General features: G+C 34.9%; 5 protein-coding genes and 1 long non-coding RNA gene across 8 annotated transcripts; 2 read left to right on the forward strand and 4 right to left on the reverse strand.

Moving 5' to 3' along the window:
• Nucleotides 1-8,590: 8,590 nt before the first annotated feature.
• Nucleotides 8,591-10,054, reverse strand: LOC113361391 (UPF0235 protein C15orf40 homolog). The gene is made up of 3 exons (XM_026604643.1): nt 9,880-10,054; nt 9,709-9,797; nt 8,591-9,026 (listed from the first exon to the last, which is right to left on the reverse strand). The coding sequence occupies exons 1-3, from the start codon at nt 10,052-10,054 to the stop codon at nt 8,901-8,903; spliced, it is 390 nt and encodes a 129-aa protein (XP_026460428.1). The 3' UTR covers nt 8,591-8,900.
• Nucleotides 10,055-10,383: 329 nt separating this feature from the next.
• On the forward strand, nt 10,384-12,372 carry LOC113356591. Of its 3 annotated transcripts, none has more exons than XR_003363056.1 (5): nt 10,384-10,771; nt 10,939-11,065; nt 11,226-11,364; nt 11,440-11,522; nt 12,150-12,366. It is a non-coding gene; the product is annotated as an uncharacterized LOC113356591 (long non-coding RNA). The 3 variants fall into 3 exon arrangements; XR_003363055.1 differs by lacking the exon at nt 11,226-11,364 and having other exon boundaries at nt 10,408-10,771; nt 12,150-12,230; nt 12,336-12,372; XR_003363054.1 differs by lacking the exon at nt 11,226-11,364 and having other exon boundaries at nt 10,421-10,771.
• A 3,757-nt stretch (nt 12,373-16,129) lies between these two features.
• Nucleotides 16,130-22,889, reverse strand: LOC113356592. The gene is made up of 11 exons (XM_026599764.1): nt 22,581-22,889; nt 22,109-22,233; nt 21,162-21,606; nt 20,915-21,030; nt 19,797-20,571; nt 18,923-19,387; nt 18,597-18,785; nt 18,267-18,494; nt 17,572-17,917; nt 17,299-17,482; nt 16,130-16,807 (listed from the first exon to the last, which is right to left on the reverse strand). Exons 1-11 carry the CDS (start codon nt 22,797-22,799, stop codon nt 16,336-16,338), a joined length of 3,564 nt encoding a protein of 1,187 aa, XP_026455549.1. The 5' UTR covers nt 22,800-22,889; the 3' UTR covers nt 16,130-16,335.
• Nucleotides 22,890-23,506: 617 nt separating this feature from the next.
• On the reverse strand, nt 23,507-26,015 carry LOC113356593 (pentatricopeptide repeat-containing protein At1g08070, chloroplastic-like). The gene has a single exon (XM_026599765.1). The coding sequence runs from the start codon at nt 25,973-25,975 to the stop codon at nt 23,681-23,683; it is 2,295 nt and encodes a 764-aa protein (XP_026455550.1). The 5' UTR covers nt 25,976-26,015; the 3' UTR covers nt 23,507-23,680.
• Nucleotides 26,016-26,774: 759 nt separating this feature from the next.
• Nucleotides 26,775-29,584, reverse strand: LOC113356594 (MICOS complex subunit Mic10-like). The gene is made up of 3 exons (XM_026599766.1): nt 29,354-29,584; nt 28,498-28,652; nt 26,775-27,107 (listed from the first exon to the last, which is right to left on the reverse strand). Exons 1-3 carry the CDS (start codon nt 29,484-29,486, stop codon nt 27,093-27,095), a joined length of 303 nt encoding a protein of 100 aa, XP_026455551.1. The 5' UTR covers nt 29,487-29,584; the 3' UTR covers nt 26,775-27,092.
• Nucleotides 29,585-52,028: 22,444 nt separating this feature from the next.
• LOC113359670 (caffeoylshikimate esterase-like) lies at nt 52,029-54,909 on the forward strand. Its single transcript, XM_026603263.1, has 6 exons — nt 52,029-52,200; nt 52,316-52,462; nt 52,571-52,701; nt 52,828-52,965; nt 53,042-53,140; nt 54,352-54,909. The coding sequence occupies exons 1-6, from the start codon at nt 52,029-52,031 to the stop codon at nt 54,649-54,651; spliced, it is 987 nt and encodes a 328-aa protein (XP_026459048.1). The 3' UTR covers nt 54,652-54,909.
• The last annotated feature ends 17,180 nt before the right edge of the window (nt 54,910-72,089 follow it).

A 72,089-nucleotide genomic window follows, 5' to 3' on the forward strand; every position in this document is an offset into this window, starting at 1 on the left:
TAGACATACAGTTGATCTTGAAACATCACCGATAGGGTTTCCAGTTACCGGATTCAGTGAATCTTCCAGCTTGATTGGTTTTCCTTCTTCTCCGAACCCATTGAGGTTGATATATGTATTGCTAGAAATATCAAAATCGACGTTTTCACAAAGAAACCCTACACTTGATTTTCTATCTTCATCAGAATCATAGGTTTCAGACATTTCATTAAGTGTTACAGCTAGACCTTTGTTCCCAGTGTATTTTCTACGATTTGGGAATTCGTTAGCAAAATGGCCAAAACCCTTACACTTAAAGCACTGATGCATGTCCTCGTCATCAGTCTCGTCAGCATTCCTGTTTTTAGGAGGTACACGACCGTGAGGTTTGTCTGATGACTTAGGTTTGTCTCTTGAAAACCGTTTACTTCTCTTCATCAGAAGATCCCTAAACTGTCTTGTGATCAAGGAGACTGATTTTTCAATATCTTCATCCGAAAAATCATCCTCAGAGACATGAACACTTTTACCTTTGACCAGTAATTTAGTGTTCTTCTGTGCTTTAAAGGCAACATCCTTACCGACTTTGGATGTATGCTCATGGTCAAAGATCTTTATCTTTCCAACCAAGGTGTTTCTGGAAAGATTATCGAGGTTATTCCCCTCAACGATGGAATGCTTCTTAGACTCGTATCTAGATTGCAGCGATCTGAGAATTTTCATCACAATGTCCTTTTCAGGAATAATCTTACCCAATGCAAAAGATGCATTAACAATTTCATACACTTTGTGATTAAACTCATCAAATGACTTTTCATCTGCCATACGAAGGTTTTCCCAATCAGAATTAAGGTTTTGAATCCTAGCTTCCTTTTCACTGGAGTTACCTTCAAATACGCTTTCCAAGATATCTCAAGCATCTTTAGACCTAGTGCAATTAGACACATGGTGTTGAGGACTTGGGGCAATGGCATGTATGATAGCATTTAAACCTTCAGAATTTTGCTTTGCCACAAGAATCTCGGCAGCATTATATTCACCAATATTCTTGGGAACATTTACGTCTCCAGCTACAAAAACAGGCGCATCATAGCCATTGACAACATATACCCATGATTGAAAATCTCGCAAATGGATGAAAGCTCGCATAGCAGTTTTCCACCATAAGTAATTAGAGCCATCAAAGACTGGTGGTACGTTAGTAGAGATGGCACCTCTGTCCGTAGAGTCAGATCGCTACAAACACAGACTGATGAGGTCTTAGTGTGTTTGCCTGCTCTGATACCAATTGAAAAAGCGGGGGTCTAACAACAACACCCAATATTTAGCTTAGCAATCTATATGGACTAACTCCGAAATACTTTGCTAGAGAATCAACTAGACAGTCAGACTCAATCTAGATAAAAGTATCTCAAGGAGTTAATATCTCTCTCTTGTTTTTGATATTACTCAAGCTAATAGAAATCAGCGAGTCCTAATCAAACACAAGGAATACTTAGACTGTAGCAAAGACCAATGTCCAAGGATCAATCAATATCAATCAACAACCAAAGGTCGGATTTCCAATTGATGATCACAAATGCACAACCTGTATTATTTCAATTATATAACAAATATAATGCGGAAATAGAAATAACACAGACACCAGAATTTTGTTAACGAGGAAACCGCCAATGCAGAAAAACCCTGGGACCTAGTCCAGATTGAATACACACTGTATTAAGCCGCTACAGACACTAGCCTACTCCAAGCTAACTTCGGACTGGACTATACTTGAACCCCAATCAGTATCCCACCGATCCAAGGTACGGTTGTACTCCCTACGCCTCTGATCCCAGCAGGACACTGCACACTTTATTCCCTTAGATGATCTCACCCACAACTGCTGCAACCAAAAATCGTAGACTTGATAATAAATAAATCTGTCTCACACAGAAAAGTCTATCAAATGATAAATGTATCTCCCACTGAAGAACCCTAGGATTTTGTTCCTTCTTATGATAAATCAAGGTGAACAGGAACCAATTGATAATCCGGTCTTATATTCCCGAAGAACAACCTAGTTTAATCAATCACCTCTCAACAGTCTTACTTGTATAAACAAGAGGACGTCGAGGACTCACAAATAATGAGACGAAGATGTTTGTGACTTCTTTATCTTGCCTATCGGAGAACTCTCACGATCTCAAGTCAATCAATAAGATTGTACTCGTACGATAGAAGATGCAAGATCAGATCACACAACTACGATAAAAGTAGTATCGGTCTGGCTTCACAATCCCAATGAAGTCTTTAAGTCGTAAACCTGGTTTTAGAGAAGAAAACCAAAGGTTAGAGGAGAATCGACTCCAGCGAGCGCACTAGTATCACACAGACGTGTGGGGATTAGTTTTGCTCAATGCTAGATGTCTCCTTTATATAGTCTTCAAATCAGGGTTTTGCCTTAGGTACAAAGCAATCAATATTCACCGTTAGATAAAAACCTGATTTAGATTCAAGCTAATATTTCTCAACCGTTAGATGGAAAACTTAGCTTGTCACACACACTTGATATATACGTTTACTGGGTTTGTGAAAACCGTGCCCAAACGTGTACGTGTATGTTGGTTCGACATAGTAACCCAGAAGGTTAACCATATGAGCATTTCATATTAACCTTGTTCTTCTTCACCATAACTAGTTAAATTGACTCAAATGAACTAGTTAGAGAGTTGTTCAATTGCTATGAGATCTTATGTAACTACACAAGACACAATTGAAACAAAGATGATTCGATTCGATTGAATCGACTCATGAACTTTATTGTTACGGTTTGCATACTGCATTCCTTAGTAATTTAAGTTTCATGTTCAGAGGACATCTTTAGATAATAACCCACTCAAGTACGCAAACAAGTTCGCGGACTTAAGGCAACTGGCAGAGTTTTCCAAACTCAGCAGAAAATATCGGCAAGGAGACTTCCGCCAGTTCGCGGACTAGGTTCGCGGACTAAACACGCAAACGAGTTTTTGGAAAATCCCAGCAGAAATTCTCGGTAGGAGAACTTCCGTCAGTTTGCGGACTAAGTTCGCAAACTGAGTTCGCGGACGTGGCAAATCTGATTCCTCCGGTTTCTCTCAATCAACAAAGTTCACAAACTTCGGATTAAGGAATAGGACTTATGCACATATGTGTTACCACACAATGCTTATATACATCGTTGGTTATATTGACCTAAACTCTCATTCCAACCATTGAAACATTCTTAGAGGACGTTATAAAGTTGTTACACAATTTCTCGTCAAAGCGATTTTCAAAGTGATTGAAACATTATGACTTTCGTCACTAGGTGAAGATAAACCCGATCAAAGAGAAACGCTTTACCAACACGTGATTTCGAGATATAGATAGGCGAGATATACTCGGCTCCAAATATCAAATTTGTATGATCCAGTCTATATAGCATACGACTTTTGTATCATAAGAAGTAGGAGATAGAAGAGATAGACTTTTAAGTGATAGATAAGTTCAAATATCCACATACCTTTTTGTTGATGAAGTTCCACGGTTACTTGAGTAGATCTTCGTTGTTGTATGATGAATCGCCATGAAGTCCTTGAGCTCAACTACACTTTTCTATCCTAGTCCGAGACTTATCTATGTAGACTAGAAATCAAGACTCATAGTTTTGATCACTAACATTGACAAACATGCTTGATATAGCAACGCATGCGAGGTCGACCGAGCTATGCTCTAACAATGACTTTTGTCACTAGGTAAAGATAAATTTGGTAGAATCGAAAAGCTTACCAACACATATTTCGAGATATAGATAGGCGAGGTATACTCGGCTCGAAATACCAAATGTGTATAATCATAGTCTATATATATAGCATACGACCTTTTGTCTCAAAGAGTAGGAGATAGAATAGATAGACTTTTGAGTGACAGATAATTTCAAGTCTCCACATACCTTTTTGTCGAGAAGTTCTACCGGTTCCTTGAGTAGATCTTCGTCTTGTATGATGAATCGCCATGGAGTCCTTGAGCTCAACTACACTTACTATCCTAGTCCGAGACTTAGCTATAGTAGACTAGAAATCAAGACTTATAGTTTTGATCACTAACATTGACAAACACGCTTGAGATAACAACGCATGCGAGTTCGACCGTGCAATGCTCTAACAGATGGTGTAGTGTGAGTAAATGAGTGATTTTAAGAAAAGTTGGAACTTAAAATATTTGTTCTTGCTAAACATTCGCTAATTAAGCAAGCGATTGGGTGTCGCATCCGTATTCTCAACGTACCAAGTGGGATATTCGGAGAATAACCATCATCATCGTCTTTCTGCCCAAGTTCATTTTAACAACATTTAACACCAACTTCTACCTTATCTTGCATATACTACATATTGGCTTCTCCCTTTTGAAGTCAATGGGGAGCCATCTCCGCAAGGAGAAAATCAGACTTTGACATCTTTCAAGTAACAATTTTAGACAGTGAAGTAGAAAAGAGAATTATTTGTGCAACAGTTTAGACTCAAGGGCATATTTACTTCTTTTGCTATTAATCAAAATACATCATACAATGTTTTTGTAACGGGACATTGCACGGATTCTGCAACTGTATAAGGTTTCACAAATCTCAGTTTAGGTATACGGAAAAAATGAAGATTATCTATTTGATTTTTTTTTAACTTGTCAACTCTGAAATAATGGAATCTACCTCACATTGAAGGAATCACGACCAGTTCTTAATAACTTTGGTATGCCACGACCAATGAACATTACGTGTGACTATATGCTACTAGAAGTTGGTGTTAATGAACTTAAAATTTATATTAATTCTCTCCCATCATGATCAAATTAATAAAGGTTGTCATTATATGATTGGCGTGAAATGTCTTATTTTTTCTTTTAGATAAGCTTTTATTTCTTGAGGGGAAAAATCCAATCACAATCTAGCAAGCTCGCAGCATTTTAGAAGAGGCTACGGATAGTGGTCTTATATAGTCTATTATAACGCGATTCACATTTTCTAAATTATTTTCTCCTCATTTGAAGATGAGGAATTATAATGATTCATTGAATTTTTCAAAATATGCATACAATAGAGAATTGCGTCGGATCATAGTAAGCTAATGATTAGTTAGTATACAATCCAAATTAGATTGGATTAATTTCTCGATTGACGCATTTTAGAATCTAGGACTTAAAACCTTGAAATTACCAAGCATGAAAATTACAGGTTGGTTTTAGTTACAAAGACCAATTAAAAAAATATGATTCAAAAACGATTTGAGGGTTTTGTGCTCGGAGCATAGAAATTTATTTGATAATATTTTGGCGTAGTAGTCCTTGAAGAATTCAGATTGCATTCACATGAGAATTATTGTCGGGGAACATATTCATTTGTATTCTTTAAAGGATTGAAATTATATTCGGGCAACCACCTGACTCGATTATATCAAGTTTAACAATCCTTTATCTATTCTTCAAAATACCAAAATACTCATTAGTTGATGAGATTGATTTTATCGGCATCTTGAATCGTCCTCAAAAATACTGAAACCCGCGTTTAAGGTTTAAGTAGCTTTTTGTTTTTCCGAGTTTGTAGTTTCGAATTATTGCATATAACTAGTCTATTAAATAAACTACACATTCTTTTTGATTTTTGTTTTCTATAATACTCGTATAGTTGAGTTAGCATCCATAAATAGGTCAAAATTTGTACAGTTTTTCCTCTGTTTCAGTTTTTGTCCCTTGTGATTTTATTGACAAGGTTTGAATAAGGCAACATCTTGCTGACATTAAATTTTCATTCAAAATGTTGATATTGTGATATTTTTCCTTTATCCAACTTTTTTTCATTAGGTTTTATTAACAAGGTTTTAGTGGCACAATTTGTTCATCATGGGTGGTCATCTAAGAGGTAGGTGTATGATATGATAAATGCCTACATTTGATTAGACCAAACCAATATAACAATCTTCTAGGAATTTGGATCTCCTTCTAAAGCACTAAGGTTTAATCACAAATACGGTTGCAAATAGTTTTGTATTCATATCTTAGTACTTTGTTGAAGAAACTACAAAAACAACTTTTGCGAACCATCTTTCAGAAGTTAAAAATCCATGAGAGAAAACGATTATTCAAAGACAATACCGCTTGTGAAAAACTAAAGAAGACTACATCAACTAGCAGAATTTTTCACTAAAACATTATTTTCATCATTCAAGAAATTCCATCGAAATTGGAAAGTCTCGATTCAATTATTTGCAAACCAAGATTTGGTTGAAGTGCAAATACTCATCAATGGGAGTGCCATCATCAGAAGTGCACTCACTGAACTTCTCGTGTTGCATTTTTTTTTCCTTCGTCAAGGGGTTTTTCCTTATCAAGGTAACAAGGCAACATTTACGTGATCTAATGTTATTTACGATTTTACATGCTTATGTAATTTCAGGTTTTTCTCTTTTGAGTTTTACAGGTACATCAAAATCACTTATAGGCTGTTTAGATACCATTGAAAAGTTGCTTTTTTTACTTTTGAAAATAAAAAAGTCAGAAGTTGATTTGGGTATACAATTTCAGAATGACTTCTAAAAGAAAAAATTTAACTTTTTGTGAAGCAAAAAACATTTTGCTTCTGACTTCCACTTCTAACTTATGCTTCTGGTATCCAAACATGTTATTAGTCATCTGGGAAAATGTTATAAACCTAATTTTGCTGACTAAGATGTCCTCATGGCTAAAATTAAGGTTTTAATATTCTTGGATACTAAGTCTTCTATCCTTATAAATAGATGCTTAAAACTATGTGATTATAGATGAACAAAATTCTCTATTCTTCTTTCCTTTTATTTTTGTCTCCTCTTTATTTCATAACAAAATAAATAATATTTATCAATTTACTTTACTAGTTTACTTTATAGTAGGCCAAAGATTGAAGAGGCTTCTACTTCTTAACAACATGAATTAACTGAATTGAATAGATACACAAAATGCTATTTTAAAAGGACATTATATTTGCTTTTTATCTTGGACTTACTGATATTGTTTAGCCAGCATTTAGTCAATCATAACTACCCTAACAAACGGGTGGGGATCGGGCAACAAAACCTTTTGACAAATAACATCTAGCGTTAGATTTTCTATATCTAGTGGCTCTCATTGTTGCGTATGTGACAGTTTAGTTGAGTTTATTTTTTGTTTGGCTTGATAGAAATTTTTAAGGAAAAACGTTTGAATGGAAACTATTTTCTCTCTGCAACTGGAAGTACCCCTAATTTTTAAGAAAACCCAAACCCTAAATCATTATATAATCATCCATTAACAATTAGATTTACTTTTCTATACAATCATTAGTATTAGAATCAATTCTCACATTAATTTATCAATTCAAATTGAGATATCTCTGTTTGTTACAACTTTACAAGTGTTAAATCAGCCGTGTAATCAATCAAAATTTCCTAGACCCATCTTCTTCTCCATTGATAATGATGTACCAGTTGAAGAACAATATATTCCCTGGTATGGATTACACATGTGTTGTGCATAAGTCGACATCTCTAACACTCACAAGTTAATCCCATGTCTTTGAGAAAATACATCCTTGTTAGATTCAGCATGGTAAATTCATTAACAACTTCCATTTTCATAAACAAATAATCGAGAAAACAAAATTCTTCTACAAAATCAAGATCCCTCGTAATCACGATCTAAACGTAAAAGTATATAAAAAATCTGGCTAATCAAGATCCCTCGTAATCACGATCTAAACGTATAAGTATATAAGAAATCTGGCTATGCTGGAAAGTTTTTTCTTAAATTTGTGCGTCCATTGTCTGCTAGAAGTTCTATACAGTATCGTATATAAAACTTAATAATACCAAACAGAGAATAGTGTTTGTTTGATGCCACATCGGATAGAATTATCAACCATTCGATTGATAACATCTAGCAGTTTAAAACTTTTGTTAAAATAGTTTGTCAAAAGGTTTTGTCGCCGGATCCCCACCCATAACAAATTTAGGCTTTTTAAAAAAAAAAAAAAAAAAAAAAACTATCTGGGCTGGAGCGAAGGTTGCCAGGCTTCATAGCCAGACCAGGCCTGGCCTGTTATTTGGCTTCTAATCTACGTGTCTGGATTAACTCTCATTCTTAACATGTTCAGGCTTAACCATGCATCCAAAACCTAAATGAATATCAGAAACTTCTTACCGACTAGGCGAGAATCCATCAAAATAATCAGATTACCACGAGAGAGTTGATCTCTGGCTAGCTCACTATGAATATGAAGTGGATAATTACTACCAATTTTCATTGGCTGTGCCCAGATCCACTGGGATATCTATGTATTCCATATAACTAATACCAGAACATGTCAAGGTACCAAATAAAAATGCCGATAACAACAAAACTATCAAAACTGGAACTTTAAAAGTTTTGTATGTCAATGTGATTATACCATCACATTGTAGAGGTCCATGTTTCCTAGATTGAAATGCAACAACAATGTACATTATAGAGCGCCTGTTTTGAGAGAATCAGATGTAAATTAGAAAACAAACATGAATTTAAATAGAAGTGCCAGTAGGAGTGAAACTACAAGCTTGGAACATTTCACAACTACGTGAAACAATGAAATTTCTGATTAAAGTGGGCATGAAGTTAAAACATATCATATGATGTAACATGGTGGGGTTAGAAGCAAATTACAGGCATGATATTGGTAAGGGTGCAAGCAAATGGATTCTGCTGACCTGTAATATAAATCTCATAGTGAAGCTTCCACCAACCAAAATTTGTATGGGTTAAATCTGCGTCATTTACAACAAAATATAATTGAGATGAAGAAGCACCTAAACTTCATTGCCTATTCACTGTTTTGTGAAAATCTCCATGGGGCTGATGACAAATTCTTCCACCCTCACCAATGGTCACTTGCAAGCATTGCTCAAGGCCTCAAAAACAGTTTGCAAGGAAATCTCCTCCACAAGCACCACCTTGTCCCTAGATTTTGAACCAGAACCTAGAGAAACCTGCCGTCTCTTCACTCCTATGACCTGGAAAGAAACAAAATGTAAAAGAAATTTTTTAAGAAAAAAGGTCAAAGAAGACGAGGTGAAATGAAAGACACGAAAAATAAATAGTTGAAGCGATATGGTTCGACTTGAAACTATTGTGTAATCCTCATTTGTATGCTTGGTCTTCTAGCTTTAATTATCTACGAATTTGGTTCTTTACTCTCAAGGGGTGGCCATTTAGTCTATCAAATTTTATAAATTGCATGGGTATTGCTGCATTTGAAACAATCGTATTGATCAAATGCTGTTGCTATCAAGCTCATGGAAAACCCGAAAATAAGCTTATAGTTCTGCTACAATTGAATGAGACTGAGCAAAATGTTTACAAAGTATAAGGGGTTACTGGAGTGCACTAATGATCAAGGAAATGTAAGGGGATGCTTATAAAGGAGCATTATTTGCATACCTTGAAAAGCTATTTGGGTACCAGAAACAACCAATAAAAATTGAATTTCAGAAGTAATTTGAAACAAAAGAAACATGTACCAAAACCCTTGTAACTACATAGATGAGATGTGATTCTAAACACAATTAACATTAGGATGACTTCTGGTACAATTTGCTATCTATTTCTTTCGTATTAGCAAAATTCAGATCAACGGATGATCACAGTAAAAACAACCTGTAATTCTTAAAACCCTAAATAATAGAAAGTACTAACCTGGCTAATATAATCAAGCAAAGCAGCATTAGCTTCACCATCTCTTGCTGGGGCATCAATTTGTACTCCTAATGCCTCGTCATCAAAATCTGATTTCATCATCAATAACTTCAACCATGAGTGTTTCTGAGAAATCAAAAAAATAAAAAGAGAGAAAAGGAGTAGACAGACCTGTAATTGTGGCAATTTTGGAACCAGGTTTAGCATGTATAGTTATACCAACGGAAGAAGGAGGAACAGCACGAATACAAGCTGGGTATTTCGTATCCACAACAGTCGACTTATTAGCAGCAGCAGCAGAAGAAGAAACGGTTTCTTTTGATTTTCCCTTTTTCGCAGGAGCCATTTTTTTACTCTCCAGTTTTCTTCTTCGCCCCCTAGTTAAATCCAAGCGAGCCATGGGGTTCGATTTCGCGGTGGGACACAGTTGTCGCTGAAATTTCAGATTTACCCTTCTATCTTCCTCCTAAGGAAAGAAGGCTATTACTGGGGCTTCACACTCCAATAGAGGGGCTTCACTTCGATTCTTAGTGTTCAAAAAAGTGGTCATGGGTTATTCTAACATCAAAATAAAATGTCTAGAACTCTTGAACTAAAATCTAACTCCTTTAAAATCCTAAACTCATAAGCTCCACGTTGAACGGTGACCCTCACCCACTCACAGAATTACTGCGTTTCACTATTTCTCAAAGGAGAGAAAACCAAAGCTTTTTCTCACAAAATAAAGAAATTTGTTTATTTATCCCGTATAAGGAAACGAACAAAAATTGAGAGTGAAAAAAAAACCTAAAAATATTCTTTCTCCATCGCGATGGTTCATTCATCCGTCTCTTTTCTTCCCGGTCCTTTCTTCTTCTCGATTAAATAACCAAATCCAGTTTTGTATTGGTAAACCCCAACTCTTTTTCTGTCTCTTTATTTCTCTGAATCCATAAGCCCTAACCCTTCCGTTTTATATTGCAGTTACGATTTTTCTTTCCTCCTGATTTTTCTTTATTTTACTCTGAATCAAACAAATTTTCCAATCCTCATCAATCGCTTTTCACTTCAATCAAAATCACTGGTATGGTATCGCTTGATTCATTCTCTTCTTACAGTTTGGTTTCGAAAATCACTGTTTCAGTCAAAACCCCTAGATTTATATCTGATTTCGATTCTTGATGGGTTAGTTTTTTTTTCTTTGTCTTATTGTATCTGAATTGCAGTAATCATCTGAATTTTGGTTTACAGATTTTTCAGAGATAATGTTTAGGTCTGCGATTTTGGGACTTCTGTTTACAGGAAGCAGAAATATGTATCTCCTATTACAATTAGGTTTACTCAGATTTTGGCGTCTAAGAAACCAACTATTCATAAGGTACATTATCATTTTTGTTCTTTTTGATTAACAAATCATTTATCTATCCACTGGATTAATAGCGTTCTTACCTATCATTTCAGAATAGCACAATCTAATACTTAATTGAGCACACTATTTTTGGTACTCATGACAAAACGAAAATTATATGTTATTTCAGGTTGGTAAATTTGATTTGAAACTAGAAAATCAGAACGCTGAACTAATAACGTGGCCACAAAAAAGGTCTAAATTGTCAATTAGAAGATGAATGTAGAGAACTATTAGAAAATTAGGACTACGAAGTTCAAGCCTTCAAGGTATACTTAATTGACATACACATGAAATAATTGTTCATATGGTTTGATTTAACCTTTGATGATGGTGCATTTTAGGAAGAAAGGCAAAGGGCTTTCTGCAAGTGCAGTGCAAAGCAAATGGCACACCAAAAAAGGACCAATAAGTGATATGAAAAAAGGTTCTTTTTTTATTTATATTGTTTCCTTTCTGTACGTTATTTACAGACTCATACTTAATTTTTCAGTGTAGCAAACATGCTAACAAATTTTAAATTGTGTTAAGCTATGAGGTGCGTCAAAAGTACCTTTAGTAATTATTGTGTTATCTCCTGTTAATCTATGTTTCTCCCAACAACTTAGGATGGCTTGCCTTTTCCCGACGCCTGCACCAATTTAATGTCCAAAGGAAATATATAAAGAATCTTCCGTCTAATTTCATAATGAGCATGAAAAATAACATGCAATGGTGGAAATAAATCTAAAAATTGACAGGAATGTGTTCATCACGAATGAATTCCATAAGTGCTGCTATTTGTGCTCCCAATTAGGAGGCGATTCTCGACTCGAATAACCTTGCGCCTCAACTGTGAAATATTACTGGAATACGTTGATGAAAATTATGGGTGCTCAAATAATACATGGTTTATATAGTTTATTGATTTGGATGTCTATGTTCTTTTTAAAAAGTAAATGTACTAACTATTTGAACAACACCTTTAGATCTACTTTTCTTCGGTTCATCTCTTTAATCCATAGACATTTCCCCAACTTTTGATATGAGTTTTTGCATTTTCTTTTTCTTGCAGTTTTTTGCAAGTCAAGTCCATGACATGGGTTCTTTTCTGTGTCATGTCCTACTGTTGGAAGCTGTAGTCATAAATCTAGAGGTGGATTTGGTCTTTTTTGAAGAAAATATGGTGTTGCTGCTGGTTATGTTATTCCCGCAATTCTCACATTCATTTTCCTTCTCCTGTTGTTCTGTTGTTTTATAGGGTTACGATATGCCAATCTATGATGTGCACAATCAAGGCAAGTAATTTGCCTTCTTTGGTTCAATTTCTTGCTTTTTTCTTTCAAAACTTTTTATGTTTTTGTTGAAAATTCATTGATTTCTCTTAACACCAATCTATGTTGTTAACTTAGTTTGTTTTTTTAACTGATCAAAACAGAGAATGAATTCACTTGCTGCAATGCTCAATTGCATCTACAAGAAATGTGTCCAACAATTTCCGCAATGGTTTGAAGAAGTGAAATATATGCACAGTTATATCTACCAAACCCATGACCCCACGAAAACTATTGGCAGTTTTACACACGGTTACTTAGTAAGTGTGTCGAAAAGGAAAAACTGTAATTTATTTAATAACTTGAGTTTAGAAAACTTTCAGAGGGTAAAATCTCAGTGATTCTTTTCTCATATATCTAGGTTCGACTTTATTTCATCACGTTTGTTAGTTTTGTTCAATTTCTATCATGATTTTCTTTTTCCCTCTGACTTTGTCATATCCTCATAACTACTGATGAATATATGGCTGCTGTCATTTTTGTTTTTCATTTCGATTTATATTTTTGTTTTTCCGGTTTCAGTGTTTGCTTCCTTCTTATGCTTAACCACTATGGCATCCCCCAAGATTGACTTAACAGAAACTCTGATCTGTAATACAGATATACTATGAAAAGTTCCATGACTTGGTTTCTTTTCCTCCCTACATTTGATTTCCTTGCACATAGCCAAGCCTTACTGAACGTTTGGTTTTTAAGATATTCAACATATTTGTTTAGTAAATTGGGATTCATTTATGAGTTTGCGTTAATTTTTTTTATGCATTCGTGTACAAACCAGTGCAGACAAAGTAACACAAATATCACTGGTAGTCAATCCATTTCCATCACCGGTAGCTTCTAGCCTCTCATGGACAAGGAACACTGGCTAAGCTTTAGGATATGATAAAAATATATGAATAACCACCCAGGCACATCCATAGTTGCTCGAAGAAGATAACATTGAAGAGTGTGTCCGACGGCAACTGCAACAAAGGTGTGGTTGAGAGAGTCTAATAACTGTTGGTGCAGTGGCTAATAACTCCTTTAAGTCGTACAGTGATTGATAGCTTCTTTTAAATTGTTTCATTGTAAGCCCATCAAAGAAAATTGGACGGAGGGACGAGCAGTACCAGACCAAAAGAAAAGGTATTGAAGCACCACTTTAGCCATGCAAATTCAGAGTTAATTACAGAAGAATCTTGGCATGGGATTGATTAATTGATGTGGTGGTGTTGGGATGTATTAAGATGGAGGTTTCTTAAAATCTCAATTCCTTCGTGTGTAAACGTTGAAATTTATGCTTAATTCTTTTTTTGTTTTTCATTGTTTATTCATTGGATAATATTTATTGAATCAATTTCGTAGTTTTTTCTTTTATCTTTTCTTGATTTGAATTTTGTGAATGGCAAATACTGCTTGATGTTTAGTGAATAACTTGGGGGCAGTATTCGGTGCAGCATAAGCCGACTTTGAAATTTTTGTTACACGTCTCACGAAATGTTTTCTACTAAGGACAGGGCGAGGTGAAGCCAAGCCACGCCAAATCAAAAATCCTAAACGATGGGGCTAGGCGAAGCCAGAGCCATACCAAATTAAAAATGCATCGTGCGTTTTCGTCCAACATCAAATTCACGCGACACCAAATCAAAAATGCATCAGGACGGGAGGCGAAGCAGCGCGACACCAAATAAAAAATGCGTCGAGACGGGCGAATAAGAATATCAAAAATCCTAAGCATGCATTGGGACGGGGCGAAGCCGAGCCACACCTAATCAAAAATGTATCGCAACGGGTATGGGCAAAGCGCCACAACACCTAATCAAAAATGTATCGCGACGGTGCGGAAGAAGCCATGCAACATCAAATCAAAAATGCTTCGGGGCGAGGCGAGGCGAAGCTGAAGCCGAGCCACACTTAATCAAAAAGGCATCGCGACTGGCGGGGCGAAGCCGTGCAATACCAAATCAAAAATGCATCACGACGGGGCGAGGCGAAGCCGAGCCACACCTAATCAAAAATGTATCGTGATGGGCGGAGAGAAACTCCACGACACCTAATAAAAAATACACGACAGGGCGAGGCGAAACCACATCACACCAAATCAAAAATATGACTAAAAGAAAATAATGCCCGAGCGTAGCACGGGCACAAAATCTAGTAAAAACTTAAAAACCTAATCTTTTCTATTTTAATTCAACAAAAAAACTGCTCCTCTTCATCTTTCTTCTCTTCCTCTGCTCCAAGCATCTCAAGAATCACAATTTCAAACTCCACAACAACAACACATGGTATATGTTAGGTAATAATCGTTCAAACCCATCTTTATTTACTCTTTTTTGTGCTTAAAATAGGTTAGATTGAATGAAATCGGAGTAAAATTAGGTTTCAGTTATTCATCTGCTCGTGTTACGTCTGGGTTCGGGTCTAGATTTTTAAACGTAAATTTGAAGTTGAAGAATTTACGTCTAGGTTGAATTCAATCCAACCGTAAATAGGATTTGCATGTAGTCTTACGTCTAGTTTTTGTTTGAATCAAACCTTCAAATGTTATATTACGTCTAGGTTAGTTTACTAAATTTTCCTTTTGTAAACCTAAACGTAATTTCAATTTTACGGTTTGTATTTCTATAGGATCAACCTGGACGTAATTCTTCCTGTATGTTTTATAGAAGAAGATTCAAATTGGATTACGTCTAGGTTCGTGGTGCAACTTTACCAGACGTAATCTTCTACATCTAGGTTCGCTAAGTAACTTTTCCAGACGTAACCTCCTACGTCCAAGTTCGCAAAATAAATTTTCCAGACGTAATATATTACGTCTAGGTTCGTGAATTTTTTTCAAACGTATTCTCCCACGTCTGGGTTTTTGAAGTGTTTTCTCCAGACGCTAACCTAACCTAGACGTAAAACAAGTAATAAGTACCCATGCAAAAACTATTTACGGCTGGGTTTGGATGACAAATCTAACCTAGACGTAATTCAGGTTTTGTCCTATTGGAAATAAGTTATGGTTTGGAGTTCTTCCAAACCCAGACGTAAAATTTTACGGTTGGCAACGAAGCTCAACCCAACCGTAATTTTCCATGAAAGTCTAAAAATCTCAAACTTTTTACGTACTTAAGCTAGTTTTGAGTGAAATTGAGCCCATGGGAGATAGTTTAGAGGTGTACCTGTTGATTTTCAACCATTGGTTCTTCACTTTGTTGATTTATTTCTTCAATTTGTTGAGATTCATCGTCATTTTGTGTTAAACCCTCTCTACCATCTAACAAAATTCATCTTCTTAATTTAATTATTATCTAATTAAATTATAATTAACTACATAAGGGTTGTTTGGTCATTACAAAATTATTTGAGATAAGAGGTTTCTGATATTACTTGTAGGTGATCCATTTTTGTCTTATTAGGTGACGCCCCTCTAATGGAATGTGACGCCCCAATAATAGCCTTCTAAGGAAAAGAAAGACCCGTACACCGTCGTAGCATTGCGTATTCTAGCTGGAGCGGCAACATGGAACTGTGCAGCGGATACTCCAGTCACTCGGTGTCGCATCCGTATTCTCAACGTACCAAATGGGAATAACCATCATCGTCGTCTTTCTGGCCAAGATCATTTTAATCAACAGCCTCTTGGAGTCAATGGGGAGCCATCTCCGGAAGGAGAAAACCAGACTTTGACATCTTTGAAGTATCAATTTTAGACAGTGAAATAGAAAAGAGTGCCACAGTTTAGACTCAAGGGTATATTTACTTCTTTTGCTATTAATCAAACACAGTTTCAAACATTGTTTTTTGTAATGGAACATTGCACGCATTCTGCAAGACTGCAACTATATTAGGTTTCACAAATCACAGTTTAGGTGTGGGAAAAAATGAAGATTACATCTATTTGATTTTTTTTTAACTTGTCAACTGTGAAATAATGGAATCTACCTCACATTGAAGGAATCACGACCAGTTTTTGATAACTTCGGTATACCACGACCAATGAACATTACGCGTGACTTGTGCAACCACAGTCAAGATTTCTGCAGCATCAATTACCCTATCAATAAGACCAGCACCTCCTACCCGTCGAAGTGCCATCTCTGCAAGTTCTTTTCCTTGAGATCCACTTCCTCTAAGCATAATCGCCCTGGCTGCCAAATAAACAGCACCAGATACTTTCGTGTATATGGCGTTCCCTTCTTGCAAGCTCTTAGTAAGCATGTTCGCCATCACTTTCTTCCTCGCTTGAATTTCCAAATCACCATCTTCCGGAAGCTCATTTATCGATTCAACGATCTCTGTAACACCGACGTCCTCGACATGGTCCAAGAGCTCAGAGAGTTTCTTAGCAGAAGTGGTTATTTTAATTTCCATATCTGTGGGGCTTGCGGTTAAGTTCTCGCTGAGTAGGATTTGCCGATAAACCAACATACTGTTCACAAACATATAAAGTAAGTCAATACTAGTACACAGATCCATGAGAATCACAAGATAATGTATAGACAGATTCATGGCTCCTCGTGTGGCTCAAATCCGCACCTATAGTAATTATAATCCTAAAAGTCATCACTGATCATGATAGTTACCATCTGACATATGAACTGTTATGAGTCATGACTACCCAGAGATTTAATCATTCAAACAAACTCACAATATCAAATGTTTAATCTTAATTATTTTGCAAGGTTTCGGCATTTTTCTATTGTCACTTGCATAAATGGTTACCTGTCACAGGTTGTATCGAATTATGCATGAGAGCAATTAGAAAGTCTTGGTATTTCAACCAACAGAGACATTCTGTTTAGACAAGATCGACAACATAAAATAACAATGCCATGTATTCAGCTGTCAACATAGGCCGAAGTTTTGCAGTTATCTTCACTAAGGATGCCATGCAAAAAAATATTAAAAAAAGTTGCATACCTAGTAGAAATAACAATAATCTTTTGAAGTTGGGTCTGAACCATCCTTAGTCTTGAGAGGTTGAGTTTAAGGGTTTCAGGTAGAATCTGTTCTGTTAACCCTTCAATCTCGCTAACTAACTTCAACACACCAAGCCTAACCAAGAGATCAATAGTTTCTCCTTTGCATTCTGGTTGTTGAATACCTGATAAAATGCAAAGAAAGATGAACTGGTGTCAGGCTAAGTTATACAATACAAAGTATCGGAAGTTGCACCAAAGATATATGCCAAACCTGCAGCCTTTAGTATATTTGGAGATGAAGTTATCTGCTGGCTTTGTGATGAAAGAGAAACACTACCACCAGTCCGAAGGGTGACCATGGGAAAAAGGTTCTGAGAAGAGCTATCGCCTCTCGTAGTTAAACTGGATAAGGAATCATTATGCTCTTTCCACTCCTGATGGGCACTAACTTGAAGAGATAAAAACCACCGCAGTGTAAGCGGTAGAGCATTCGAGGCATCATCTGGAAGTCCATGACGACTGGTAAACGCCTTTCTTAGGTATTCCAAACCAGCAGGTCCTTTTATGAGTGGTTCCATGATTCTTATACGTGCTTTGCTAATTTCTCTCTTTAACGCCTGCCACAACATTTCACGTTTACAGCTCAATTTTTGACTTTACACAATCAATAGTTGAACGTTTCAAATATGAACTCAAACATAATACTCCTAGGGAAATGTTCTGCATAAAAGTGTCTATTTGTTTAGCTGCTTTTAGCTGAGGTCAGATGATGGACATCAACTTAGAGATATGTATGGCCCTCAAAAGAAGGATAGGGACCTATAAGGATGTAACCCAAGTTCCAGCATAACAACTATTGCACGAATTTACATTTTTTTAATTCTTATCATGCAAAGTTGCTTCCTAAAAGATTGAGAATAAGACAAGTGGAACCAAATAACGAGTAGGAAACACATAAAAACAAACCTGAATCTGCTCCAAAACAAAGCGCAAACCCTTGACAGTTGCATTAACAAAAGAAACATTTGAGTTATCTCCAGCTTGAAAAATCTCTCCTAGCTCATTCATCAACTTTTTGTGGGTAACCATCATATCATCCTCGTTAGCAGGAGCTGAAAGCTTTTGCAGGGTGACTAATGCAAACTCCAGAATTTTCCCAAGATAAACCATGTCATATGTTTCTGAGGCCAACACCTAAAAGAAAAGAAAAAAGGATAGTTCATGAGCTCCAAAAAATAAACAAAAATGATCTCTTTAACATTACTTGCTATGCATTAACTCATTGAGGCTAATTACCTCAGAAAGAATCTCAAGATCAATAGCGTCGAGAATATCTTGCCTCCATTTATGCGGAGCAATCTCACACAGTTCATCCCTTACCTCCTTCATGAGATCAACTACACGGCCATAGTTGGGCTTTTCTTGCCTCATAGATTCTGTAATACCATCCCAAAATGCCTTCTCCATTATATCTTTTATGTTTGCCTGCTTAGCAAATAAGGCGACAGAATGAAAACAAGGCTTGTCACTGGTAGACGTGCATACTATTGTTATCTAGTACTTGAGATTTAGACCTCTCAAAAATTATATCTAATACACATCAAGTATAGATATGTGCTAACCTTGATACTCTCATGGTCACGGTTACTGGAATTTAAGTTGTCAGCAATAGAACCCTGATGCCCATGGACAATCTCATTTACAAGAATCTCATTATCTGTAACCAACCTGTCACTCGGAGAACCTGAATGACTACCATCACTAGTCTTGGACGAAGTGGAGGAGCCAACTTCCTTTATAGCGAAAGAAGCATCTGTCTTAAACAAGGAGCAAACTACACTACTCGGTCTCTCACCAACATCAACTGGTATTCTTCCTTCATTTGAAGCAGAAACTGAAGAAGGGGCAGCAGAAGATCTGGATGGAGTTGCAGATGAGCTACGAGCAACTTGGGAAACAATTGCGCCCTTACTGGCTTTAGGAAATCTGGATCTCGCATCAGATAGAGCACGTTCCATACGTTGAATTCCAGCAAAACCACTAAGACTGTTCACTTTTTCCCTTAGAAGTCTCTGATCTTCTGCGACCTAGCAACAACAGAAGATTTCAGGGTAACCATTATCCTTGTAATTGTAAATGCATGTCTATAAGCTATAAAAGATCTACGTAAATAATAACTACCTAAGGAAAATACCAAGGATGCAAAAACATAGCAGAGTACCTCAATTTTTTGCCTAATACTGAGACTGAACCAAATGTAAGAAGACACAATCTAATTAACTTTCCAGAGATCAATTAAGTATAATAGGTATAGGTTAGAAATTGTGAGCTCAAAGTCTTAATTTAGGCGATCCTACTCTAAATACAAGACATAACCAGCAGCATCATGGACAGACTGGGAGTTCTATCCTAATTGAGTGATGACTAATGGAGAATATTTGTACACAATATGCATGCATGTAGACTCAATGACACGAGTTAAGTGTCAAATATTACCTGTTTTTTGACAGCTTTCATATCAGGAGTAAGAACACTATTATCCCCTTCCGTGCTTATTTTGCACTTTTCCGTCATTGATAGCTCCAGTTGGCAAGCGGCTTTAACGAGATCCTCCTCTAAAGAACTAGCATCTTTAGCTTTCCAGGCTACAAAATGAGAAAGATAGGAGCACCATGCGGCATCAAAAGCTTCCAACTGCGCTCTGAAGGTCCATTTACTTGACAATGTGGACCCTGACTCCTGGTAAGTACACTGAGTGGGAGGGTCTAATATAATTCTCATTAACACCTCAAACTCCTGAATAAATTTTCCAGCGGACTCGGCAAGATCAATTTCAAGCTCTCCAAGCTCACTGAAAACCGCACCTGGATGCCCCAATATCATAAAAGCAGAGAGCACTACTCTGACAGGATACCTTGATAACTTAGGTGCGCATGGATCTCCTTTGGGTCCTTTCCTTGCCGCTCTGCTATAGATTGCATTAGACAGTGGACCTCTTTGCTTTGGAGGAGCAAGTTGTTGGAGTAGGTGATCAGTGTTGTCTGAACTAGAAGTATGACTGGTAACAGTAGAAGCTTGCGACAGTGTAAAGCGGCTATCAAGACGATCAAATAACGCTTTAACAGTCTGAACTGTCACTGAAGATTCAATCTGAAGAGCAAGCTGCTCAAACGGCATAAGTCTAACATTCTTCTCACTTATTCCCAACGCCTCATAATCTTTAGCTAAAGCAAAGGTAGTTTTCCTCAACCTCAGGAACCGCCTCCAGCACCTGACATGAAATAGTTTTAGCATAGGCAGAATATAGATTGAAAAAGAATATGAAAAGTACTAGTAAAAACTTTCACAAGAAATTTAACAGCTCGGAATAAGTTAAAATTTCAGATACCTGAACACTTGAGACTTTCATGCTGAGAAATTGGAATATCATGATTACATTTTCAAACTTAGACTTACATTAGTAAATAATTTAAGTAATAGCTACAAATAACTGTGTTTATCAACAGGAAATAAACCATTTTCCATGCTTAAAGAACACAGCTTGACTAAGGTATGGAAAACACTCTATATAATATACCATATAGAAGTCAAATATGCAAGATCAGCATACATACCATGCTAATTTTCTTGAAAGAAAATCGCCCTGCCTGTGCATCTTATGCACATTAACATGAACAGAACTTTGAAGACTTCCTCTTTGCCTTAAATACTCTGCTCTTCGCTTCTTAGCCTGTTCATGTGACATAAGAAGTTAATAGAAAAAACTAAGAGAAATCTTGGCGACTTAAACCGACAAAAACAACAGATAACAATAAACTACTTATGTCACGAATCACAAGGAAGAATAAGATTTGCATGTACCCGCTGAAGCCGATCTTCCAAGCGGTCCTTCATTGTACTTCTCTCAATCTCTCGCTGGTGTCGAACAGACCTAGCCACCCGCCGCACTTTCATTACCCTACTGCATGCTCTTCTCTTCTCAGAATCCAACAATCCCAACCTCTTCTTCTCGGCGGCTGCACGTTTTTGGTTGACGGCAGTATGTACAAAATCTTTGTACCTCCTCTCGCGAACCATCCTCTGCAACAACAAGTGAGCCTTCCTCTCCTTTGTGGCACTCTTTTGCTGCCTGTAAGCCCTGAGGAGGAGCATTCGGTTTGTTTCTGCCCGTTGCACTCTCAGTTCAACTTTTTCACTAAGTTCCTCACGTTGCCTCTCAGAACGCATTTCCACTCCACTTTTAGCTGCTTGCCTCCGCTCATCTAATTTTGCTAAGCGCATCTGAGCATTTGACAGAATGCTCAACCTGTTGGATAGAACTAAAGGTTGTTAAATCCTATCAACACAGCAAAAGATCCACAAGGCTCAAATGCTTCCCTCATTATACAGAAAATTAAGTGGTCCTTCCTCACTACTTTCACCTCATTTGCATGTGTATCTGAGTGTGTGTGTGTGCATGATAGAGAAACAGAGAACCTAATTCAAAAACATAATTTCAGTCCAAAAGCAAAAGTATTAAGGCATAAGTACTATGTAACAATTTCGACGAGATAAGATGGCTTGATCAGGTTGGTAGGTCTTACTGAACTAATATTATGCGGCGGCTCACATTATGAACTATTATTTTAGTTGTGCCAGAAGAACATCTTGTACTTTATACTTAAGCACACAATTACGTAGCAAACTATCAATTTGAAGTTTTGAACAGTTGTTAAGTAAAGAAACATGTTTGCAAATAGAAGACTCAAAAAGAAAAAAGAAAAAAGAAAAAAAAATCTGAGGAACAGAATAACAACAAGAGTTATTACCTTTTCTGTTCAGCAGCATGAAGTTTCACTTCAAGGCGTCGGCCAGGCTCTTCATTACATGGTGAAGACTGTGAAGGAATTTTCTGTGTTGTCCTAGCCTTGTTGGACAACCAGGCATGAAATTGCTACAGATATACCACATACACGCAAATCATATTCAAAAATCAATCACATGAAGAAAATAAAATTGCTCCAATAGACAACAACAACGAGGGCAAGATTTATGAACAACATTTCTTAAAAGGTAACCATCAATCTCAAAAAGATCATATCTCTTCAAAATTCAGAAATTGAGATCACTATGGCATCTGAAATAGACATACTACAAACCTAAGAGTTGAACTAAATAATCAGAATCACTGACTAAATCAATATTTGAAGTTCATAACTTGTGTGAATCTAATCAAATGATGATCGGCGATTTTTGAACTAATAAGTACATTTCAAAATAAATTGTCCTTCGAAAACTCACTTGTCTACGGAGATCGGCTTCTTTGAGCTTTGATTCAATTTCTTCAACAGTTGTGGCAGAATTATTCTTACACTCCATGAGTCTCTTCTGAAGCCTGCGAGGAACTTTTGGTGGTGCTGATTTAGAGAATAACACAGATGAATCGGCTTCAGAGAGATCTATGGAGATTCCGGCAACTCCGCCGGTTTCTGTTTGGTCAATTCCGACACTCTCTACCATAATTTATCCGATCTGTGATAATTTTGATCGATCAATTTCAAATTTTGTATAGTTGTTTTGTTTTTGAAGTGGGAGAAAATATCTGTTTGAGAGAGAGAGAATGGAGTTAACAGAAAGAATTCATTTTATACGTTTTTAAACGAGGAGGTTGTTAGTTGTCACATGCGCCAGTCACACGCATTGTGTCAATGTGTTCAAATTAGTACCTTCTAGAATGTGACCAAGGTGGACTATCACAGTCCGTCTCATTTGTTCCAGGTAAGGTTTGTGCGTCGTGGGCATGGGCATTTAGAGTTAAACTTCTTATGTTTCAGGAAAAGTGATATTTTCAGGTGAAAATGAAGAAAAGAAAGAGGAAGTATCATTTTTACTGAAACGGTGGTAACGTAAGTTTTTCTTTTATAGCGTGGTTGGATACGAGAAGTCAGAAGCAGAACTATTTTGCTTCACATATAAACTGACTTTTCTGCTTCCAACAATTCGTTCTGAAAAAGTATTGCCAAACTGACTACTGAATTTTCGACTTCCAAAAGTTGAAAAGCAGTTTGAGTGTACATCAACCACCCTATTTACTATATGTCCAGGAGCAAGAGTCATAGTAAGTTGAAAGCAAAGTTTTATAAGTCATTCTAAAATTTAGTTTTCAACTTAATTACTTTTTCTTCAATATCTTTGTTCAGGAATGTCTTATGTATCGTCAAATAAACTTTAACAAGTTCCATAGAATACAGGACAAATAATTTATACAGCTTTAAACCATGAAACATAGGCAAGAACATAAAGTGTCTTACAGTAATGAAGAATGTTTTCAGTTTTACTTACTTTGCAAGGTGATGGTACCAAAAAATTGCAGCTACTTTGATATTCTTTTTTATCCCATATCACCAATAACCCCCACAAGAACATAATCCTGCTTTAAAGTGATGAAAACGATTTCGATCTCTTACTATTATCTCTCTGCCTTCAAGTTTTGATACAAACTCCATGGCTGTATGACAATCCCCACAAATTCTCAGGTTTTTCACAATCTTGATTGCTGGTTTATGTTGTGAATGTTCTGTACTTATGAACGCGAATGTCAAAGCCAATTTTTCACTATGACGGTTCAACGCTTCTTCTTTATCTACTTCATCCAGATTCTTTAGCGAGAATCCTTTGTCAGGCTCATAACCCATTGGCTTGATTCTCTTTACGATTTCATCCCAAGCTTTATATATTTCTTCGAATCTAGGATGTGTTTTATCCCCTGCTGTAAACTCATGCAGAACACCATCCAGTTCAACTGCACTACAACCTGGAGCTTTTTGCACGTTTTGTGCCTTCATTTGATCCCTCACTTTCTTCACATCTCTCCACTTCCCTACAGAAGCGTAAACATTCGAAAGAAGCACATAAGTACCATCATGATTTGGGTCCAACTCAGTGAGCTTACGAGCAACTTCTTCAGCCAATTCAACATTTTGGTGGGACCGACACGAGCTAAGAAGTGCACCCCAAATAACCTTGTCAGGCTTGATGGGCATCTTTTTGACAAAATCATAAGCATCAGTAAGGCGTCCAGCTCGGCAGAGGAGATCAACAATACAACCATAGTGTTCTATTCGTGGAACAATCTGATATTGGCTCTGCATTAAACTGAATAACTCCAGGCCCTTTTCAGCAAAACCTCCATGACTACATGCATTAAGCAATCCTATAAAAGTGATATCGTTTGGTGTTACGGAGTTCCTTTCCATCTGTGCGAAAATCTTTAGTGTTTCTTTTACTTCCCCGTGAATTGCCAGCGCTTTGATCATTGAATTCCACAGGGCTACATCCTTTCTTGGCATCTCCTGAAAAATCCTCCTAGATCGATCCAAATCTCCACATTTCGCATACATGTCAACAAGTGCAGCCGCCAAGTATTCATCGAACTCGATACCAAACTTCTCAATGTAAGTATGAACCCATTCACCAAGAGCTAATGCTCCCATCTGTGAGCAGGAAGAGATCAAGCTAACCATAGTCAACTTGTCAGCTTTAATTTTAACCCTGCACTCTGATTGCATATCTCGAAATAGCTGTATTGCTTCTGCCGGTTTTTGGTTTTGAGAATACCCTGAAATCATAGCATTCCATGACACAAGATCTTTTTCCGAAATTTCATCAAAAATTGCTCGTGCATCATCAATTCTCCCAAGCTTAGCATACATATCTAAAACTGCTGTTAATACAGAAACCGAACCTATTGCTCTAGCAAAACCAACTACTTGTTTAACAACATCATCTCCAGGAGAACTAATCGTGCTTACAGCTGAAACAACAGATAATATTGTAGTTTTATCAGGTCTAATTCCAGCCTTCAACATCTCTGAAAACGTGGATAAAGCCTCATCAAATCGCTCATTCTGAGAAAACCCTGCAATCAAAGCATTCCAGGAAACTAAATTCCTCACAGGCATCTCATAAAACAATCTTTTGGCATTCTCTAACTCCCCACATTTCGCATAAGCACTTAACATTGTATTCCAAGAGGACACGTCTCTGTAAGGCATTACATCAAACAGCTTCTGTGCAGACATTAAATCACCAGAACTTAAAAACCCACAAATCATTATATTCCAAGAAGTTGAACTTGGTTCAGAAATTCCCTGAAACACCTTCATTGCAAATTCACTCTGCCCACACTTACAGTACATATCAAGTAACGAATTGAACACGAAAACATCCAAAACACTTCCATTTTTAATCAAAGAAGCATGAATTTGTTGTCCCAATCTACAAATCGTCATCGCAGCACATGTTTTAAGTATATACGGGAACGTATAATTATCAGGGGAGAACCCATTTTGTAAAAACTGAAGATAAAAAAATAGAGCTTTTCGAAACATATGGTTTTGAGTGTAGCCTTTAAGCATTGAATTACAAAGAATGAGATCAGGTTCAAGAAAATAATTAAATACCCGAGTTGCGTAGTCCATTGTGCCTGAATTAGAACAAGCTGTGATTACTTTTGTGATCAAAATATTGTCTTGCTCAAGTGATTTATGGAATATTTGAGCGTGAATTTGTTTGAGTTGGTGTAATTTCAGAGTTGGGTTTTGTTGTAGTATCAGTGATAATTTTTGTTGTTCTTTAGTTCTTGGAATGAATTGAGGAGGTTTTCTAGTTGATTCTAGAATCAAAGTACCCATCATTGAGGTTTCCTTCTTCTGTGATTTTTTTTTTTTGAAGTTATGTATTTTTGGAGGGAAATTTGAGCTGTTTCTGTTCACTCGAACTAGATAAGGCAAGCAAGGCTGCTACAGGGGGTGTTATTGAATTCCATAGGGGGTTACCAATCTATATAAAACAAAACGAACCTCACCACTAGATTGGTAACCCCCCATGAAATTTGTTTAACCCCCTCTAACAGATGGAAAGCAAGCAGGGCAGGTCATGAGCTGTATAAATTGTTTTTTTATCCGACTCCGGTGGTGGTGTCATTTGGGAGATGGCGGGAAGTGGTTCCATTGAATCCCATTAAAAAAAACAAAAAAACAGTGGAGATTGGGTGCTTTCTCCTGTAAATCTACAGTCGAGTCTCTCCCAACTTGGTAGTGTGGTGTGGCCAACTATTCATGTCCAGACGCCAAACATCAACTTCTAACCCCATTCCAACATACGACGTACCCAATTATGGACTGTAAATCATGCAACCCAACATTTTGGTGCAACCTTGGAAATCAGCTTTACAGCTTCTCAATACGAACTTACAGAGACTAGTTAATCTCAGTCTCAGTTCAAATGCAAACAACTCAGCAAAATATAAAGCCTGAGATCCATTTTTGCATGATAACAATTTTGAAATGAATCAAGAACATTGGGATTAGGGAACTTCAAACTTCTGCACAATTGCCTACCGAATAGTCATAGAAAGGTTTAGGTAAGACCTGGGTAAATTAAACAAGGCCTGATTTACTACCTCGTGAAACATTTTTTGATAAAGCAAAAAAGTAAAAAATTTGCTTGACAAAGTTAGTTCCCTGATGATGGATTGACTGAGTACGACATATTCTAAGATATCATATAGAAAGCATTCCCAGTATCTAAGACCTCAACTCGAGATGTACACGTTTATTTTATCAAAACCCACAAAAAGGCTGCAGAATTCCTATAAGAAATCAGGAACGTATCTCAACTTATCCATCTGAGAAAGTAACACCAGATTATCATTGCTGGGAGAAGTGAAACATCAACAGACTCAACTTACAAAAAAGCCAATAATATTTTGAAATTCCCATTGTTTTTGAGATCTAACTGAACTCCAGTCCTTTAGTTCTGCTCACCCTGGGAAGAAAAAAAAAGATACAGTAAACTCAGTGCATATTTTGAGTAAATATCATGTCTGAAATCATGTTTATAATAGATGGAAAAAAAAATACAAGAATACATCGAACTAGAGTTGTTGCATAAACACAATCGTATATGGCAGTACAGATGATATATATTTTCCTATCAGATGTACCTAATCCTTAGATTAAGACCCAACAGCATATTAATAATAGACCTGCACTCCAAACTATAGCAAATCCAATGATCTTGTTCACTTCTATCAAATCTTTGATTGAGAAATAATATCCGTAGTAGTTGGTAATACAAACTGAAATTTCATTTTCAGATAAATTTACACTAATTAAAAGGGATAGCGGTACAGCAAACAAGGACGACCAGAATGATGTATTTCATAACTCGGAAAGTCCACTTAAGCGAAGAAACATAATATAGATGGAAGAGTGGAAGATTAAGGTAGTGTCATGAAAACAAATATTTGAAAAAATAGGTCATTTCATTTGTGTATAATATGTATGTCTAGTGGAAGAAGGATCACGGGCGGCGATATACTCTATCCTGCCTACAGAAAGATACAGGAGACCATATTTCAAAAGATTTCAGGATAGAAAAAAAATCACATCAGACTGTTTTACTATGTCATAATATGTGCAGCAAAAAACCTGATGAAGATATTCATAAACATAACAGACGGACCTCAGTTCAGTAGGCCGATGCCGAGTTGATATTGAGGATATGATGGTATTGAACTGTCACAGACACATGCATGAGTTCTCATGCTAATGGTTGCCATACCTCTTCCTCACATACTATTATAACTAGATCCTTTTCTTTCTAATCCTCTAAACTCCTCTCCTAAGATTGCCACATGTTACAAAACAGGAAAGAGGGAATATTCCCTAATCCACCAATAATGATAATCTAATGAATGTAAGAGTCGATTTAAAAACACTGGAAGTGAAATAAATGCAGTATACATGGACTTCTCACGCTTGCATGTCAATAGGATCTGCTAGCATGATATAAACTACAACTGTGATGCTAATTTCACAAACAGTTCTATAGTTCTGTCTATATCAACACTTGTATCTAGTGCACTTGTCCATTCAATCATGAGTTCTACTATGTTTCTGATGCTTGGTCATCCTAAGCTAGGTTAACAGGGTTTATTTCTGAGCAAAGAAAAAGAAAGAAAGCTTCCATAATAATTCTTTTGATTGTCCACATAACTCATTCAGAAGAAGATTGTCACTGGCATTAATGATGTAAGTGTGAGTCTGATAAAAACAAATCTTTCTTAGTGTTGTGTTGAAGTTCGGCTATAATACCACATGCAGGAGTACACAAAATGCAAAATTTAGACAACTCAAACAGAAACGATAGCTACCTCAGCCTCAACAATAATTGTCTTTTGAGGAACTTCAGAAGGAGATGGCAACCTCGTCGTAGACCCTTCAAATTTGTGAGAACACTCTGTGTATGCCGATCCAATACCTATACCAGCACCAAGAGCTATGGATGCCCATCGAGTCACAGGACTCCCTGTATCAAATAATCAACACATCTACGATTAAAACAACCAAAAAGTTACTATATGGCAGAGTAAATACAATCTTGATGAATAAACAAGGTCCGTGAAGAAAACTGTACTCAAAGTGCACCACCATGAGTGGATACAATCAAATACAAAGACTAATAAATAATAACCAATCAAACAAAATAAGCACGGAGAATACAATGGGGAATGAAATTGGCCAACATTATTTCAGACCATTAACATGTAACTCCATCTACTAAGATTATCACCACTAAAAGTCTAACAGTAACATATCATAACCCCAGCAAACATTTGCACTTCATGTTTCCTCTTCTCTAAGAAAACAATAGAACCCTTCACCATACCTCCCAAATTTTGTATTTCCCCAAATACAAACGTAATCCTTCACATTCCACCCCTAATTTCGTCAAATCACAATCAAAATTGTCTAATCTAGGGCACATTTAATAGCTTGAATGAAAAGAAACCCCTAAACAATATCAAATCTGAGGCATCCAAACAGGTTTCCAAACAAATAATCTCAACTCCAAAACAAATTAGATACCACAAACAATGATAACAAAACAAAAAATCCCAATTAAAGTTTCCTCTAAGCTAATGTAATCCCCAATATCTATGACTACCAAAACCAAAACCCTAGAAAACAGTAATGTTTTGAAGAGGGAGAATAAATAAAAAAACTCACTGAATAAAAGGAGACCACCAAAAGCACCAGCGAGAGAAGAGTAAACAGTTCGACGTACGGTTAGATCAAGACAAGCATCCCATTTTGCATCTAAATCATATTTTGGTGGAGGGATTTGTTTGTTTTCCGCCATTGAAACACACAAAATCTCGGTAACTTTCTTCGTAATATTCTTCTCCTACTTTTAGGTTTTCTTTCGATAGCTCGCTTCGTCTTTGTTTTATTGCAATGAGAGAAAAAGAATAGAAGAAGAAAACCATTGAAAAGTTAACAAGTATAAGATACTGTTAGTTGTATAGTGCTTATGATACAACCATATTTAAGACGCTTGATGTGTATGACTAACGATACCCCTAAATATCGAGCCTTAGAACAAGTCTTATGGTGGAAGAGTTCCATCTTCCACGCCATCTCAGCATTTGGAACCGTGGATGGAAGTGCAAGTGTAGTGGTGGAATAGTGAAAACGTTATTTTTAATAGCGCTAAAAAAACGTTATTCGTAATAGCGCTAAAAAGACGCGTTTTTTCTCAGCCGTTAGATTTCAACAACTCATCCTAAATCTACGGACAAAAAAAAACGCTATTCTTAATAGCGTTTAACGCTATTCTTATTGGTGTTTCCATGGATTCCACGAAACGGTGGAACCTTGCTTGGATTTTTTGTGGAAGACCCCAACTTGGAAGCCATTAGACTTGACATTCCATGATTTTTCCACACTTGGAATAGGTTGGATTCCACCATAAGACTTGCTCTTATGAGAATCAAGATGCGGTTGGTTTGGAGGGTTGAGAATTAAAATGCTACAACAGCATATGTGCAACGGGTGTTGGAGCTTCTCCAATGATTTGTTTGTGAAAATAAATGTTTAAATCTACACACGATACAAATCCATTTTACCTAAAATCCTTGGCTAATACTAACATCTTAAGCCGGTATGTAGATTATGTGACCTATTTTTGGATTGATATCCTCTAAGTAAATGTCTAGTTTTAAACATGAGAAAAATATTGTTTGGTTCTTTTTTAGGGGGGCCATGTCAGTTTAGACCTTTGGTCAAACGCCTTTACTGTTTTGGTCCATAATTATTTAAAAATATTAAATGGACAAAAGTACCCTTCCGTGTTAATTTTTACTTATTTTTTGTAGCAGTTCATTCGTCAAAATGAACTCCTGTTAATTTCTAAAAAAAAATTCAGAAATCACCTATATAAATCAGAGTTCCTTCAAGAAATGAACTCCATATAAAAACCTAAAAAAACAGATTTCATTCCAGAAATGAACTCCATATAAAAACCTAAAAAAACCAGAGTTCATTCCAGAAATGAACTCCATATAAAAACCTAAAAAAACCAAAATTCATTTCAGAAATGAACTCCATATAAAAACCTAAAAAAACAGAGTTCATTCCAGAAATGAACTCCATATAAAAACCTAAAAAACCCAGAGTTCATTTCAGAAATGAACTCCATATAAAAACCTAAAAAAACCAGAGTTCATTCCAGAAATGAACTTCATATAAAAACCTAGAAAAAACCTATAAAAACTTTAAAAACCCAGAGTTCATTCCAGAAATGAACTCCATATAAAAACCTAAAAAAATCAGAGTTCATTCCATAAATGAACTCCATATAAAACCTAAAAAAACCAGAGTTCATTCCAGAAATGAACTCCATATAAAAACCTAAAAAAACAGAGTTCATTCCAGAAATGAACTCGATAAAAAACTTCATCTTCAACAGCAGGAGCAGATTTCTAGGGTTTGACGAGTTCATCTTCATCATAATCTCTAATCGCAGCAACAACAAGAAAACCAAAAAACCTAATTAAATCTTCAACAACAACAGATTTATCTTGAATTCATCTTCATCCTCATCATCATCACCAATCGCAGCAAACATCAATAAAAACAAAAACCTAATTAAATCTTCAACGGCAGCAGATCTATCTTTGACAGCAACACTAGTAGCAGAAAATACGTTCGTCTTCATCGTCTACATCACAAACCAGTTCATTCCGGAAATGAACTCCGTCATCTTCATCTTCTTCATCATCAGCAGCACTCATATTCATCATCTTCATCGTCTCCATCATCAGCAGCAACAAAAACAGATGAAAAAACATCAAAAATATTCATCACAAACCAGTTCATTCCAAAAATGAAATCCGTCATCTTCATCTTCTTCATCATCAACAACACTCATCTTCATCATCTTCATCGTCTACATCATCAGCAGAGAAGAAAAAATCCTAAAACTCATCTTCTTCAACAACAGCAGCAGATGAGTTCGTTGTAAATCGTTTTCATCATATACAACCGCATCAACAACAAATAAAACATGATTTTCACCTTCGAATCACCATTGCTACAACAACAGGAGGAAGAAAAAGAAAGAAAAGAAAGTGGAGACGCCATTGTTAGCTTTTCGCAAGAAGAAAAAAACAAGAAAAAGAGAGAGAAATTCTAGATCTGAAAATATAGGAGAGAGAGTAAATCTGAGAATGATTTATTCTCTCTTACTTTTTTACTATATATATGGTCCTTATCCAAAAGGGTATTTCTGCCACTACAGGATGACAATTACATCATCCATGACATCACCCTAGGACCAAACCATAATTTCTAGTACCAAACTATAATTTATATTCCCAAAAAGGACCAAAGAGACAGTTGACTGAGTCAACTGGACTAGACTCTCTTTAATATATTATTCCGGGGACCTAATGGTATTTCCTACTTTAAACATTCACGTAGAGGATGTGAGCTCATCCTAGTCGACTTTTACTTCATCAAAATTGATTATAATATATTAAGTAACCAATTTTAGTTCAAATTAAATCTGAAGGAAAAATAAGAAGAATAAGAAGAAAGATGTCTTTTTTGTGTTGTCACATAGGAAACACACATAATGACTATTGGAGAAGCTCTTATACCCACATGCTATCGACATCACGATCAAGAATATATTTCCGGGGCTAGAATAAACACGCCGAATTGGGATATACCTAAACCAATTAAGGTATACATAAACTTAAGTAAACTTAGAAGCAAGGCTAAGTGATGTCAAAAGGGTAAAGTTACAAAAGTATCCTTGCTCTAACCCGTTTGTGATATCAATTTAATTTCATCTTTTTCTTCTACCCTAACGACCAATTGGTCCCGTCTCCATCTGTTTCCACCATTTTCCATCGTTTTCAAAATAAAAAACACATTGATTAATTCATCGTAATTCTCGATTTGAAAATCTCGTCGTCAACTAATCTTCAAACATGCAGAAGTGTATGAAACAATCTACTAGAAAACCTATGCAACAATATAAATGGAAAAAACAAATTATTGTTGCAGAATAAATCCCTGAAAGTGAAAAGATCGAAGAAATGACGAGATTGAGAATGTAAGTGATGACATAAACTCAAATCTATTACCTTATTTTTGTTGTTTAATAGCTAGGTCATAAAAATAGAAATTGTTGAATTGCAGTTATATGGTCGTCAGGGTATCTCTTCATCTACCTTGACGACTTTTCATGCTTACCTTTATTCGTCATCTTAGTAGGATGAGTATCATGAAGACTTTTCATCTCTAAAAGTAATATTAACAGGGACGCCACGATATTCATCCCAAAGCCACGACGAATAATGTTATCGTATGATTAGTCGTCAAAGTAAGAAAATCTAAAGCATACCGACTAATATCTGCCAAAAACTTATTCTCTTGTGTTCAATTTTGCGATTAGTTGTCATGATTTTATGAAACTAACGTGACAACTATTTGACGGTCACAACTTTGATGGATTTCGACTATGACGACCTACAACTGCCAAAAACCAATTTTCTTGTATCCAGTTTGGCTTTTAGTCGTCATGTTTTTGAAATTATAACTGTGACGATCGTGTCCATAAGATAGTTAGTCGTAATTATTGTGGATTATCGACCTTGGAGACTAACTGCAATGCATTGTCATTGTTCCTTAATTTATAATTTGTAGAACTAATTTAGTTGATTCCCCGTGTATTGTGTTATTCTTTTGGCTCTAAAGGTCGGGCAAGGGAAGAAGGCTACTAAGCATCCTTCGAAACCTTCTCGCAAAGGCGAGAAACTCTTGGCTCATCACTTACAGGGGGAATTTTTGAAATCAGGAACCCCTCAAATCCGTGAACGGGATGATACTCATCCATTGTCACCGAAAGAACCAAGTGATTCCGATAAAACTGATGAAGACCAATCAATTCCAGCTGCTAGAGGAGATAATGAGGATGATGATGATGGAATTTATGATGGTAGATACGATAGATAAAGTGAAGTTCAAGAAGAAGGTGGAGTTTTAAAAAAAGGTAATGATGCTGAAAAAGGTAATGTTGAAGAAAAAGGTGATGATGTTGAACGATTAACAGAAGGTGCAAAGGCAAAGAAGGATTAGAAACCAAATAAACATATTGATTGCAACATGGCGCTCCCTCATGATAGTCACATTTATATGTCTTATTTGATCTCAGGTTGATAAATTGTTAGTAGTTATTTTGTACTTATTATGGTATTTTACGTGTGTGTAGGTGTTAAATCGGCCAAAAAAGTTGTTAAAGGCACTCGAAGTTTGGATAAGGGCACTTGTGTGGTTAACAACACCTTTACAATTGATAAGGGAACCCCTTTCTTCTTCGTTTAAAACAAGTTTTGGGGGGAAATCTATTTTCACATCTGTGTAACTCATGTGATGATTTTAAGCAATATTTTAAAGGAAATTTCTGCAAGATTTAGGTGGGATTCACCTGTTATATTAAAACAGAATGGGTAGTGGTGTTAGAATTAAAAAAAGGAGAAGATTTATATATATATATATATATATCAATAAATCATGGAATAAGAGTTTCCTGGGCAGTTGGTTTAAAAAAGGCAATTACATGGGGAGGTTAGGGGAAATGTTACCCTAATGATTTTATTTTATTTACATAAAAGAGTTGGAATAAGTTTATAAGACGTGTAAGAGAAACAAAAGTAAAGAATAAAAGACGTGACTTCCGGTGAAAGAAAATAAGATATTCTCGAAGGAGATATTAGGAGTTAGGGAAATTACAAAGAGATTTGGGAGGCTACAGAGCCGGACAGAAGAATTTGCAGAGTTGTTTCTACTGATGTAGAAGCTGAAGAAAAAAACAAGAACATTGAGCGCTCAAAGTCAGTCGCATAAATTGTCGCTATTCAACTACACAAAAAATCGTTTTTCTTTCAGCAGTCTTATTTCTTTTATTCCCTTTGAAACAATCAATCTGCAACGATTATAAACGTTACAGTTGAACTGTTTTATTCCTTTTACATATATTTTCATCTTTAAACACCTTTTGAGCTATGAATAATTCTTTTGAGATAGTGTTTGACATGATGAGCTAAACCCTTACACTGGGATGATATGGGAAGCCATATTTCATGCTTGTTGTAATTGTAATTAATTCTTTTATGAATTTTTGCATTATTTATAATTTTTCTTAATTAATTATGATTTTGTTTGATGATGTATGCTTGGTCTTAGTACTTTTGATGTGTCATGCTCATGATTTATGGTTAATCTTTTAAAAATATACCTTTGGCAAAGAAATACAGTCCGTAAAAGATCTATAATTGTTTAGAATTAATACATGAACCGAATGAATGAATTGTATGGTGGAATCCTGAGTCCCAGTCTATCGTAATATTATTGTTATCTTTTGTATATATTTCTAGCTAAATTAGGATTTAGGTTTAAAATCGATCTTCACAAGCCTGGGCGAAGGATACTTTTCTTACCACTTTCAAAACTACATCAGCTTATATGAAGAAGACTGAAAAACCAGGTGACCTACTCCTTGGGCTACCCGAAGATGGTGGACACATGCTTTTCATATACAAAGACTCGTGTGCATATCAAATCCACCCTACGATTCTAAGTAATGTCAATCTCACTTTTTGTTATTTAGTTATTCTATATAATTTGGTTTCAATTGTTTTTTTTTCTTAATGTGCTTTATATGGAACTAAAAATAGGATCATAAGACACCAAGTTTCTCATTCTCTTATGAAGGCTTGGACACCAAAAAAGGATGTTAGGCTGTAAAATATTTTGTCAAAAACTTTATGTTGTTGCATGCGGTGAAGAATTCAGTTAGTGAGTATGAAGTGCATAAGTATTCATGGGATACTGCTGTGGTGGGCTACTTGGATGGAGAGTTGAGAAAGGCTTCAAGGGAACTCACTGAACAATTAACGGAAATCTAAGTCTACAATAGGTAATTCAATTGACTTTGTCATTTGTACTCGCGGAATTATGTAGTTAATTATTGTTTTGTATGATGGATTCTTACCATGCCATATGTTGCCGAGGATTTAGATATATGAGCACTTTCCATTCTTGGTGAAATCCAACTCCAACATAGAAATAAAGGTTGGTGTTCCGAATGACCAACCTAGAGGATGCAAGTACAAATTCACTGGTTGTCGGGAAAAGGATATGCCCCACCGGTTGATCAACATGCGAGTTGCATTCAATTACATGACTTCGGAAAAAATTCTGATCATAACGACTACACAACAATCTTTACTATATAAGAATCAACTATTACGACCATGTTGCTTAAATTTGACATTTTCCTAGATGAAAACATCCTATTAGTCGTCATGATATTAATATAATGACCATGACGACTTTTCAATGGTCATCATTTGATGAAACTTTAACCATGACGACCAAAAGTGGTTAGATTTGAGTTTCTCCTGGATGAAAATATCCTACTAGTCTATATGATTTTATATTCAACAAATATAGCATCGTTCCACGGTTTGGTGGCTTTTCTAGGGTCGTGGGATTGTAATTTTTGTAAAAAATCTTTTCAAAACTCGAAGCAGAACTAGTTAGTGATCAGAAAGATTGGCTTAGTAGCTAATTTGGACTGTACGAGCCAATAACACATATGCACTTATTTGTCAACTTAAATTACCGAATAATTCGAAAATTTTATAATTCACGAATTATTCAGGATGGTTATAAAAAATGTGTTCTCGGGCCGAGTTTTAAATTAGACAACAAATTATTACGGGAAGGACTAGTTTGCAAATGTTTCGGCTAATCGCACAAGCATAATTGTCTTCAAATATGTTTATTAACAACCTTACACAAGTTATGAGTTCAACTAATTTATTAGATTCCGAGGTCACTTCGTAGAATAAATTGTATTATTTATTTATTATTTTGACATGAGGTTGTATTTGACAATAATGTTGGTTACATGATGATAATTTGTATGATTCGACTCATTAGTTACAATAAGACTGGATAATAGATCTGTTAAAAAAGCCTATCCCTATCTGAACCATTTGTACTTAAAAATATATATACAACATCAAATAAATAGTGATAATAATAATCATAATAATTACACATGTTTACATAATAGTAAATTTTACAGGAAAAAAAGTTTTATCATATCAATTTATATGCAATAAAATAAAATATGAGTTTTTATCTACGATATTGATTTCATAAATTGTATATTTATTAAATAAAATAAAAGAGAATAAAAATAGTTTAAATTTTTAGAAAGTCTTCCGCAATCTTGCATATTTTGCAAGACTTTCACAAGGCATATATATACATGAAAATCACTCAAAGTTTTGAATAGGTAAGTATGAAAAGTATTTGAATATTCAAGTTTATAATGAGTAAAAAAAAACTTTATAAGACCTTTTCATAATCTATAACAAGTAACATTCATTTTGAAAGAGATTTTAAACGTAGACGACCAATACACAATATTTTGAAAATCCATTAAATTTTTTACAAAATCACTAAACGCATTTATATAGTAAACCCCCATTGGTGAAAAATGAATGAGATGAAAACAAATAGTGATTCGTAACAAAAAAATTACTTCACTTATATAGGCCCCCGTTTGAGTGATTTTGCGTAGAGTCCTCCAAATACTTTGCGACGGCCCTGGTTCGATCCCCCAAGAGATGGGGATCATGTAATCTACGAATGTAGAGTGTAGCGCCACAGGACCATTTAGAATTTGATGATTAAAGTGGTGACGGGGAAAGGGTAAGCAACCATTGTCTCTAATCTTAAGGTTTACACTAATATCTGATTGTCTGATTGTCTTCGCAAACAACTAAGACCTCAATTCCACTTTCAATTTGAATATGAGCTGGGAAATTTGGGATATTCACCGCCAAGGGATAATATACCATATCTTAAGTATCTTCCCCTTCATCAGATTCAGTATCCTCATCCAATTCTTGACCTTGCGCATTTCACCACCCTTTTGACCTTGTGCATCACCCTGTTCAGCAGTACCTAGATTTTGTTCCAAAGCTAAGCATTTTGCTGCTGAGTAACCCTCTTATAGTGGCCATTCAGGTAAAAGATCACCACTAGGATCTTTTAATACCCCATGATAATACGGTTGAGTATTGAGATTATCTGAACAAGCAAAAATGTTTTGCTGCTCTTGACACATCTTCTTCACTACATCTTGTAGTTATTCTTGGTTCTTTCTTTTGCTACCATCACCATCCATCTCTGATTTTGATAACTATAAAAATAAAAAGGCAATTTACGTCTTTATCTCCGATTTATTATCTCCTTTACCCCCTTTGCCCTACTCTCTGTTTTATCTTCTTTCTAAAAGCCTAGTCTAGGGTCTTGCTTAAGTATTGTTAGTTGTCGTGGTTTAAGTGGACTGGGTATTACCTTAGACTTACTTGACTTGAAAGGTCAAATAATTAGTCAACAATTCACTTGATGAGTGTGGACTCATGTTCGGTGACAAGACAACCGTGGATCTTACATTAAATTTGTTTGTTTTTTTCATGATCGGTAAAGAATAGTAGAAATAATCATTTACTCTTATTTTCTCTAGGATTTGGACGCTCTGGTGCCAACCTCCACGACCTAGTACTCGTTAGTCCAAATATTTTCCGGGTACATAATTTAGTCAAAAGTTTTGACGAGTTAGTCCAAATTATTACCGATTTTATAGTCTCCAAAATGTTTTTGTTGCCCTAAATATCCCAAATAAGAAAGACACGGAGACTAAAATTCCCAGATCTAAGATTTCAGGGGAAAAAATCGATTAGGTGTAGAGGTTCCGGTGGTTTCTTCTTCCTTTTCTTCGATCGATCATAAGTTATAATCACCCACGAATGAGAATGATATACATTAACATAGGAAATTTAGAAACATCAGCCACCCTCAAACAAAAGTCGGGAGAAAAAATGAGACTTTACTCATGCTTAAAAAGTGCCCAAACAATCTATCTTATCGATGGAGTAAGTTACTCACGCTTTCAAAACAATCATTAACATTTCACATAGAGAAGCATGACTTTAACCTGTCTAAATTAACATGTTGTTACGTACTAATTCATTTTAACAATTTTGCCACATGCATACATGATACCTTGATTATGGTAATTATGATGAGACAACAAAAATCATTTCTTCCCTAATGATTGTTTGTTATGGAAAGTGTTCCACATGCATAACAAACGCTACATTAGAGATGAATTGGACAATTGGTATTGCATTCCCCGAATATTATGTTACCCAATTTGATTTCTTAAATAATAATTTTTCAAGATTTTAGTGTTTACCTCGGCGTCCACAGTTGTGGACATTGCTATCATATTTGTTACTCTGATATTATCGATAATAATTTCATCTAATTGTCTAGTAGTTATATAATAGCATTGTTTTCACCATCATGCACTATTACGTATTTGAAGTTTTTAGTTGCCACTACACGAAATCAGACAAATTGTAACAGTCGTTATTCAAACGGATATTTTTTTTGTAACGTTGAAATATTATTGGAATAATTTGTATCCATTACTGAGTTTCGGAAGGTTTGTGTGCAATTACTTTGGTATCCTCAACTTAAAAGTGTCAAGTTACCTTGTTACCCTCTATTATTATTTGCGCCCAATTTCTTCTCACGAATAAGAGAAACCACAACATCCAACAATTCCTTCTTTTTTTTCCTAATATTTTTCCCCATTATGACTCTTCATTTTAATTACCAAAAATGATAAAATCAAATCAAAATCAACTAAAATTAGTTTTTCATTTAATGTGACTGAAAATTATAATAGGAATAAGTTGAGCGGTAGATAAACAAATTAATGTGTTGATACCAAAACAGTTGAGACACTACCACATCTTATCTTTCACCTCCATTTATTTCACATTTCACCGATTCCACTGTTTATCCTAGCGCCGCCATCTATTTCACCTCATCAAATTCACTTTAATATTCAACTGCATAAAACTTCATCAACAAAATTGATTCAATCATAGTTCTTCAACATCTAGGGTTTATTAGTATTATGGCATTTCTCGGTTGAATCCACCAAGCGTTGGTATGTCAAGGTTGGTTGTCATATTTTAGTATCAAAACTCATAAGTCACTTGATTAGATTACTAGAATTAACTTCGTTAGGTTATACAAGAAATGTTGAGACATACAAGTATTACTCTGAAGAATTAAAGAATCCGAAGACATCATCCTTCCACTTGAAGTTAGTAATACATGACTTAATTTGTTTCCATTTCTATATTGTTGCTTTCACGCAGTTTAGATTAAAAACATTACGTGTGAAGTTATATACATGAATCTCTAGTATTAGAGACTTGATCATCTTATTATGAATTTATATTTGTGTGTGAATGCTTTGTATTGGTATATTATTTTATGAAGTATAATGCTTATCTTCTAAACTTCGTAATTGCAATATCGACATAATCTTTGTAACTTGTTACTAGATTTTGTATTGAACTTAGGGTTGGTTTCATGCCTAGAAAACTATGTTTAATTACACGAGTTTAAGGAAGTAGACTTACAAACTTGTTTCGTAGGTTGAAATAAATCAATAGGATTGATGGTCCGGTTTTCATTAAAGATCTCTTGTTGGACCGATTTTATCTTATATAGGGAATCAAGGTACAACCGATCCTTACTTATGTTGGGAGTCAAGGTAGAACCGATCCCTACCTATATTGGGAGTCAAGGTAGAAACGATCCTTACCTACATTGGGAGTCATGCTAAAATCGATCTCAATATGAAAAACTGATTTCTTTGGTCACGTGCACTTTAGGGTTTGTGTGATTTTGGAATTTGGGTTTGCTAAATAGGAAAGTTCAAGATGTCGACATAATGAGTAATTTGAACACGTGTATAAATATTATATTATATTTTTCAAAGATATTCCTGGATACTCAAGGTGAGATCCCAAACCGAAATGTTTGAGCATCTTTTTGAGATTTTCGAATATATATGTTTTTTTGTTTTTGTTTTACCAACAAGAAAAACATATCTCTGTAAGATATATTAGTTAAGTATCTTGTACTCTAGCTAATATTGAGTTGTATCCAACAAGGATTTCAGTTGTACAATTGGATATTTGTTGGAATTAGACAAAACCGAATTTAGGTGCTTTATTCCATATCTTGTTCCTTGGTGTCCAAACTACCTTAGTCTATAAATAGTAAAGTTTGTTCTTATTACAAAATTATCCTGAGGCGGGCATTTCATTTGTGTACGTAGTCACTGATGTAGTCTACCAATAGTTTATTCGTAATACTGATTTTAGGGGACAGTAACCTAATTAGGCGAAATATTTTACGTCCGCTAGTTTAAAGATTTCTTTGGGATCAAGAAGCGTCTACTAGTACCATTGGTGGGAAACTAGAATTGCATTGTTATATTAGTTTTCAACTATTGATTTGATTGACTAACGGGTGTTAATTCTTGATTGCACCTAGTTTGATTATTCTTAAGGGCCTTCACTTTTGACATAAGGTCACTTAAACTAAATCAAGAAATTAGCGGTAGTTCAGATCAAATTTTATATCTGACGTTGACTTGAGGTAATCCATTGTTAACAGACTTTGTTATGTGTGTGATCAATCATAAGTTGGAATCAAGTTTGTTATTCTGTAAGTACTTAAGAAGATTAAAGATTTGAAGAAAACAAGATTTATTATTGGTTTCGTATCTTTATGATTTGCTTCGTGCATAAACTTGATCGGATGGGATTCAACTAGATATGGTTTATCTTTGATAGACTTGTTATCGCAAGTCGTATTAGATCGAAAAGTTATTGTTTGGTGGTATCTTCCGTATCCGAATCTGATAGTTTGTATATCTAGATCTTGGTAGATCTTTCCTAACAAAGGAGTTAATTGATTAAAACGGAAGAGCCTTTGTGAAATCAACCAGAATATGTATGATTTACTTATTGAGATAAGAATAGTGGTAACCAAAAAGATTAGTCCATCGTTGTTTGGAATTCGATCAAAAGGGTTGAGTACTTGAAGTCTTCACAATGGCCGAAGCAACTTAAGATAGTGGACTTTATCTTAAAATTCACGTGTCGTGATTGGTTGTAAGCATATTGATACTAAGAAATTAGGTAACTAGGGTAGTTTACTTGATCTCAACTATACGAAGTTAGTACTGGTATTTGTATAGCGGCTTAATTCTAAGAGTATTCACAACTGGACTAGGTCCCGGGGTTTTTCTGTATTTGTTGTTTCCTCGTTAACAAAATCTTCTTGTGTATTTACTTTTACGTTCTGAAATTATAATTATTGTTTTAGTTATAATTAAAAGTAAATACACTGGACGTTAATCCAACACTTGGGTTGATCCCTACAGTTGTGATCTGTTTCTAACTAAAACTATGTGCCAAGTGTATACCTTGTGGTTTGTTATCTTGTTAATAATCTCTGTCTATATTAGATCACGTAATGTAACAGAATTATAGGTTTATATCGAAAATATTATGGTGTACCTGGTACCCTCGTCATTTCAATTGGTATCAGAGTAGGCAAACACGGAAAGATCTAATAATCTGTGTTTGGTGTGATCCATTATATAAGATTGAATCTGTGTTGTTTTTTTGACAAGATCTATCGTTGATTCAGTTAGTGCACCATCAAGATTTGATGCTTTCAACTTTTTGTGGTGCAAGACACGAATGAAGGAGGCAAAACTCCCTCTCCAGAGTATCTTTGGAATATGGATTAATGTCATATGTATCTCAAGTATATTATTTAGACTCTTGACAGTCATAGGTATCATAAATACCTATGTGACATTCACCATGTCAAAAACTGATGTGTGTAAGACTTCTCAAAAGGATTCTCTAATAGTATCTCATAACTATTATCTTTTTGGAATTGTTGTTATTGTAAAGGAACAAGTAAAGTCTTAATATATATATATATATATATATATATATATATATATATATTATGGTATATCATCCTTCCAAATATACATAAACACATATTTAGGACTAAAATTGTCTGCATGGATCAAAATAAGCCTAATTTTTGGCTCCTTTCTGAGCCTATGAAAAAGATAATCGTGTTAATCGTGTTTGTTAATATATATTTTGTTTGTTAATCGTGTTTTTAACAAAGAGATTCATGCTCATCACAGCTTCTTCAATGAAGCATGTGATCTTCTAAAGGACTTTCGTATCAATAATTCTACACACGTCAGAGAAGGAAGCTATACTTCGAACCCTCACTTCTGACCAGGAAAATATTCGCATGGATGACAACAATACCTCTGAGGAGTTTCATGTTAAGCTCTCTGAGATTATAAATGCTTCTTTATATATTGGATAAACTATTTTTGAAAACGATATAATATGCAAAATTCTCAGATCGTTGACATCTAGATATGAGACTAAGAAACATGAAAGCCTATGATATTTCAACACTTTCTCGATGCACTATTGTTGGTAAACTAAAGAACTTTTATCATGAGTCTCAATCTAATCTACCTATGGATATTGCTTTTAAAGGTGAAAGAAATCCAAAGGTTACAATTAAGGAAGAAAAGGTTAGGTTCGTAGACAATCCAAATGATCTGATTGCAGGAGATTCATATGATGATACTGATTAAAAAGTATCATTGATTATTAGACAGTTTCGAGATCTCTTAAAAAAAGGAATAAGAGATTCATAAAAAATAAGCATCATTCAGTTCGTTCTCATGATCGGGTTGCAACCAATAACAAAAAGGATCAAGAGGAATGTGCTGAATATCAACCATAGTGCTTCAAGTGTAAAGGTTTCGTTTATTTGGCTAAAGACTGTCCTAATATGAGAAAATATATTGGAAGTAAGGCTCTTGCAATAACTCTTGATGAGACCTTAGACTTATACAACTATGAAGAAGAGGATACAACTAATATTGCACTAGTCGTTGAATTGGTTCCCTCTTGTTCGATTGCTAATCTAACCATTTTGAAAATGGATACATCTTCCAATGCTAGGAATATTACCAATTTAAAAAGAGAGAAAATGGCAAAGTGCTCAACTGTCAAAAACCCAAGAACTAATGAGACTCTCTCATGTATGTTCGGTAATCATAATTATCATAATACTAATCATTGGGTCATGTTTAAAAGTGAAGTCTTTCTTCTGAGACAGAGAGCTGAGCGACTTACGAACTTGATGAAGAATTATTATTTTGATGGGCATCATCTGAAAAGTCAATATTTATATCTTGAATTTCAAATAGATCATGGATCTTCTATGTGTCGAAGAAATAAGAGAAGCCTTAAAATACATTCTCAATTACATCGAGAATATTATATGTGTTATGAAACCCATTAAAATAAATTCTCATACTAATACCCCTTGGTTTGCATCATTACCAAGGGTGCCAATTATGTGGATGAGGAAGCAAGATGGAAAAATATAACATCTACTAAATACTGACATGTGTACAGGTATTATGAGCTAGAGCGCTGAGAGAGAACCTAGGTCGAGGTCGGATGAACGAGTCTTTAGTACGTGAAAGACTTAAAGGACGTCACCTTCCCATAATCACGACCTAAAGATGAAGACTGAACCACATCTCATTTGAGTTATGGATCCCACAGTTAAGATAGAGACCGAAGGCATCGCTAGAAGTCAGAACCAAGAGCTCACGATCCGGAGTAAGGGCTAAGTGACAAGAGACAACTACCAGGTCAGACAGATTGTTCGAGATGGAATTAATTTTCAAGTGAAGAATGATGTCATCTCCATCTAGAAATAATTTTTAACATCTACATTATGATTTAGTTATGTAAAAGTATGATAGATCGTAATCTTGATGTTTGGAAATCCCAAATTTGGGAGTAAATACGAATTTCTGTAAAAATCACTACATGTGCAGGATTTCTTGATCCAAAAACATCGATCTAAGATTTATTATGCATAAGACGCATTGATTTTTAATTTTTACAATGTTTAACATGAAATATCTGCAACAAGTTAATCTTTGTCTAGATTTGAGCATCATACAAATAAGACATCTATAATCTCGCTTTCTGATCTTAAAAATGTGTTGTTATTTAGATCGGTTATGAATCTCGTTTATGATTAATGTTTGGGAATTTTTGATCTCATCCGTGGCTATACCATATTATCTAAGCTTTTTCATCCTAAACTGAAGAATAATAGCTATGAATCATACAAATCTAGCCTTATCTTATCTTTTTACATCAAGAAAGCACAAAAATGCATGATCTGAATTCATCATCACCAAATCGACACATAAATATCATAAATCATGCAGATCTAGCTTCATTTAATCATCTTGATTTCTTCCAAGTGTAAATAGTTTCATGATTTTATTATCTCAACATCATTTTTATAAATCGATGCGATTTAAAGATCTAGAATAATTTTTAGAGAAAATTTGTGAATAATCGATATCTGGTTATTTCATGGTCTATACCTATGATGGTTAAAAAAATTAAAATGTCTGATTTATGATGAACATAATTACGACATAATCATCTATGAAAAGGTCAAAATAGAATCAACATAAGTCAGGATGTTTTTCCTTATATCTTAAAAAACTAATATTTATGAGTGATAAAATCGCATATTATATTTTAGATCTGAATTCACATTGTGAGTTATTGATTTTCATCTAATTCCCTCAACGATTTTTCATATATTATTATATTAAAGTCTAGATCTAACTGCCAAAAAAATATGTTTGATTATTGCATCCCAAGAGAGCCTCTCAGATTTGGGTACAAATAATAGTTACCTAATATCAGAAAATAGGTACAAATTCTCACGTGTTGATTGCCACTTTGTGTAGCACAAACAAATATTGAAGAACTAAACACCAAAAAGTGTATTACCTCCACGACCTGGAGTTACTTCCTAGGTCGGGCACCAGCACCAGAGGTGATACCTCCAAAAAATACAACATCCGAGGTACAAACACCAATTGTCGCGCCTCAGATGCAAATAACACCTTCGAATCGAGTTAGAACTTCAGCAGATCCTCGACCTGAGTTAGCTAGCTCACGAGATGAAATACTGGTCACACCATCCACTATGTTGGGCCCAGATGGTCAACCAATAAAAGTTTTGGTAGGACAAGCAGTGATACTTGGTGGAAGAAAAAACTCCCTAGAGCCCCACCATTAAACGTATCACATGTGGTACGAATTCCACATGACATGTTTCAAGATTTGATGAGGTCCATGAAAAGACGAGGTTACCCAAATACACCACAATCTTTTTGTTTCAACCTATAAGTCCTCTACCGAATGTGATCGTCTATGGACAGAGTTGAGACAATACGACAATTCTGTTCACACTTTGTATGGTCATTTATGGATACGAGATCGAGACAATACGAAAACAAGATAACTTGTGTGATTGACTATGGATACAAGATCGAGACAATACAACAATGAAGTATGTTACTTGATAATAGGTTCGGTAATAACCAAACTCTATAGGATCACTATCAAGTAATGCAGAGTTAACATATACGTGTATTTTACTTTATTATAATAAACAATTATAATGCGTAAATCAAAGTAAAAAACACAACAAGGTTTTGTTAACGAGGAAACGCAAACGAAAAAAAAACCTGGGACCTAATCCAGTTTTGAATACTCTCATAATTAAGCCGTTATACAAAATATAAACCAACTTTGTATAGTTGAGACCAAGCAGACTACCCCTACCTACTTAGTTCCCTTAGTATCCTTGCGCCTTCGACTTCTAGAGTCACGCACATGAATAACAAGTCCTTTGGATCGTATTCCAAACAACAAAGGAAGAATCTGTTTGGTAACCACTCTAATAAATCTTTGCTGTAAGATATAGATGAGTCATTGAAAAAGGCTTTTATGTTTAATATAATAAACTCCTTTGTCAAGTATAGATTCGCACTCAATCAAAATAAACCTCAAAGAGATATATTGATAATGCCAATCTCACGCAACTAATCAATCAAATAAATATGATTCTAGTTGAATCCTAGCCGATCAAGGTTTGTGCATACAATTCACAAGATACGAAAACCAATAAGAAATCTTCTTCGTCTTCGAATCTTCTTTAATCTTCAATAACCAGCACAACACTACTTGAATCTCTTGTGATCAATCACGCACAGAACGGAGTTTGTTAGCAATGGATTATCACAAGACGTCTTTAGATCTAACAACAGTTTTAAAGATCCCGTCGATACTTCGATCTAGTTTGAGTGAATCTTATATCAGAAGAGAAGATTCTCATGAGTAAACAAACTAGGTGCAGTCAAAGTTTCAACAACCGTTAGTCAATCAAATCAATCAAAAACTAATAACAGTGCAATTATTTAGTTTTCCACCAATGGTACTCGTAGAGCTTCTTGATCCCACAAAAGTCTTTAAACGAGCGGTCGTAAGAGATTTCACCTAATTAGGATACTTTCCTCTCCGAATAGACGGCTCTACCAGAAACAACAAATAATGAAATTTGTCTGGCTCTTAGGATAGATTGCTAGAAATGAAAATTTAGGTATTTATAGACCAAGGATGTTTGGACACCAAGGAATCCAAAACCGAAAGTATTCTCAATATATGTAATGAATGGAAAATTTCACCTAATTGCATTTAAGCCTAGTATGGACGTCCATGAGAGGAAATAGGCCGAATTCCACTTTTATGTGGATCCTTTGATGAATGCTCAGAGCTCTGAGGGATTTGTGTATAGTTTTGTTACGTGTTTGAACGAAGATAATTAAATAAAGGTTGTAAGTCAGTTCTTCAATAAGCCTTACTATCAAATTGTGGCCCATGCAGAATCGTAGTTGGAAGTCTTAATCATAATACACACATCCAGGATTAAAATACTCTTGCATCAACTCCTGGTAATAATATCTCCTTCTTGCTACATCAATCTTCTCCTTATTATTCTTTTTTTGGCTCCCACATCTACGGAGTGTGTAGGTATTTGTTATGTAACAATTGCAACATAGTGTTTCTTTTTCTTCTAGTCTTATTTGAATTTTCTCTAGTTGTTATAATATCTGCAAATACTTTTGTCGATTGGCCATTTTTATTTCTTGGTCAGAAGAATCAAAATTAGGATCCATTGCGATGAAATTAGATTGAGTAAAATCAAGAGAATACATAAATAAAATTCAGATATTCATAAAATAATGTATTCAATTTGCGTAAGAGATATGTGACCCGAAAATAAAACATGGGTAAATAGTGTTTAAAAGATATAGTCGTTGGCACATCATAATTATAGCACAACCTTATCTATACTGCTGGACAGTGATGGATATCTCGCCACGCAGCAAACAAACTTAGGCCTAGTTTGGTATTGCTGCGGCTTTTGCAAAAGCACTTTTCTGCTGCGCGTTGTTGTGCTGTGTTGTGAGAAAATGAAGTTAGACGTTTGGTAAAATATTAAATAAAGTTAAAACTGATTAGCAAAAGCAATCAAAGTGTGTTTGGTAAAATATCATATGCAACTATTGTTGTTGTATCAAATGACAAAAACAGACATATATCTGAAAATAATTTTGTTTCAATTTTATTGGGTTTAAAAATAATTATTTTTTTTACTATTAAATATAAACATATATAATATTAAATTTACTTAACCACTTTTAATATATATATATATATATATATAATTTTCAAACAAAAAATCAAACTAAAATTAAGTAATTATTTAATATTATTATCAACTGTGTTATTAAACAAATATTTTTTATTTAGTATTTGTTTAATTTTTATTTTTGACAAACTAAATGAAATTGTATCATAAAATAGTTTTAAAATAATATATAATAATATTAAAAAATAAAATATATGAAATAAAAATGGATTGTATATATATTTGAGGGTAATTTTTGTCATTTACAAGATAAAATAGGGACAAAAAGGATAAATCAAACATTAAATTTTGGTGGACCAAAGCTTATGCTTTTGTAGCTTTTAAAAGCTCCCCCTCCCCAGCTTTTGAAAATTGAGGAATTTGGGAAGTGCTTTGGGTAAAAAGCACTTTGATTTTTTTTTACTAAACACCAATTTCAAAAATTATTAACATATATAGGTTTTGAAAGTGATTTTGGAAAAATAAAAGCATTACCAAGCCCAGCCTTATGCTATCACGCAGCAAACAAACTTGTGCCATCACGCATCTTTTTATCGCACAACCTTATCTGTATTGTTGTATGGTAATGGCTATCTCGCTAAGCAGCAAACAAACTTGTGCCATCACACAGCTTTTTATCGCACAACCTTATCTATATTGTTGGATGGTAATGGCTATCTCGCTAAGCAGCAAACAAACTTGTGCCATCACGCAACTCCTTTGCTACTCGGCTGATCATCTATCTTTTTTTCACGTCTTATCGTAATTGCGAAATGTGTTAGCCCATCCGCCTAGCTCAGAAAATTTTTTTTGCCAATTCCTACGAGAATTGCTTGCCTTCAAGTCAAGAAATTGGTGAAAAGATAACTTCAAATAATAAAAAGTCTTTGCAGATCGAGAAAAAACTACACAAGAAAACCGCCACACACAAACCACCCCCTACACGTCTCCCGAAAGGCTGGGCCCACTGAGACCCACAAATAAATAAATAAAAAACTGTGAGAGGCGGTTTTTACACGGTTTTATTTCTCGGTATGTAGAGAAGCACTGGTCAAATAATCCTAGTACGCTAGTACATGTCCTTATCCATTGTCATGCATACCTAAGACATCTTTATCCGATCATCCCAAATTTAGTACCACTGGCGCCGTCATTTTTTCTCGAGATTCATTCAATGTAATCTCAAAACTGTCTTCTTTAAAGTGAACACTACCAGTCCCTCAAGTAAACAAACTACAAATAAACACTCCACTTATACAAATCAAAATTAATCCAACAAATCTCCCTCATGATTTCAGTGATCAATGAGTTTTTTCACCAAATTCTCTCATTCTCTTGTGATCCGTAGTAGTAGTATTTTCAATGATAAATTGTCATCAATTTCAACGTGGAACAGATTATTTCATCATCAAACTCAAAACACTGAAATAATTTCAAAGAATGAATCAAATTCTTATCATTTTGGTACTGGACCTTCTTATATGCGTGGTACTGTTTTTTTAGGGTAAAGCTAATTCACCACTTACTATTGAAGAATTTCATATGCCTAGACCTAAAGCTGGTGAACTTCTTATCAAAACCAAAGGTAACATACATAAATCAGTTACTATCATTTTTTTTTTATTTCTGGATATTTATATTTGTTGTGTGATTGAATTCTTATATTAATTGATTTCATTTTTCAGGTTGTGGAGTTTGTCACTCTGATCTGCATGTAATTAAAGGTGAACTTCCATTTCCAAGTCCTTGTGTTGTGGTTCATGAAATTACTGGATAAGTAGTTAAATATGGGGCTAATACTGATGCAGGTATTATCAAAAGGTACACTTCCCATCAGTAATGAATGACCACTCTTACAGATCATCTTGTAAGGATTAGACATCTCATACTTTCAGAAATATAAGATCATACTTTCAGATGGTGAGACCTTAACACCTCAAATGACCCAAAGGGATTAAACAACTTATTTGAATCCCCAACACAAAGCTTAGAGATTTTTATTAATTCAAGTTTAGAGATGGAACCAAACCCATCTACAATTTTTCTAGCATGTGGAAATTTGGAAATTGCGATGTACAATTCGTAAACATTGCTTACACTGCTTCAATGTCTCTTTGGTTTAGTCCTAGCTTATGCCGTCGTGGGGCATTTAATTTGATGCTTACTATTATCTTTTGAAGAAACCAGAATTGTATCATCCATAACACGTTGTAAATTCTCGGAATACATCTACAACACGCATATACATAAAGTCACATACCAACACACTGGTTAATCAACATTGAAGAATCAACATATTGGTTGATCCATTTTAATTACAAAATCATCACAAAATAATGTTTCAATGTTTTTCAAAAAAATCTACAACATATTGCTTCGAGCAACAATCATTCCTAATCACATTATCTATCACATTACAATATCTCAAGGTTTCTTAAACAACATCTATTTCATTCAACATATTGATTTAATCATCAATCAATCCAAAATTATCCATCACAGTGCAATTTCTCAATCAACTATCAATCCTAAACAACACACATTTTGATTCAATCAACAGTCATTCCTAAATTCAATCAACAATGTCTCAAGGTTTCATACAACATACCTAAGCAGACATCAAAATCAACCTAATACCTACAATTTAATCAAAATCAATATCAATATCAAATTAAATTTAAACCCTAAAAATAAAATCACTCACCTTAAAAGATTTTGTTGATGGAATTTGAATTTGAATAACGTGAATAGTTCACCAGGTAGTAAGGATCATACCCATTTAATCTCAGCTCCTGAATTGCACCGAATAAACATGAAAATCGAAAGGGAGTTGATAAGGTTTTAGAGAAGAAGGAGAAGTGGGAAATCTGAACGGCTTATGTAAACTTATATTACTGAAAAGGATACTGAGTTTCCGTTTTGGTCAAGTGAACGAATTGACTAAAACGGATACTCAGTTTCCGTTTCACACTATTTACACAGAAATTTATGTAGGAAAGGGATAAAAGCTCACCACGGTGAGATTGTCATGTGACCATATCCCTTTCCTACTAATCGGGGATAGAGGAGGGATACCTCCTCCCATGGTGCTTGGTATTAAGGATATATTTATTTTTGTTTGAGATGTAATTTTCTTAAATTTGCTAAAATTGGAAGAAAAAAACAAAAAATAAAAAAAAGGAAAGAAAGTCTTCCAAAAAAAAACATAAACACGTGTTAGGGGATATTAATCGTGGGCCAGATCATCCGGCTTAATCGGAGTAAGGATTTTCTTACTATATTTAACAATACCCCCATTAGGATTTTATAGAAATATGAGTACAACCCTTACTAGCTTCTATTTTTTCGTTGACAAAAATCCTTGACAGTTTGACTTGCCCCAAAAAGTAGTTTTTCGGTTAAAACTCATTAGAATTCATCCTATAGTTAAACTAAAATAAAGAAGGAGTAAGTAATAATAAAATAAAAGAATCCAATCAGAAATGACGACCGAATTTGCTCCTTAATAAATGTACTTTCGTATATCAGTATTAGATTTTTCTCATTCACCCCGATTTCTTTCCATTCATATCTCTTGGTTTTCTTCTCCAAATACTCTCTTTCTCTTTACTAAAGAGCAATCCAATAATCTTTCTTTCATCATGGTTAGTTTTCAACTCTGTTCATACAGCTCGATTACTCATTAACTCTGTTTTTCTTAATGTTCTTTTTTTTTCTTTTTTTTGGGTGCGCACTGTTAATGGTTATAGGCGAAGCGATAGTTGGAACTATCAATTACGAAGAAGAGATAATTCAGATACCTCGTGGATTAAGGCTATTTACATGTAGTTGGGTACCTGCAAACACAGAACCAAAAGCTTTAGTTTTTCTCTGCCATGGTTATGCCATAGAGTGCAGCATCTCCATGAAAGGTAAGAATATTATATACCTCTAATATAGAGCATATTTCGGGATAACTTTTATTGAGAATGATATTCCACAGTGAAAATCAAATGAATTTATTTTGAAATTCACAATGATGATCAGATACTGCAATTCGTCTAGCGAAAGCTGGTTACGGAGTCTATGGAATAGATTACGAAGGTCATGGAAAATCTTCAGGATTAAAAGGTTTCATCCCTAGTTTCGAAAGAGTTGTCGCCGATTGTTCTGACCATTTCTCAAGCATTTGTGGTTAGAGTACATTACTTTTAACCTTGAGCTATTCATTAACTCTCTTCATCCAATCCATTTAACCTCCAAAAGTTGTTTGTTTCGATCAATCTAATAATTTTGTTACAGAAAAGAAAGAAAACAAAAGAAAGTTGAGATATCTGTATGGAGAATCCATGGGAGGTGCAGTTATTCTTCTTCTACACAGGAAGAAACCACAATACTGGGATGGTGCTATCTTAGTTGCTCCCATGTGTAAGGTTAGTCAACTAATTACTTTATCTTTTTATTTGTTCTCAGATAAGGAAAATCATTAATAAATTTTTGGTTATTAGTAATATTTTGTTTGTTAATATCCTCTAATTTTTTTACTACTTATTATCCAGCTGGCAGATGATATGAAACCACCTAAACTGGTTTTGAGTGTTTTAATAATGCTCACCCATGTCATACCAAGGTGGAAAATTGTCCCAACAACTGATATCATAGATATCTCCTTCAAACTGCCATCCAAAAGAGAAGAGGTAAACCTTTTACTATCTGGCATTTTGGTGGTGTAGGTGTTAAATCTATACGCTCTTGGTTTATGTATTTGTGCAGGTTCGTTCAAATCCATTATGCTACAAAGGGAGACCTCGTTTGAAGACTGCTCATGAACTTCTAAACGTGAGCTTAGACATCGAAAAGAATCTTCAACAGGCCAGCTCCCTCCCTCACGATCTTTTTTTTTTTTTTAATTCTTGTCGCAAAAAACTTTTAAAGCTATCTATTGGATGATCTACTGTAACTTATGCAGTATATTTTTTTTGTCCAACTGAATATATCAAGAATTTCGAATTTTCGAATTTCTTATCTACTTGTTATTATATCATTGGTGTGTAGTTATTAATTAATTAAGTATTAGCTGTTAAATCTACATCAAACATATTTCTTTAGTTTGTCCATGTTTACTTACACCATGTTTGTTTACTCCTGACTCATCTGAGTCGTCTGGATCTGAATCATCTGGATCTGAGTGAAATCACCTGACTCATCTGGATCTGAGTCGATATGTTTGTTTTGAGTCAGATCTGACTCATCTGACACGGAAATAAGTGAATCAGTGGTTTGGTCCCATGAGTCAGGGGTATTTTATTACCTGACTCAAATGAGTCCGAGTCAGGGGTTATATCTGAGTCAGAGGTCGATTCAGATCTGACTCAAAATGGAAAACAAACGGTCTGACTGCTGACTCGGTCCGAGTCAGGGGTTGACTCAGATTCAGACGCCGAGTCAGCCGCAAACAAACAAGTTCTTAGTCTTGAATCACGATGATGATTATTTTAACATATGTATTTTAATTTGTAAAAATGACAAAATCAAATCTATAATTGCGCATAGAGTACTTTATGTTGGTCAACATTGAAAAAGAGTAAAAGAAATATTAATCTCATCTTTGAAGTCGGCTTTGGGAACAACTTGATCAATATATCAATATTTCTCGCCATTAGTTATCGACTCATCGTTAGTCATCTCTTTGAAAGGAACTGTATGAGATGAGTACGATCCGGGTATATTGTTGAATGTGCATGTATGTACATTTTTTTTTTGGAATTTTTGGTGCACATGCCGCCAGGCACCATGGCTTTAGAAGAGTTTAGTTTGTAACTTGCATGCTTCAAGGACGTTTTCAAAATCCATTGAAAATTCTGTGTATATACAAGTTGTTAGCTAAAGTATGGCATAATTGAAAATCATTGTTTGGTCATCACTGAAGTACCTAAGTTCGAGTTCCAAACTTCTTAAATACTTAAGTTGGTTCTGGTTTTCGCCTAATTTATTTGAAAAACCATGTGATTTTGTATCTTGTGCAATTCTGTTGCAAATTATTGAAGAGGAATGTAAACCCAATCATGGTTGTGTTGGTGTAGGTTTCGCTGCCGTTTATAATCGTTCATGGAGGAGATGACAAAGTAACTGACCCATCAGTGAGTGAATTGTTATACAAAACAGCGGCGAGTTCAGATAAGACATTCAAGTTATATCCTGGAATGTGGCATTCATTAACTTCCGGAGAACCGGTTGAGAACATTGACATTGTATTTGCTGATATATTTTCATGGTTGAAAGAGAGAACTGAAGTCAGAAGTTCTTTGAGGCTCGAGAGAGAACACAAAGGTGATAATGATACTCAATTCCCAATGGCACCCACAGCAGGGAAGAAGTTGTAGACCATGGTTTTTAAAATCATCGCACATTTGAATCGTTTTTGCTATGAATCGTGCAGTCAAACTGCTTTGACTTGATTCTGAAGCCAACGGATTCTCAAAAATGAAAACTTGAAGAGTTTCGAACTCATGACCTCCTGTGTCATACGAGTGCTTTCTAACCAATGTTCAACAAAATTTGTCACTATATAATTACTAGAGACCATAAATTGGCAAGAAAATATGATCTTTGCTAAATACTCCATATTGTTTATAAATATACATACGATTCATAATTGACCGTGAATCTTCGATTTACGCTTTTAACATATGATTCAATTCTCAAATTTGAAAAACGATTCGCTCCGCGATTTACGATTTCACAACCTTGTTGTAGACTATCATCAAAACGAAGTAGATGCAGACAAATTTCCAGCAACTGTCTAGTACAATGTTTAAGCATCCCTTTCGACCATAGTGGGGGTTGGAGGTTGGGGGATCGATTTCTCTCGTAATCTTCTTCTCCTACTTTTAAGTTTTCTCGGTTTCTTTCGATAGCTCGCTTCGTCTTTGTTTTATTGCAATGAAAGAAAAAAATAAAAGAAGAAAACCAGAGAAAAGTTAACAACTACTATCTCCATTTCAAAAAAATAGGCTGGTTTGTGCGCAAGTTTACACACAAACCAGCCTATTATTTAGAAATGGAGGGAGTATAAGGTATTGTTAGCGATATAGTGCTTATGATACAACCATAGTTAAGATGCTTGATGTGTATGACTAAAGATACCCCTAGATATCAAGCCGTATGAGAATCAAGATGCGGTTGGTTTGGACGGTTTGAATAAAATGCTACAACAACATATGTGCAACGGGTGTTAGAGCTTCTCCACTGATTTGTTCGTGAAAGTAAATGTTTAAATCTAAACACGGTACACATCCATTTTACCTAAAATCCTTCTCTATTCCTAACATCTTAAGCCAGTATGTAGATGATGTGACCTATCTACACACGGTCATTGTGTGTGTTTTAAACATTCACGTAGAGGATGTGAGCTCATCCTAGTCGACTTTTACCAAATCAAAATTGGTTTTAATGTATTAAATAACCAATTTTAGTTCAAATCAAATTTATAGGAAAAATAAGAAGAAGGATGTCTTGTTTGTGTTGTCACATAGGTAACACCCACAATGACCGTTGAGAAGCTCTTATATCCACATGCTATCGGCAGTACAATCAAGAATTTATTTTCGTGGGCTAGAATAAACACGTCGAATTAGGATATACCTAAACCAATTAAGGTATACATAAATTTTACTAGACTTAGAAGCAAGGCTAAGTGATGTCAAAAGGGGTAAAGTTCCGAAAGTATCCTTGCTCTATCCCATTTGTGATATCAACTTCATTTCATCTTCTGCTTCTGCTTCTTCCTCTACCCTAACGACCAATTGGTCCCATCTCCATCCGTTTCCACCATTTTTCATCGTTTTCAAAAGAAAAAACACGTCGATTAATTCATCGTAATTCTCGATTCGAAAATTTCATCGTCAATTAATCTTCAAACATGCAGAAGTATATGAAACAAACTACTAGAAAACCTAAATGTGATTACCCTAATATTGGATAGACTATGCAATAATATAAATGGAAAAAACAAATTATTGTTGAAGAATAAATCCCCGAAAGTGAAAAGACCAAAGAGATGACGAGATTGAGAAGGTAAGTGATGACATAAACTCAAATCCATTACCTTATTTTTGTTGTTTAATAGCTAGGTCATAAAAATCGAAATTATCGAATTGCAGTTATATGGTCGCCAGGGTATCTCTTCATCTACCTTGACGACTTTTCATGCTTACCTTTAGGCGTCATCTTAGTATGATGGATAATTTGCATCTCTGAAAGTAATATTAACAGGGACGCCACGATATACATCCCAAAACCACGACGAATAATGTTATCGTATGATTAGTCGTCAAAGTAAGAAAATCTAAAGCATACCGACTAATATCTACCAAAAACTTATTCTCTTGTGTTCAATTTTGCAATTAGTTGTCATGATTTTAAGAAACTAACGTGACAACTAGTTGACGGTCACAACTTTAATGGATTTCGACTATGACGACCTACAACTGCCAAAAACCAATTTTCTGGTATCTAGTTTGTCTTTTAGTAGTCATGTTTTTGAAATTATAACTGTGACGCCCGTGTCCATAAGATAGCCGTAATTATTGTGGATTATCGACCTTGACGACTAACTACAATGCATTTTCATTGTTCCTGAATTTATAATTTTTAGATTCTATTTTAATTGATTCCCTGTGTATTGTGTTATTCTTTTGGCTCTAAAGGTCGGGCAAGGGAAGAAGACTATTAATCATCCTTCGAAACCTTCTCGCAAAGGCGAGAAACTCTTGGCTCAGCACTTATAGGGCAATTTTTTGAAATCAGGAACCCCTCAAATCCGTGAACGGGATGATACTCAGCCATCGTCATCGAAAAAACCAAGTGATTCTGATAAAACTGATGAAGAACGATCAATTCCAACTGCTAGAGGAGATAATGAGGATGATGATGATGGAATTCATGATGGTAGATACGATAAATAAAGTGAAGTTCAAGAAGAAGGTGAAGTTTAAAAAAAAAGGTAATGATGCTGAAAAGGGTAGTGTTGATGAAAAAGGGGATGATGTGGAATGAGTAACAGAAGATGCAAAGGCATAGAAGGATTAGAAACCAAATAAACATATTGATTGCAACATGGCGCTCCCTCATGATAGACACATTTATATGTCTTATTTGATCTCAAATTGATAAATTGTTAGTAGTTATTTTGTACTTATTATGGTATTTTACGTGTGTGTAGGTGTTAAATCGGCCAAAAAAGTTGTTAAAGGCACCCGAAATTTGGATTAGGGAACTCATGTGGTTAACAACACCTTTACAATTGATAAGGCCACCCCTTTCTTCTTCTTTTAGAACAAGTTTTGGGGGGAAATCTATTTCACATCTGTGTAACTCCTGTGATGATTTTAAGCAATATTTTAAAGGAAATTTTTGCGAGATTTAGCAGAGATTCACCAGTTACATTAAAACAGAATGGGTAGTGGTGCTGGAATTAAAAAAAGGAGAATATTTCTTTATATATCTCAATAAATCAGGGAATAAGAGTTTATTGTCCAGTTGATTTAAAACAGGAAATTACATGGGGAGGTTAGGGGAATGTTACCCTAATGATTTTATTTTATTTACATAAAAGAGTTGGGATAAGTTAAGAAGATGTGTAAGAGAAACAAAAGGAAAGAATAAAAGGCGTTACTTCCGATGAAAGATAATAAGGTATTCTCGGATTATCTTTACATATGTTGTGTATATATAGGGTGTAGGCGAGTCACAAATGAGATATTAGGAGTTGGGGAAATTACAAAGAGATTTGGGAGGCTACAGATCCGCACAGAAGAAGTTCCAGAGTCGTTTCTACTGATGTAGAAACTGAAAAAAAACCAAGAACATTGAGAGCTCAAATCCAGTGGAATAAATTATCGCTATTCAACTACACAGAAAATCGTTGTTCTTTCAGCATTCTTCTTTCTTTTATTGCCTTTGTAACGGTCAATCTGCAGCGATTGTAAACGTTGCAGTTGAATTGTTTTATTCCTTTTACATATATTTTCAACTTTAAACACCTTTTAAGCTATGCATAATTCTTTTGAGAGAGTGTTTGACATGATGAGTTAAACCCCTACATTAGGATGATATGGGAAGCCATATTTCATGCTTGTTGTAATTATAATTAATTCTTTTATGAATTTTTGCATTATTTATAAATGTTCTTAATTAATTATGATTTTGTTTGATGATGTATGCTTGGTCTTAGTACTTTTGATGTGTCATCCTAATGATTTACAGTTAATATTTTAGAAATCTACCTTTGGCAAAGAAATACAGTCCGTAAAAGAGGTATAATTTTTTAGAATTAATACATGAACCAGATGAATGAATTGTATGGTGGAATCCTGAGTCCCAGTCTAGCGAAATATTATTGTTATCTTTTGTATATATTTGCTAGCTAAATTAGGATTTAGGTTTCAAATCGATCTTCACAAGTCCGGGTGAAGGATACTTTTCTTACCACTTTCAAAACTACATCAGCTTATATGAAGAAGACTGAAAAACCAGGTGACCTACTCCTTGGGCTACCCGAAGATGGTGGACATATGCCTTTCAGATACAAAGGCTCGTGGGCATATCAAATCTACCCTATGATTGTAAGTAATCTCAATCTCATTTTTTATTATTTAGTTATTCTCTTTCTTTTTTTTAGTATTTTTTTTACCAAAACTTTTAATCAAAGTCCTCATCGACAATAGAAGAAGACTGTAAGAAACTAGTTGGGAGCCTAGCAACAAGCTGGGCTCCAACACCTTTCTGAATAACAATCCCTAATCTATGAAAAAATAAATTACATCTCCTTGCACTAACATCAAATCTAGAAAAATGATTGTGCAGTCTCTTCATAAACTCGACTATGTCATCACCCAGTTCATCAAAAGTGGAGAATGCCAAAGCACCAATCCCATACCCTTGAGCAGCACATTTGTCAAGATTTTTTTGTTATTTTTCCGTGTAATAGCATTGCTTAAGGCTAAGCCAGGCCGGAACGAACGAACTTCATCGCCAGTGAAAGGAAAGACTCCAGTAACATCTAAACATATGGCACGTCCATTGTACCAATTAAAAACCATAATATTAGCAGGTTGCATAGCAGCACCATCATTAGACACGAGACCCAAGGAAACCACTTTCCTAGCTGGGATCCCCGCGCGAAAACACATATAAAAAATAGTGTCACGAACAAGGTCATGTCGGAATTTGAGACCTACCTCGTGAGCACAATGTAGGGCATGTTCTCCAAAACAATACACATCACGGTTACAAAATGCATACTGACTTCCCATGACAAAAAGAGGAATGCCAAGATGATAGCAGAGGACAACACTAAATTGTTGCGCACCCACCCTCTGGTTAAGACTTTCGATAGGAAGAGCTTTAAGAAAGTCATGAGCATGTCTAGACTTACAGCACTGCCAGAGAGCACTATCACGCTGGGCCATTGAAAATTTCTCCGACATGCCTTTCATAACAAACTCAAAATACTTGTCCGCCAAAATTTTTCATGGAAAGAGGGGCAGTCAGATCGAGGTTGGTGCCAGGATACGCATATAGGAGAACAAATCAATCGTTTTTTGTAAACCGATGTCTGGACCCTGTAAAGAAGAGTTACACAAGATAATGGACTGGAAGAGTTACGCAAGTTTTTCTCTATAATTTGGTTTCAATTGTTATTTTTTTTTACTTATTGTGCTTTATATGGAACTAAAAATAGGATCATAAGACGCCAAGTTTCTCATTTTCTTTATGAAGGCTTGGACACCAAAAAAGGATGTTTGTCAAAAACTTTATCTTGTTGCATGCGGTGAAGAATTCAATTGGTGAGCATGACAAAGTTTCCATAGCCCCATTATGTGAAAGGTTATGGGAAGATGGATACAATGCTCTTTCCATTTAGTGAGATGACGATAACTACGAAAATTGTCAGCAAATTTATAAGTCTCGAGATTGATGGAAAATCTACCAAGATGGCTATGATGATGATATTACTTGAAGGAATCTTCATAAATTGACGAAAAACTTATTCAGTTGGGATGAAAAGAATTCATAGTATAATGTTTATTGTTAAAGGAGGTTATAAAAGCAAAAAGTTGAATCTGAATATGTTGAGTGACATATACAGTGGGATGCTTATATTTTTTAAAAGTAGGGAAGTGTATATGAAGTCTGAGTCAGGCCAACTGCAACCGCTTATTTTTTATACATCCTGGACAACTATGTCTTTCCCGATAGTGTTGGAAATAGGTCGAGAGCAATGTATCTCCAACTATTTCATCCCCTAGATGAAGTGCATAAGTATTCATGGGGTATTGCGGTGGTGGGCTACTTGGATGGAGAGTTGGGAAAGGCTTCAAATGTACTCACTAAACAAGTTAACGGCAATATATGTATACTATTTGGATGGAGAGTTGAGAAAGGCTTCAAGGGTACTCACTAAACAAGTTAACGACAATCTAAGTCTACTATAGGTAATTCAATTGACTTTGTCATTTGTACTCGGCGAATTATGTAGTTAATTATTGTTTTGTAAGATGGATTCTTAGCCATGGATTTGGATATATGAGCATTTTCCATTCTCGGTGAAAGACAATTCCAACATAGAAATCAAGGTTGGTATTCCAAATGACCAACCTCAGGAAAAGGATATGCCCCACTGGTTGATCAACATGCGAGTTGCATTCAATTACATGACTCCGGAAAACATTCCGATCATAACGTCTACACAACAATCTTTATTATATAAAGATCAACTATTACGACCGTGTTGCTTAAATTTGACATTTTCCTGGATGAAAACATCCTATTAGTCGTCATGGTACTAATATAACGACCATGACGACTTTTCAATAGTTGTCATTTGATGAAACTTTAACCATGACGACCAAAGGTGGTTAGATTTGAGTTTCTCCTGGATGAAAACATCCTACTGTTTATATGATTTAATATTCAACAAATATAGCATCGTTCCACGATTTGGTGGCTTTTCTAGGGTCGTGGGAACGCAATTTTTATAAAAATATTTTCAAAGCTCGAAGCAGAGCTAGTAAGTGGAGAAAGATTGGCCCAGTAGCTAATTTGGGTTGTATGGGCCAATAACATATATGCACTTATTTGTTGACTTAAATTATCGAATAATTCGAAAATTTTATAATGCGCGAATTATTCGGGATGTTTATAAAAACTGCGTTTTCGGGCCGAGTTTTAAATTGGACAACAAATTATTACGGGAAGGATTAGTTTGCAAATATTTCAGCTAATTACACAAGCGTAATTGTCTTCAAATACGTTTACTAACAACCCTACACAAGTTATGAGTTCAACTAATCTATTAGTTTCCGAGGTCATTTCGTAGAATAAGTTCTATTATTTATTTATTATTTTGACATGAGGTTATATTTGACAATAATGTTGGTTACATGATGATAATTTGTATGATTCGACTCATTAGTTACAATAAGACTGGATAATAGATCTGTTAAACAAGCCTGTCCCCACCTGAACCATTTGTACTTAAAAATATATATATATATATATGTATATATATATAACATAAAATAAATAGTAATAATAATAATCATAATTATTACACATGTTTACATAATAGTTAGTTTTAAAGTAAAAAAAAAATAATTTATCATATCAATTTATATGCAATAAAATAAAATATGAGTTTTATCTATGATATTGGTTTTATAAATAGTATATTTATGAAATAAAAATTGTTTAAATATGCAATCTTGCATATTTTGCAAGACTTTCGCAAAGCATATATATACATGAAAATCACTCAAAGTTTTGAGAATAGGTAAGTATGCAAAGTATTTGAATATTCAAGCTTATAATGAGTAACAAAAACTTTAGAAGACCTTTTTATAACCTATAACTAGTAACATAAATTTTGAAAGAGATTTTAAAAGTAGACGACCAATACACAATATTTTGGAAATCCATTAAAAAATTACAAAATCACTATACGCATTTATATAGTAAACCCCATTAGTGAAAAATGAATGAGATGGAAACAAATAATGATTCATAAGAAAAAAATTATTTCATTATATAGGCCCCCGTTTGAGTGATTTTGCATAGAGCCCCCAAATACTTTGCGACGACCCTGGTTAGATCCCCCAAGAGATGGGGATCATGTAATCTCCGAATGTAAGTGTAGTGCCACAGGACCATTCAGAATTTGCTGATTAAAATGGTGACGGAGAAATGGTAAGCAACCACTGTCTGTAATCTTAAGGTTTATACTAATATCTGATTGTGTGATTGTCTTCGCAAACAACTAAGACCTCAATTCCACTTTCAATTTGAATATGAGTTGGAACATTAAGGATATTCACCACCAAGGGATCATAGACCACATCTTAAGTATCTTCCCCTTCATCAGATTCAATATCCTCATCCACTTCTTGACCTTGTGCATTTCACCACCCTTTTGACCTAGTGCATCACCATGTTCAGCACACCTAGATTTTGTTCCAAAGGTAAGCATTTTGATGCTAAGTAACCCTCTTATAGTAGCCATTCAGGTAAAAGATCACCGCTAGGATCTTTTAACACCCCATGATAGTACGATTGAGTATTGAGATTATCTAAACAAAAAAAAATGCTTTGCTGCTATTGACATATCCTCTTCACCGCATCTTGTACTTGTTCTTGGTTCTTTCTTTTGCTACAATCACCATCCATCTCTGATTGAGATAACTGTAAGAATAAAAAGGCAAGTTGCGTCTTTGTCTCCGATTTATTATCTCATTTACGCCCTTTGCCCTACTCAATGTTTTCTCTTCTTTCTAAACCCTAGTCTCGGGTCTTGCTTAAGTATTATTAGTTGTCGTGGTTTAAGTGGACTGGGTATTACCTTAGACTGAATTGACTTGACATGTAAAATAAATAGTCAACAATTCACTTGATAAGTGTGGACTCATGTTTGGTGATAAGACAACCGTGGATCTTACATATAATTTGTTTTTTTTTTTGATGATCGGTAAAGAATATTAGAAATAATCATTTAGTCTCATTTCCTCTAGGCTTTGGACGCTTTGGTGCCAACCTCCAAGGCCCAGTACTCGTTAGTCCAAACATTTATAATTTAGTCCAAAGTTTTGACAAGTTAGTCCAAATTATTACGGATTTTATAGTTTCCAAAAAAAAATTTGTTGCCCTAAATATCCAAATAAGAAAGACACGGAGACTAAAATTCCCAGATCCAAGATTTCAGGAAAAAAAGATTTGATTAGGTGTAGAGGTTCCGGTGGTTTCTTCTTCCTTTTCTTCGATCGATCATGAGTTATAATCTATCTTAAACAAAAGTCGGGAGCAAAAATGGTTTCTTCTTCCTTTTCATAGGAAACTTAGAAACATCAACCACCCTCAAACATCAACCACCCTCAAAAAAAATGAGACTTTACTCATGCTTAAAAAGTGCCCAAACAATCTATCTTATAGATGGAGTAAGTTACTCACGCTTTCAAAACAATCATTAACATTTCACATAGAGAAACATGGGTTTAACCTGTCTAAATTAATATGTTGTTACATACTAATTCCCTTTAACAATGTTACCACATGCATACATGATACCTTGATTATCGTAATTATGATGAGACCACAAAATCATTTCTTCCCTAATGATTGTTTGTTATGGCCAGTGTTCCATATACATAACAAACGCTACATTAGATAAATTTGACAATTGGTACTGCATTCCCCGAATATTATGTTACCCAATTTGATTTCTTAAATAGTAATTTTTTAAGATTTTAGTGTTTACCTCGGCGTCCACAGTTGTGGACATTGCTATCATTTTTGTTAATCTGATATTATCCACAATAATTTCAGCTAATTTTCTAGTAATTGTATAATAACACTGTTTTAACCATATGCACTATTACGTATTTGAAGTTTGTAGTTGCCACTACGCGAAATCAGGGAAATTGTAACGGCCGTTATTCAGACGGTTATTTTTTGTAACGTTGAAATATTATTAGAATAATTTGTATATGTTACTGAGTTTCGGAAGGTTTGTGTGCAATTACTTTGGTTTCCTCAACTTAAAGTGCCAAGTTACCTTGTTAGCCTCTATTATTATTATCTGCACGTAATTTCTTCTCAAGAATAAGAGAAACCACAGCATCCACCAATTCCTCTTTTTTTTCCTAATATTTTTTCCCATTATAACTCTTCATTTTAATTACCAAAAATCATAAAATCAAATCAAAATCAACTAAAATTAGTTTTTCATTTAGTGTGACCGAAGATTATAATAGAAATAAGTTGAGAGGTAGATAAACAAGTTAATGTGTTGATACCAAAACAGTCGAGACATTACTATATCTTATCTTTCACCTCCATTTATTTCACATTTTACTGATTTCATTGTTTATCCTAGCGCCGCCATCAATTTCACCTCATCAAATTCACTTTAATAGTCACGCATAAAACTTCATCAACAAAATTGATTCAATCATAGTTCTTCAACATCTGGGGTTTATTAGTGTTAGGGAATTTCTCGGTTGAACTCACCAAGCGTTGGTATGTCAAGGTTGGTTGTCATATTTTAGTATCAAAACTCATAAGTCACTTGATTAGGTTACTAGAATCAGCTTCGTTATGTTATACTAGAAATGTTGAGACATACAAGTATTACTCTGAAGACTTAAGGAATCCGAAGACATATCGAAATCAACGAAGACATCATCCTTCCACTTGAAGTTAGTAATACATGACTTAACTTGTTTCCATTTATATATTAATGCTTTCACGCAGTTTAGATTGAAAACATTACATGCAAAGTTATATACATGAATCTCTAGTATTAGAGACTTGATCATATTATTATGAAGTTACATTTGTGTGTGAATGTTTTGTATTGGTATATTATTTTACGAAGTATAATGTTTATCTTCTGAAATTCGTCATTGCGATATCGACATAATATTTGTAACTTGTTACTAGATTGTGTATTGAACTTAGGGTTGGTCTCATGACTAGAAAACTATGTTTAATTACATGATTTTAAGGAAGTAGACTTACAAACTTGTTTCGTAGGTTGAAAGAAATCAATAGGATTGATGGTCCGGTTTCCATTGAAGATCTATTGTTGGCCCGATCTTATCTTATATAGGGAATCAAGGTACAACTGATCCTTACTTATGTTGGGAGTCAAGGTAGAACCGATCCCTACCTATATTGGGATTCAAGGCAGAAACGGTCCTTACCTACATTGGGAGTCATGGTAAAACCGATCTCAATATGCAAAACCGATTTCTTTGGTCACCTGCACTTTAGGGTTTGTATGATTTTGGAATTTGGGTTTGTTAAATAGGAAAGTTCAAGATGTCGACATAATGAGTAATTTGAACACGTGCATAAATATTATGTTATATTTTTCAAAGATATACCTGGATACTCAAGTTGAGATCCCAAACCGAAATGTTTCAGCATCTATTTGATATTTTCAAATATATATGTTTTGTTTTTACCACCAAGAAAAACATATCTCTGTAAGATATATTAGTTAAGTATCTTGTATGCTAGCTAATACCGAGTTGTATCCAACATGGATTTCCGTTGTACAATTGGATATTTGTTGGAATCAGACCAAATCGAATTTAGGTGCTTTATTGCATAGCTTGTTCCTTGGGGTCCAAACTACCTTAGTATATAAATAGTAAAGTTTGTTCTTATTACAAAATTATCACGAGGCATGCATTTCATTTTGTAAGTAGTCACTATTGTAGTCGACTAATAGTTTATTCGTAATACTAATTTTAGGGGAGAGTAACCTAATTAGGCGAAATCTTTCACGTCCACTAGTTTAAAGATTTCTTTGGGATCAAGAAACGTCTACTAGTACCATTGGCGGGAAACTAGAACTGCATTGTTATACTAGTTTTCGATTATTGATTTGATTGACTAATGGGTGTTAATTCTTGATTGCAACTAGTTTGATTATTCTTAAGAACCTTCACTTCTGACATAAGGTCACTCAAACTAATTCAAGAGATCAGCGGTAGTTCAGATCAAATTTTAGATATGACGTTGACTTGAGATCATCCATTGTTAACAGACTTTTTTCTGTGTATGATCGATCATAAGTTGGAATCAAGTTTGTTATTGTGAAGGTACTGAAGAAGATTAAAAATTTGAAGACAACAAGATTTATTATTGGTTTCGTATCTTTATGATTTGCTTTGTGCACAAACTTGATCGGATGGGAACTATCATTTGGTGGTATCTTCAATATTTGAATCTGATAGTTTATATACCTGGATCTGATTAACTTGTTAGTTTAGATCGCGCAAGGTATCAGATTTATAGGTTTATATCGAAAATATTGTGGTGTACCTGGTACCCTCGTCATTTCAATTGGTATCAGAGTAGGCAAACACGAAAAGATCTAATAATATGTGTTTGGTGCGATCCATCATATAAGATTTAATTTGAGTTATATTTCTTTTACAAGACCTGTCTTTGATTCAGTTAACGCACCATCAAGATTTGATGCCTTCAACTTTTCGTGGTGCAAGACACGAATGAAGGAGGAAAAACTCCCCCTTCAGAGTATCTTCGGAATATGGATTAATGTCATATTATCTCAAGTCTATTATTTAGACTTTTGACAGTCATAGGTATCACAAGTACCTATGTGACATTCACCATGTCAAAAACTGATGTGTGTAAGACTTCTCAAAAGGATTCTTTAATAGTATCTCATGACTATTATCTTTTTGGAATTGTTGTTCTTGTAAAGGAACAAGTAAAGCATTAATATATATATATATATATAGAGAGAGAGAGAGATAGAGAGATATTATGGTATAACATCCTTCCAAATATACATAAGCACATTTTCAGGACTAAAACTGTCTGCATGGATCAAAATAAGCCTAATTCTTGGCTCCTTTTTGAGCCTATGAAGAAGATAATCGTGTTAATCGTGTTTTTAACAAAGAGCTTCATGATCATCACAGTTGCATCAATGAAGCATGTGATCTTCTAAAGGACTTTCAAATCAATAATTCTACACATGTCAGAGAAGGAAGCTAGACTTCAAACCCTCACTTCTAACCAGGAAAATCTTCGCATGGATGACAACAATACTTCTGAGGAGTTTTATGTTAAGCTCTATGAGATTATAAATGCTTCTTTATATCTTGGAAATACTATTTCTGAAAAAGATATAGTATGCAAAATTCTCAGATCGTTGACATTTAGATACTAGTCTAAGAAACATGCAATCATGGAAGCCAATGATCTTTCAACACTTTCTCGAAGCACTATTGTAGGTAAACTAAATATCTTTGATCATGAGTCTCAATCTAATCTACCTAGGAATATTTCTTTTAAATCTGAAAGAAATCCAAAGGTTACAATTAAGGAAGAAAATGTTAGGTTCGTAGACAATCCAAATGATCTGATTGCAGAAGATTCATATGATGATACTGATTAAGAAGTATCATTGATTATTAGACAATTTCGAGATCTCTTAAAAAGGAATAAGAGATTCATAAAAATAAACATCGTTCAATTCGTTCTCATGATTGGGTTGCAGCCAATAACAAAAAGGATCAAGAGGAAGTTGTTGAATATCAACCATAGTGCTTCAAGTGTAAAGGTTTCGTCTATTTTTCTAAAGACTGTCCTAATATGAGAAAATATACTGTAAGTAAGGCTCTTGCAATAACTCTTGATGATACCTTAGACTTATACAACTCTGAAGAAGAGGATAAACTAACATTGCACTAGTCGTTGAATTGGTTCCCTCTTATTCCATTGCTAATCCAACCATTTTGAAAATGGGTACATCTTCCAATGCTAGAAACATTACCAATGTAAAAAGAGAGAAAATGGTAAAGTTCTCAACTTTCAAAAACCCAAGAACTAATGAGACTCTCTCATGTATGTTCGGTAATCATAATGATCATAACACTGATCATTGGGTCATGTTTAAAAGTGAAGTATTTCTTCTAAGACAGAGAGCTGAGCGACTTACGAACTTGATGAAGAATTACGATTTTGATGGACATCATCTGAAAAGTCAATATCTGTATATTGAATTTCAAAAAGATCATAGATCTTCTATGTGTCGAGGCAATAAGAGAAAAATACATTCTCAATTACATCGAGAATATTATATGTGTTCTAAAACCCATTAAAATAAATTGTCATACTAATACCCCTTGGTATCATTACCAAGGGTTCCAATTATGTGGTTGAGGAAGCAAGATAAGACACTATTTTTAGATGGAAAAATATAACAACTACAAAATACTGACATGTGTACAAGTATTACAAGCTAGAGCGTTGAGAGAGAGCCTAGGTCGAGGTCAGATGAACGAGTCTTTAGTACGTGCAAGGATTAAATGACGTCACCTTCCCATAATCACGACCTAAAGATGAATACATATCATTTGAGTTATGGATCCCACGGTTAAGATAGAGACCGAAGGCATCGCTAGAAGTCAGAACCACGACCTCACGACCTGGAGTAAGGGCTATCTGACAAGAGACAACTACCAGGTCAGAGAGATTGTTTGAGATGGAAGTAATGTTCAAGTGCAGAATGACGTCATCTCCGTTTAGAAATAAATTTTAACATCTACGTTATGATTTAGTTATGAAAAAGTATGATAGATCGTAATCTTGATGTTTGGAAAACCCAAATTTTGGAGAAAATACGAATTTCTGTAAAAATCACTACATGTGCAGGATTTCTTGATCCAAAAGCATCGCTCTAAGATTTGTTATGCATAAGACTCATTGATCTTTAATTTATACAATGTTTAACATGAAATATCTGCAATAAAGTAATCTTTGTCTAGATCTGAGCATCATACAAATAAGACATCACTAATATCGCTTTATGATCTTAAAAATGTGGTCTTATTTGGATCGGTTATGAATCTCGTTTATGATGAATGTTTGGGAATTTTTTATCTCATCCGTGGCTATATCATATTATCTAAGTCTTTTTTATCCTAAACTGAAGAATAATAGTTATGCATCATACAAATCTAGACTTATCTTATCTTTTTACATCAAGAAAGCGCAAAAATGCATGATTTGAATTTATCATCACCAAATCGACACATAAATATCATAAATCATGCAGATCTAGCTTCATTTAATCATCTTGATTTCTTCCAAGTGTAAATAGTTGCATGATTTTATTATATCAAAATCATTTTTATAAATCGACGCGATTTAAAGATCTAGAATAATTTTTAGAGAAATTTGTGAATAATCGATATCTGATTATCTCATGGTCTATACCTATGATGGTTAAAAAATTAAAATGTCTGATTCATGATGAACATAATTACGACATAATCATCTATGAAAGAGTCAAAATAGAAATCAACAGAAGTCAGGATGTTTTCCCCTATATATATCTTTAAAAAATAATATCTATGAGTGATAAAATCGCATATTATATTTTAGATCTGAAGTCACATTGCGAGTTATTGATTTTCATCTAATTCCCTCAACGATTTGTCATAGATCATTATATTAAAGTCTAGGTCTAACTGCCAAAAAAGTATGTCTGATTATTGCATCCCAAGAGAGCCTTTCAGATTTGGATACAAATAATAGTTACCTAATATCGAAAAACATGTACAAATTCTCACGTGTTGATTGCCACTTTGTATAGCACAAACAAATATTGACGCACTAAACACCAAAAAGAGTATTACCTCCATGACCTAGAGTTACTTCATAGGTCGGACACCAGCACCAGAGGTGATACCTCCAATAAATACAACATCCGAGGTACAAACACCAACTGCCACACCTCAGATGCAGATAACACCATCGGATCGAGTTAAAACTTCAGCAGATCCTCGACATGAGTCAACTAGCTCATGAGATGAAATACTGGTCACACCGTCCACTATGTTAGGCCCAGATGGCAACCAATAACAGTTTTGGTAGGACAAGCAATGATACTTGGCGGAAGAAAAAACCTCCCTAGATGCCAACCACTGAACGTTTCACTTGTGGTACAAATTCCACATGACATGTTTCAAGATTTGATCATGAGGTCCATGAAAAGACGAGGTTACCCAAATATACCACAATCTTTTCGTTTCAACCTGTTAGAGCATAAATCGGTTGAACCCACCAAGTGTTAGTATGTCAAGTTTGGTTGTCATATTTTAGTGAATCAAAACTCATGTTAAGAGTCGCTTGATTATGTACTAGAGTCAACTTCATATAGGTTATCTTGAAAGTATTAGGATATGAGACATTACAATTATTGCTAGGTCTTGAATATGTGAAGAAGCAAGGAGCTACAACGACAAGAATCATCCTTCCACTTGAGGTTAATGATATTTGACTTGAACTGTTTCATTCCCTAACCTATCTTTCAAGTCGTGCATATTGAAAACATAACTGTGAAGCATATTTGAACTCTAGATAGACATAATATTAAGGAATACAATACGAGGTTTATTGCTTAACCATTAAACTTTGTAGATAAGACATCTCCATAATCATTTGAATGCTATTGTGATTATGTATGGGTATGAGGTGAGGATTTCATCCTAGGGAACAATGTTTACATGTGTTCTAAGGAAGTAAGTTCATAAACTTGTTTGTGAACCGAAAAGGAAATTTACAGGTGTTATTTGTTTTGTTATTCATTTCATATCTTATGAACAACCAATATGTGTGATTGAGTATAACCGCTCACCACTTGTTTGTGTTCTTGGTAGAACTATTCACAAAAGCCTGACTTGTGTATTGGTATGACTTTTATTAGTGAAACCGATCTTAAGTAATCACCTGAGATGGTATGATCGGGTTTGTGTTTTTTCTGACCAAATAAGGAAAGGGGAACCGATCCTAGTAAGAGGTGTAGTACATCACAAATGGGAACCGATCCTTGTATGGGGTGCAACAAGGTTTATAGCAGAAAGGGGAACCGATCCTATGGACATGTGCAACACGTTTTTAGGAAAAGGGGAACCGATCCTATGGACATGTGCAACACATATAAGTTAGATACCATATATATGTGGGGAACCGATCCTAGTACCTAGTCAACCAAATTTTGGAAATCTAGTTTGACTATGCACAGTACTCATATGGAGGTAGAACCGAAACTTGTTTTGGTAGAACCGTTAAACCCATGATTGTGATTGAATATTGGTTTGATCAATCACATAGTTCTTGAAAGTCAGATGAACCAATTCTAAACTTGTTTGGAAGTGTGACAAATCGGTTTCAAGGTTGTAAATGTGAAAGAGAACTTACAAAGTAAGGATGTCGACATACTTTGAACATGTGTTGTGAATGTTTATTTCTTTAATTGTTCAAAGATATTCCTTAACGTCTAACGGAAGAGAATCCCAGATAAGTAAGTTAAAAATCTTTTAATTAAGGTTATTAATTTCATTTTGTAGGGAAATTCCAGAATTAGTTTGTGCATTAACTAATTAGATTTTCCGAGAGATTTCGATCATTATTTTTGGACAGAGCATTTCCAGGAATTATGAAAACCGAATTTGTGCTTTAACTAATATCTTGAGAACATTTTCGGTTTTGGAAATTCCTTGGTGTCCAAACTTCCTTGTTTATAAATACTTGAAGTTTGACTTTCTAGCAAACCAATCCTTCGTAACAATAGACTTTCGCTTTTGTTGTTATTACTGGTGTAGCCGCCTATTCGGAGAGGAGAGTAACCTAATTAGGCGAAATCTCTTACGTCCGCTCAGTTTAAAGTCTTCTTTGGGATTGAGAAGCTCTAGCGTGTACCGTTGGTGGGAAACTAGATATT

Source organism: Papaver somniferum, chromosome 3, assembly GCF_003573695.1.
Source record: "Papaver somniferum cultivar HN1 chromosome 3, ASM357369v1, whole genome shotgun sequence".
Taxonomy (NCBI): domain Eukaryota; kingdom Viridiplantae; phylum Streptophyta; class Magnoliopsida; order Ranunculales; family Papaveraceae; genus Papaver; species Papaver somniferum.

Bases quoted from the DNA above. Each gene is read 5' to 3' on its own strand.
- LOC113356592 (XM_026599764.1), bottom strand. From the start codon at position 22,799: ATGGTAGAGAGTGTCGGAATTGACCAAACAGAAACCGGCGGAGTTGCC. The intron at 22,234-22,580 runs GTGAGTTTTCGA...GTATATCTGTAG, and splicing joins AAGCCGATCTCCGTAGACAA to CAATTTCATGCCTGGTTGTC. The intron at 21,607-22,108 runs GTAATAACTCTT...TCTATCCAACAG, and splicing joins CATGCTGCTGAACAGAAAAG to GTTGAGCATTCTGTCAAATG.
- LOC113356593 (XM_026599765.1), bottom strand. From the start codon at position 25,975: ATGATGGGTACTTTGATTCTAGAATCAACTAGAAAACCTCCTCAATTC.
- LOC113359670 (XM_026603263.1), top strand. From the start codon at position 52,029: ATGGTTATAGGCGAAGCGATAGTTGGAACTATCAATTACGAAGAAGAG. The intron at 52,463-52,570 runs GTTAGAGTACAT...ATTTTGTTACAG, and splicing joins CCATTTCTCAAGCATTTGTG to AAAAGAAAGAAAACAAAAGA. The intron at 52,702-52,827 runs GTTAGTCAACTA...CTTATTATCCAG, and splicing joins TAGTTGCTCCCATGTGTAAG to CTGGCAGATGATATGAAACC.
- LOC113361391 (XM_026604643.1), bottom strand. From the start codon at position 10,054: ATGGCTCCTGCGAAAAAGGGAAAATCAAAAGAAACCGTTTCTTCTTCT. The intron at 9,798-9,879 runs GTCTGTCTACTC...TGATGAAATCAG, and splicing joins CAAAATTGCCACAATTACAG to ATTTTGATGACGAGGCATTA. The intron at 9,027-9,708 runs GTTAGTACTTTC...GTTTCTTTCCAG, and splicing joins TGCTTGATTATATTAGCCAG to GTCATAGGAGTGAAGAGACG.
- LOC113356594 (XM_026599766.1), bottom strand. From the start codon at position 29,486: ATGGCGGAAAACAAACAAATCCCTCCACCAAAATATGATTTAGATGCA. The intron at 28,653-29,353 runs GTGAGTTTTTTT...TATTTGATACAG, and splicing joins TGGTGGTCTCCTTTTATTCA to GGAGTCCTGTGACTCGATGG.